The 71,619-nt window shown below is 37.6% G+C and overlaps 2 long non-coding RNA genes across 2 annotated transcripts; both read left to right on the top strand.

The window, feature by feature from the left end:
* The first annotated feature begins 23,682 nt into the window (after nucleotides 1-23,682).
* Nucleotides 23,683-36,812, top strand: LOC108641062. Its single transcript, XR_001921734.2, has 3 exons — nucleotides 23,683-23,912; nucleotides 35,671-35,774; nucleotides 36,252-36,812. It is a non-coding gene; the product is annotated as an uncharacterized LOC108641062 (long non-coding RNA).
* Nucleotides 26,971-32,146, top strand: LOC115307426. The gene is made up of 3 exons (XR_003915752.1): nucleotides 26,971-27,086; nucleotides 27,203-27,391; nucleotides 30,952-32,146. It is a non-coding gene; the product is annotated as an uncharacterized LOC115307426 (long non-coding RNA).
* Nucleotides 36,813-71,619: the final 34,807 nt, after the last annotated feature.

Below are 71,619 nucleotides of genomic sequence, written 5' to 3'. Positions count from 1 at the left end.
GCAACAAGGCTGGTGAAGGGACTCAAGCACAAGTCCTATGAGGAGAGGCTGAGGGAGCTGGGGCTGTTCAGCCTGGAGAAGAGGAGGCTCAGGGGAGTCCTCACTCTCTATAACTTACCTAAAAAGAAGGTTGCGGCCTGGTGGAGGTGGTTCTCTTGTCCCAAACAACTATTAGTAAGACAAGAGGGCATAGTCTTAAGCTGTGCCAGGGGAGGTTTAGGTTGGCTATTAGGAAGAAATTCTTTACAGGGAGGATAATCAGACACTGGAATGGGTTGCCCAGAGAGATGGTGGATCCTCCGTCCCCGGAAGTTCTTAAGATGAGATTGGATGTGGCACTTGGTGCCATGGTCTAGTAACCATGGTGGTAGTGGATCAAGGGTTGGACTTGATAATCTCAGAGCTCCTTTCCAACCTGGCTGATTCTATGATTCTATGTAATACTAAAAACTAATGTGATGTGTGTCATTCAGCTTCAGACTCCAGGAGCAGATTTTAAACATAAGCAGGGTCAACTCTTTTAAGTTTAGTGACCTGAAAAACTGGGATAAAGAACTGAAAATCAGTCTTCCTCTTCATAGCCAGGGGAGGGAAAATGAAGAATGCATAAGGGGCATAATATAGGAAGTGGTCTATAGATTAAACTTGGGAACAGTAGTGGCACTACCTTTTGAGTAAGATGCAAAGGAGAAAGCAGACCTACTAAGTATCTTGTGAGGAGAAAATTAAAATAAAGTAATTTAATTTTGTGGACACAAGTAACATATCATTGGGAGAACTTCTTCATATAAAATTACATCCTCAAAGTAATCTTTTATATTGTATCTGATATATGACTTCCCATGGAAAGGAAGACTTGGAAATTAATATTTTTTACTAGACTTTCTCCAAAGCAGTTATGTTCTTTAGCAAGTAGAGACGCAAAATAACAGCAGACGTTCCAAAGCAGATGTCTTCTATCCAAAATCAAGGTTTCTGTACTTCTATGTATAATGACAAAAATATTGCCTGAATATACCTATAATAAAATATTTTTTTAAAAAAGGAGCACTACAGTTCACGTCTTTATATGTTTACTGACTGAATTCTCTAAATTACTCTCTGAAAATGATTGTGAAGCAACATTGATAATCAACTTATCTGACCCTTTTTGGAAACTATAAATGAGAACTTATCTACTGGTATTAATGAAGAAGCAGGAGTCTCATTCAGTGATAGTCTTCAGGTTTCATTCCTCTGTTATACACCAAATTCAACTTCACAGTTTCCATTATTCCCTTTATAACCTTGCTTGTTATTAGCTTCTTGATCCTACCTGCATTTTTGATCCATACATTTGGTAACCACACTCGCAGAAAATTGTTTTTACAGGATTTCAGAACAGATTCAATCCAATTTAATGGAGTCTCCAGCACAGGAAAGACATTGACCTGTTAGAGTGAGTCTAAAGGAGGGCCACCAAGATGATTAGATGGATGAAGCACCTCTCCTATGAGGAAAGGCTGAGAGAATTGGGATTGGAAAAGAGAAGGCTTCAAGGTGACCTAATTGCAGCCTTCCAGTGCCTGAAGGGAGCCTTCAAGAAAGATGGGGAGAGACTACTTACAAGGGCATTTAGTGATAGGAAAAGGGATAATGGGTTCAAACTGAAAGAGGCTAGATTAGATATCAGGAAGAAATTATTTACTGTAAGAGTGATGAGACAGTGGAACAAGTTACCCAGAGAAGTTGAGGATGTCTCATCTCTGGAAATGAACAAGGCCAGGCTGGACGAATTATATTGAGTATATTGATCTAGTAGAGTATATTGATCTAGTAAAAGGTGTCTCTGCCCATGGCAGTGGGGTTGGAAGCAGATGAGCTCTAAAGTCCCTTGCAACTGAAACCATTTTATGATTCTATGATTCAGTGATTCTATGAACATAATGCCTCAAATACTCTGGATCTTTTACTACAACACAGAATGCTTCAAATTACAATTTATGCATATCACAAATGTTCCTTTTTATATTTAACAGCTTAAATTTAAGATACGTAACATTTCAATAATGTCTTCTTACACGTTTAAGCCACACAATACACATTCCATGCAAAATCATAAAGTAAATTAAAATATCTCTTCTTCTTCTATCCTCTGCCAGCAATTTCTAGAAAAGTCTTCCAGCATTGTTTTTTCTGGTTTTGTTTGGTTGGGGGTTTTTATATGAAATAAAACATTAGTACAAAGCACAGTAGCATGTAAATCCAAAGCTTTAGAGCTCTTGAAGAAGACACCACAGCAAACTCCATGTACATAAGTGCTGATGTTTCAATTAGCAATAAAAGACAAACTGTTGCTGTAGACTGCAACCATCTGGTGGATTATTACAAAGAAGAAATGAAAATCCTATGGATATATGGAACTTCCTAAAGGATAATTTCCTAGCACAAAAATACTTGGAGTTTCAAGTCTACCTCTTTCATTATGTCTTGCAAATAAATAAAGTAGGTACATGGGATACATGTAATAAGAAATGCAGTATCAGATGCAAGTCTTGAGGTCTGAGTATACAGGTAGAACTCAGGTAGTTCTCAGTCCTCTTACTGGTAGGTAAAGGGACAAGTGTATTCCAGAGGTGAATGCCACTGAATAGACTTCAGTTCTCTTTATAATAAAATGACATGTTTTGAATGTCAGGTATAAATTACTTGGGACTGTGGTTACTGCTTGCTACAGAAGCAGGTTGAAAGTCCTTGTGTTAGATAATCTTTTCCTAAGCTCTTTAAACTGATGATCTGAGTTTCATCTCAAAGTACTCAGAGAAGCCTATGATGATTTATGAGCTGTTTCAGAGTAAACCTAAGGGAAAATTCAAATTGTTAACATCTAAAACCCTATGAAAGTATTGCCCAGGTAGGTTGTAAACTCTCAGTGAATGTTGGAAAAAACTTTTTTTTAGGAATGATATAGGTACATTTCTTCCTGCCTTCAGCCAAGGATGAAGTAGATGAGTCTTTCAAGCACTTTGCAGATTCTGTGGCTTTAGAAACTATTTTTCTTATGGACCGATATAGAAAACAGAAAGCAAGCTAAAATCCAAATCAAATTAAAAAGGCACAAAAAAGGCAAGAAAATTTATCTAAGTAATGTCTCAAGAAATAAAAGAAATAGCACACAGAAAGGATAAAAGCAAACAAATACTACCTTCTTCTGTTTCATCTGCCTTCCTTATTTTGCCATATCTTGTCACATCAGCAGATATCTCATCATGTTGTTGCAATACTTCTATAAGTGCAAAACTCTGCTCTATTTCCCTTCTGCTTTTATAAAAAGTACTTTTACACAGTAATTGTGTCTTCTTATATGACACTGGGACTTTTTGTCTCTAAAATATATCTTCAAACAGAATCAAACCATTATACTGTAATACTTGTCTCAGAAAAAAAAGAAGATGTTAATTTGAACTTTGACATCTATGATGGCTCACCTAATTCCATTTGTTTAATATGATACAGAAGTGAACAAGTATGAACATAATTCAGCATGAAGTGAAAGGTTTTTTATTATCTTCTCTTAAGGTTAGTCAATAAGCTGTCTGAAGCACTATATATGAAACCATGGGAGAAAGAAATAGGTTCCATAACTGGTAAATATATTTATTTTCTGTAAAATCTAAGCTTCATTTATTATGTTTGCATAGAGCATTTCAGACACGGTGAAGCCATCATCAGTGTGGTGCTTGTCAAATAATAAAGACTTATTGCTAGTTACTCCAAGATACCTTGTCTTGTCAGAAATCTTGAAATTTATAATATCAATATTAATTGAAGTATTTTAGTTTTATTCCATTTCTTCACCATTTGTAAAGCTGCTCACATTTCAGATGTTCTTTAACTGGATTCAAGCAAGACCTTTTTGGTTCCAATCTATTCAACTATCACTTCTTTATGCAAGAGCTTTTATATTTTGAATTATGTCCATGCCTCTGTCACTTCCCAAACCTTGAATGACCACATGAAGGTTCAGTCTTTTAATCTGTGATTTGCGACTCGGGAAGCAAATGTTATAAGATTATATAAATAAATTGCATGTAACAAAGAAACTGAAGGAATCAAATCTATTTCTTCAGTTCAGCATCTCCTTAAATAGGACAAGACTATAAAATAAATTAATTAAATAAAAAAAAATAAATTGACAAAAATCTTGGAACGATAACAATGGAGCCTAGTTGCTAATATCCAACAGTCAGTTTTTTGTTTTGTCTGTGAAGCCAACCTGCATGGAAATCTTTAATAATAACCACCTTCCAAAGACAGATCTTCACTAATCCATCTGCAGTAACAATACAATAGCTGTGTTCTGTAGCTCTTTTAACAATAGCTTCATTCAGTGATCTGTGTGTTCTTTCTAATTAATTATTTAAATATTCTGTCAGGTGCTGCAGTTAAGTCTTAATCATTTTATAAATATATCAACAGAAAGAGAGTTTAAATGACACAATTGTATCAAAATGCAATAGTGGTATCATCACAGAGAGAAAGCCATAGTTGTATGTCCAGACAGGTATTTTGACCTCCAGTGCCTCTAGCACTGAACTCTGGAGGAACTTCTAAAGTATTTTATTCAAATATATTGGACTCATTCAGTGCCAACTGAGGAAACATAACACAACCGTGCTTAACTTTTTAAAAACATTAGAAGTTCTTGTGACATCAGTGAATTACATATGTATTGACACTGTTTTAAGCCTGCATTTGAGTGCTGAGACCCAAGACCTTTCCCGTTCTAAAAGAGAGACTTCAAAACCATGACAAACTATGTTTCATAGCAGCAGCCTGTAACATTGAAGCCTAAAATGCCAATTCCCTCTTTCTAGAAAAAATACCCCCTCTTCACTGTACGAGTTTTAAAGAGCTTTTAAACCTATACAATTCACTTCAGGAGGAAAAGGTTAACTACTGAAAATATTAAACAACATATGATACACAGAAGCACTCTTGGGTCAAGTTCTGTGCTCTTTTGTTGCAGAGTCGATGTTTTGTCTTTAAACCTCAGCTTTCTGAAGTGGACCATTTGAGGCTGGAGTCCTCTCATAAATTATAAAGTTTCCTAGTTTGGAATAATTTGTATTGTCAAATGTATTGGTAGAATTATCTGTTGATTTTACTCATAGTCATGTGTAACTTAAGACTATCCAATCACTACAGTACCAAATACCTCTCATGGAAAGAGGGATACAGTCTCTGTCCCAGAAGTTTGTTGTGTAAGAAGGTACAGCAAACAAAGGACTACAGACAAAATAGGGCTGAAGATGAAGAGACATTCTCAGGGTCATGAAATAAGATAGTGGCAGTAAAAAAAAGACTTAGATCTTTCTGTTTCCAACCTTCTGAGCTTCTTACCTATTTTCTATATAGTTATAAATAGTTCCTCCATTTCTTTTTGAGTTTCAGCAGGAGATTGTAATTTATATTCAGATCTGGTATATGTAAGTAGAATATTACTGATTTGTAAATAAGCTGAGATGTGAATTTGCCTGGTGAGTTTCACTGCAGTACAAAGCAAGATATAAAAAATGCAGTGCTTCACAAAACTTGATCTGAACAATATTCTCACACATTTCTTTTTTTTCTTCTGAGATGCTCATACAGCTGTCAGAACCTGTAACGTTACTGAGCAATGCAAACAAAAGAGAGCTATAATTATGTTTGCCCCAAATAACAGTAAAAGATCAATATCGCATCCTGCATGAGTGCTACAGTATCTAACACCACAACTATTGCTGAAAGAAATGTGTTATCTTCAGCCTTATCTTTGTAATTGTTTCCACGATGTAGGAGGTAAAAAACAAGTCGGTAAGAATAAAAATGTTTAATTAAGTGAAAGAAAAATCTTGTGAACAGCAAAATTCTCAATTCATCAAAGAAGTAAAGCATTTGAGCATTTTGCTTCATCAGACTCATGAAAGTCATCATCAGGGCTTTAGATTAATGCTAAAACAGATTCAGCTTTTAAATTAGAAAGCACTTACAAGAAGACTACTATTGCAAGGAAGGAAATTTTGTCAAAATATATCATCTCTATTGTTGCATTCAGCTCTTGCAGGGGTGTTTTACTTATTTCCATACCATAGTCATTGCCATTTAGAAACAACCTTCACATCCTCAACATTGCTTTTGTGAATATAATCCAAAGTTACTTTGTTGTGAGTTAGAAGATTTGCCTCACTTTCAGTCTATGGACTGTAAAAGAACACAGTGGAGACCTTTGCCTGCTATGCTTATGCTTTCATAAACAGGTTTAATACTCTGCAAGCTCTTGCAAATCTCACAACCCTTCAATAACCTATAGACTACCTACTGAAAACCACCATCTAGCTGAATAGATGTGAATAAATTCCTTGAGACACTGCAAGCTGAGCCCTTTACATTCTTTTCTTATTTCTGCCAATATCATCGTTTTTTTATTAAGCATTAGTAGGACTGAGTACTACGGCTACCTCTGTGACAGATCTATAGCTCTCTTTCTCCCAGGGCTGCTGAGAAGGAATTGGCTACCTGATCTTCCTATTGACAGGGACTGGTTTTGTGTCAGGGAAGTCCCTGCAGAAGAATTGGGATTAGCTCCCTTTGCACTACATAAATGGTACAAAAGAGTGAAGGACAATCTATGATGTTATGGTAATATGGTGACTCTAAAGCAACCAAACCCAAAATATCACATAATTACATGGTGACATTATTATGATATCTTCATTACTTTCTTTGATTACTCTATGGCCCAGCCTCATCCTTTGCCACTTTCATTTGCAGTAAAACACATTTCCCATTATTTCACATGTTTTTGGATTAATAGAAAATGTGTGGGTCATGGAATATGGGACAGAAGTCACAGAGGTTAGGAAAAGTGTTTGTGCCTTCTGTGCACCTCAGGAAGAGAGGAATGGGCTCCACAAGTTTCAGAGCCCTCAGACTACATGCCAAACCCAGGAAGATTCCATTCCAGTTGCTGTTGTTTTAGGACTTAATAAAAGTTTGCAGTGTTGTTTTAATATGTTTACCTAAAACTGACCAAGTTGAGAACATTTTGTCCAAGGATAGGTCCCAAGGCTCTCTTGCATGTCCTCAGTCAGCCAGGTAGCAAGCAGTAATAAGGAAAAAACCCACTCCACCTGTGTTCCCCAAAATACTAGTGACTACTTGTTTAGAACTTCAAAGTATGGGAAATCTTTATGTTATTGCAAAATTTCAATGTATTTCTAAGAGAAAAGATTCGTGTTTGTTACCCATCAGAAAAAAACAAAAATTTTAGAAAATTAAAGGCGTTACCTTGAAACATTGAACGTGATTCCCTGATGCTGCAGTAGTATGCTGACCCCTCAAAAGGAGACTGAGGATATGAGCATGTGGGATGAACATGTTTATCAAGCAATGACAAGTAAGCTAAGCCCTGTGTGAAGAAAGTTATATTCTGAGTTTATGCAAAAGCCTTTCTCTCTTCCCTGAGCCTTCTGATCTTTTTTGCAGTCAGTATACAGATTGCTTTCTAATAGTAATTTAAAACTGTATACGTTTGGTTTATTAGAAGTTTTATTATAAGCTTGTTTATATTCTCAGTTTGGTAATGTTATATGGTATTTGATTTTCTTCTTTCTCAAGCGGACACAAGAAACGGAAAAATATCTCTTACGTGTATAACTCCCATGATTCCTATACTTTCCCCTTTTTAAAACACTTAACCTCCTTTTATGCTTTTATTTTGTTTACTTCTTGCTTCTTTCCTCTTCTTTTGTCTCCCTAAATCTTTCTCTTATATGTCAGTCCCTTGATTCTCCTACTCTTCCTATTTGAAGTCAAAACCAGCAGGATTCCTCCTTCTTCATCCTACTCATTTCTGATCTTGACCTTATGTTTAATTCAAAATATATTGAGTCTTTCATGAAGAGATATGAGACCCAGACTGGGTTAGTCAACACAGAGTTAGATCACAGATGCTGCAAATAGCAATACAAGCAAGATTCCAGGTCATGCACTTTCTTCACAGGGTGCTACAGAATTGAGGCTCTGTAATACTGATATGAGACCAGTTAACAGTGCTAATAACCCCTGAGTTCTACAGCAGCTAGTGCTTTCTCACTATTCTGAAATATGAACTATTGTATAATCCTGGTCCCTCCCCACAAGCACTTACACACATAAAAGAAATTCAGAAGTTGGTGATGCTCCTATTTTGTCCTCTTGACCTTGGCATACAGCCCTAAGAGTAACATGGACAAAACAATTTGGGAGGTGTGAGAAGGGCATCACAAACTGAGTGTTAGGGATTGTGACCACTGCATGAAGGAATTCAAATGATTTGTCAGGCGGCCCCAGATGTGGCTCCAGGACTGCCTTTTTTGGAGCTGAGGTTTTTTACTTGGAGCGCAGGACTCCTGTCCTGGGCTCAAGCCTGTAAATTTTCTCTCTGAGAGATCAATCTTTTAAGTCACACCAAACAGGAACAGCAATTCCCAAATTTTCTGTGAACGGATCATCTATGAGAGACTGGTGTTAAAACCCACATCAGTGATCGAAGACAGTGTCCTTAACTGAGGCTATAAACCAGACTGGACAGAGTTGTACTTTCTACCCTGACTGCTGAAGCTAGAGCACTCACGAGAGATAAAGTGCTTCAGGTTATAAAAGTAAACATGAATAATTGTATATGCCCACAGGTCAGGGTGCTATTCTGCAATCAGGCAGATGGGGAGTTACATCCCCTGTTCTTTCTACATTCTTCATTTTTATGTAGAGAACCCTTACTACAACATACAGAAACCAAAGCACCAACCTCCCAGCAGAGGTGAAAGCCATAATCTTTCCATGCCATCTCTCTCTGATCTTGAATAGTTTGTGGCATAGGTCCATCACCTCTAGGCAGACAAAGTGTTCCATTATCTGCTTCCTTTAAACATTTTCTTTAGGATGTCTTCCCAGAAAATTAGCTATGAGTTTCAAATCCTTCAGGCAGAAGGACACAGGTCTGGCTTGCCCTAAGCAAATAGAATAACCATTTTTCTAAACAGCAACCACAAGTGCTTTTTCCAGCATCATTGTGCCATCCATTTATATATATTTTAGGAACATCTAGGTATACTCCAAGAACATGCACCAGATAAAATTTAATCAGAAACTGAGGCAGAAAAATGTCTTATTCTTTGTTCCCATGTGGAATGAAGTGGCAGAAGGAGGCAAGTTGCTGTACATGACATATTTCTGCAAATGCACAACAGCAGAACACCTTGAAAACACAAATTTGAGCAGTGAGATAAATGCAACCAAGCAGCAGGTAGGTTACATTTCATAATTTTAATCTTAAATTGTGCCTGAGTCTTTCTCTAAACAAACAAGTCTTTCATTGTAGCTGTCTGTAACTCAATATATTAATTACATTTCTTGTAAGAAGTGGAGCTGGATAAATGTATTCTCCTGCAATAGCTGAATGCCAAGAGATTAGAATTGGCACTTTCCACGGGAATACACGCATTCCTTCAGAGCCACTGACAGAAAGCAGCAGGCAACAGGACTATCCTGGTTGTTGCCCTGGCAGGCAGGTGACTTGCTTGGCTGACCAGCTCCCAGTTTGCCCCACTGGGCAGCTAGGGAGACAACCACTGTGTTTGCCAGTTTTTTGGCTGCCTGAGTGGCAGATGGACTTGCAAGCTGCCTGGCTGGCTGCCTGCCTAGCCCTCTTTTTGCCTGCTGGCTGATTTACCTGCTGCCCAGCTCCCCAGATGCCTGGCAGGCTGCCTGCCCAGTTTGCCTTATTGTGGGTGAGGTTATGGGCCCAAAATAGTTTGTTCTGCAAAGCAGGAGACTGCAGTGTTGGTGTTTTGTTCTCATCCAATCTGGAATGTCCCATGAAGCAGAAATTCCCATCCCAGCAAGCTTTAATAATCAGTTTACAACATTTATCCATGTATTCTGTACATGGCAATTTAGAGTTCTTAAGACTGAAGAAACATCTCACTGGAAATGTTTGCATAGCATGCCTGACTTGTTTTAACTTCCCAGATTGCTTTTTACAGATTTTGTCTAACAAAGTCAGAAAAGATTTTTAGACAGGCTTGTAATGTCATATTAATCACTGGCTCTATTTCCACTGAATTAAGCTACAGCCCAAGCCATAAAGTACTAATAAACTCTAATATCAACCCATGAAAAATCCTAATGATGGTACTGGATATGTAGCCAATATCTGTGCCAAGTGGATGGAACCCTTTCTTACTTACAAAAAAGTAGATATAAATTTCTATTTGTCGTAAAGATGGCAGGAAACTGCCTTTTCTCAGAATACCATACCTTTAATATTCCACTTTCAGTTTAATCACACTGTCCTAAAGATTTCACTCTGCTTAAATAATGAAAAAAGGTGTTATAAAAATTGCATGAAACCAGCTTGCCCCAGGACAGGTTCTGTTGGATGTAATTACATATGCTTCAACAACTGGAGCAATGTGTTGTGAGAAAGGTTTTTAAGGTGACAGAAGTTAATTGTGAAGGTTTTAAGGTAAGAGAGTGGAGAAAAATAACCAGCACACTGAGAAGAAGCTGTTCGATTTCTTAAAGCTCAAGAGAGTAAAGATGTTATTAAATAATAAATGGACAAAAAAAGAGTGGTAAATAGGTGAATAGGTGATACATTTTATCATATAGGGGAAATAAAAGTAGACTCTCAACTGGTGGAAAGTATTGTACTGCAAGAAAGCCTGTCAGATACAAAGTTCTTTATTGTATACCTACACCTAAAATAGGACAGCTGCCTATAAAGGAGGCTGTGATATTTCCCTTGTGACACTGATCTACAAGGCAGTACAATAAGAAATATCATTTTTTTCTGCAATACTGATAATGACAGAATTGAAGTCTGAGGCTATGGAAAACATTTAGACTTCTTTTTCCCAGCTGGGATACACAAAGGTTTTTGAAAGGACCCTCTGGGTGGTATTCCTGTAATGAACAGTGAACTTGCTTTCCTGAGCTGTGTCAGATAGTCACAAAGAAGACAAAGGGACTGTGCATGCCTATAAGTTGTTTATTTAAATTAAGAAATGAATAAAACAAAGACCCAATAATTCTCTCATCAGCTTATTCTGTGCATATGCTATGGCAACTCTTTATAACATAAAATATTTGGTACATAATAAGTCTGTTCTAGTCCCTGATTAATAAAACTTTCACTTCATGTTGACTTTCAGATATTTGAGTATCAGGTCTCCCATTATGCAGGAGTCACTAGAAGCACAGTAGTTTTTTTTATGAAGCATGGTTTCTTGAGTTACAGTCCTTGTTCAAGGATATTGCTACCAGTACGTTAATTGCTGCTAATAATTATATTGCATTGAAATACTTAATAAAATAGAGGCACACTCAAGGAGTGAAGGATTATTGTTGAATTTTAATGTTAGATTCAAATACATCAACTTTACAGCTTATTCGTTCCTGCTCTACAGCCACTTGATTTTGACTAGCTGGAAACATGCATAAGAAAGTTCCTGCTTAAAAAGACAGCAACGTTCAACACGAGAGAATGCAAAGAACAATACGACATTCTCCCACAAATCTACCTGACAGTCATTAGGAAAGGTTTAATTTATTTCTTATTAAAGGCTCTTAATTCTTAGCCCTTCTCCCCAGGGAGATCTGACTTCTCTGTGACTTAATTTCTTTTTCAAATCTAGTCTATTCTTTCTTCTAGTTTGAATTTTACCCTGTTTTCTCATTACTGCTGTTGTTGTAAATAAATCTCATAATTTGATTTCCTCATTAGAGTCCACAGTGTGTGTCACTCTAGTCCCTAAGAACTTCCAGAGCATAGTTAAGGTGTTAATGCCCACTCCTGAGACAAAGCGCTGCTACACAGGGACAGCAGTCTGCCTCAGTCATGGCTAGAACTCCATAGTTGAGGTGAGACAACACCCCCAGAGCCCCATGACTGCCAGGCATTTGAAAGGCAGTCTCCATTACAGTACTGAATTTTGGCTCTTAAATTCTTCTTATGTCCTCTTTTAGGAATATAAAGTGACTTAAAGATGATCCTCCGAATAACTAACTGAACGACGCATGCAAAGGTGGGCTCCTTGCACTCATTGCCTAGCTTGAGCATGACATTCTTTCCATATGACTGAATGATTAATGACTTTTTTCATTTGTTTTAATTGTAGTTCCTCTCCCATCATTGTCTTGGCAAAATGAGAGATTTATGCTCAAAACTGTTTCTATATACTGTATATTTTCAAAGTCAATAAAATACCAGAAAGTTGGAAAAGTCACTATATCCAGTATCTGAGGTTGAAGGAGGAAGAAAAGGTGGTTTATATTTTTACAGTCAAATGGATAGAACAAATTTTAAAGAGTAAAAGATCCAACCTAATAAAGACTACCATCTTTTTATTAGGAGGAGCAGCTCTGTGGAGTTCTGCTACCCACGGTTAGGTTTTAGTTTCATAAAACTCTTATGCAAATATTTTATCCCTGGACTCAACCTAGATGCAAAAAGCATCCTGAAAACATCCTCTCCCAGATATAAGAAAGATAAAAACAAATATCTGCTTGGTGCCTCTGCAAACTATGTTATATGTTCACAAAGCACATGTGTGTTTTGCATTTTTCAAGTTTTGTCTTGATTTTGGGGAATGTTCACACTTAAAATGGAGAACACTTTGGTGAAAAAATACAATTCCAGGAAGAAGGGCTGATTATAACATAAATATAACAATCATACCTAGAGACCTTGCTTAATAAGTTGTACCTCAGTAAAGTGGATTCACGACCACAATTTCTGACTCACTGTTCAGAATTTATAAGTGTGGTTTTTTATGCAACATGTACAGTTGACCTGCAGCTTCTAAATGGAGGAGTCATGACTGTCATGTCAGTTCACTGGCTTAATTCTCTGATACTTTTTTTATTTTTCCCTCCTTCCCTAATGGAATACAATTTTTCATGAACTTTTGGCTACCATAATATTTTTCTGGTTCATTCAAAATACTGTTGCAGACTTTTAGTTGCATTGGAAAAAGCAGGACGGGAATAGAAAAGGAAAGTCATTAAACAGTGAAAATTAAACAGAGTTAGAAGTTCAAACAAAATACATTTTATAAATCCTTGATGCTTATTTTGACAGCACAGTAGCACAGTAAGTCACCAGCTTACCATGTTGGTGTGATGCTATGAAGAAACACAAGGACACAGTGAAGTTACCTCTCTTCACTGAATGAAAGGCAAAAATGAACACACACACCCTGGCAAAATGTCCCTAATAAACACAGTGTTGGCATTAAAATATGACAGAAAGACAGGCACAATGGAAAAGAAATCTTGAATCATTCTTACTGCATGAGACAGGTTGAAGGTAATGTATGAATAATCCAGAGAAGGTTATGCTAGATAAAACAGCTTAATTCATCTTTGTCAGTTTGTCTGTAACATGCATATTGATTCATTTCTACCTTTTAGAGGTTGGTATTTGAATCCATTGGAAACCTGCTAGATCAGTTGGATCCGTTAGAGGCACAGGGATTATCAGTAGTTTATTGAATATGCAAACGTTTTCTTCACTTATGAAGACCATCCAGTTCATGACTTACTCTTCTTACAGAACTCATTCATGAATGTTTTATTAGAAGTTTTCCATATTTTAACCTGAAAATTTGAAAAATATTTATCTCCCAGATCTCCAATATTATAACCTTTTTTTTTGTCTTGAAATGAATCTGTAATAACTGCGAACTTTTAACCTCATGGCCTTTTATTATAGAGATAGAAAGCTCATGAGCAAACTATCTTTAAAATATAGCATGCTATAACATGCACCTTTGTAATGCGTTCTATCAATTTTATCTCGATTTAGTGGCCCTGATGCTCAACTGCTTTAAGTACTGAAGTAAGAATCACAGAGAAAATAGTGTGCCCAGACTGTACCTAGCCTTAGAAACCAGACCCCACTTATGGAAGCCCATATTAGTTTAATCTGTACTGTAAGAAAATACTATGTCCAATTATACCAAATGGTTACTGTTTCTCCGCAAGCCTGTGTGGAAACACATTATCGTCCAGTTGACCAAGAATTATCACAGTACATCTTCAGTTACATATCTAGCTGATAAATCCAGCTATAAGTAGATAAAATCTCTCCTAATTCAGACAAAAGACTTTACTTGCAGTTAATGGAAAGTAAAAAAAAAGTAATATAAGGAAAAAAAAGGAAACAAGAAAAAAGGGTAGCTATGCAGAGAAGTCATACATATGCTCTTGTTGGTGGTAGCCTTTGTGCTTCTGGTGGACACTGAAATCTTATTGGAACATGATCTCCCTTCTTATTTAAAAAAAGAATTGTAAAGTTGCTATATTTTCACTGAGCATGGGTAAATTTCTTCAGCCAATAATTTAGTTACTTCACTTCAGCACCTACAAAGCACCAGATGCTTTACAATGTCATTAGGCTGTTCTTGATCTCACTCTCTCAGTCTCAATTAATACTGAAGGAATTTATTCCAACTGTAACAGCTTTGACCGGGAAGACTGACCGAGTACCACCCTGATGTTTTGCTGTCCTGAACTATACTAATATTTTTGCATATTTTTGCTGAAATACAAGATTTGAAGTTTAGTATCCTGTTGTTAAAGAAACAAAAATCAAATTTTGTCTTTGCTAGAGAAGGAAACCATAATCTGTCCTAATAATATTAAAAAAAATAAAGTCTTTTATTTCAGGTATCTCCAACATATTTATCATATGCAAAAAGCTGACCTTTTTGTTTCTTCCTTGAGGCAGAAAATCAGAAAAAAAGGAAGTATTAGAAAAACAACATCCTTTGAGAAGTTTAGCCCCACGTTATTTTTCTTCGCTTGGAGCAAATTATCTTTGCTCTACCTCCGTTATACCTACTTATATCTCACCTGATCAGCAGGCTGTTATAAAACAAAACTAAACCAGACAAGAGTTTCTTACTTCTCTCTATCTCATAGCAATGCAGAAAAACCCTAAAGGCTGTACCTTGACATTCATTTTATTTAACCCTTCCTCTACTCCCATTGTTTCATTCTAGCATAGCGATAAATGCCTGCCAGACCTTAAGATGGGTTTTATCTATTTTGTAGACAAAATGAAATACAACATGTTCAGAAAGTAATAAATAGATTACTAAATAGTTTGACTTGGTCTTTCAGAAACCTTTTTCCTAGCTTCTTTTGTTACAAAAGGCCTTTCCAGTTTAGAGAGTACCAGAAAATTTGCATTCTATTGACTGCATTCCTTTAGTGTGAGAGATGTTGGGAAGTCAAGAGTATAGACCTGGAAAGCATCCACTGAATAAACTAGTCCAAACATGAGTGTGTTCACTTTGAGCAGAAACCCCATCCTAGCCCTGAAAAGTTCCTCAAGACGAAACTTCAGTTGAAACCAACATTATTGGTTTGCACAGCATCAGCATTCTGTAACAACACCCTTTTTCACAGCTGTCACTAGTGAGAATAAATGCAGAATGAGTTTTTAAGGCAGTTGGGGGAAGAACGAGGTGGACTTATGGAAGTTAAAGCTGTTCCAGCTCTAAAAAATAAAGAAATTCTCAAAACTTGACAAACCCCTTAAAAGCACTTCAGAAAGATTCCAGTAGTAGCATATTTACCCAGGGGTAAGCTGATTGCTGTCTTCTGTGTGTCCTTTTCCATTCACGTGAAGATTTTCACTCATATTTTAAAGGAAGCAGCCTGTACATTTGCATTAGCTCCCCTGATGCAGACAATTCTTGGCCTCACTTCTTTGTTTCTGATCCATGGCTTCCAATGCCATGGTTATAGAAGCTATATCAGCCCCTAAAAAAAGAAATGAAGTGCTAAGTGTTACATGGGCTATGTGGCAAACCATCTACATATTGCTGGATTTCCTTGATCTGACTTTATTTAGAACAGTTAGACTTTGTGCAGCATGAGGAAGGTTTGAGGATGCTCTGGTACTTCCATAGGCAACTTTGGTGTCAGGGTACAACTCCCTGACACAAGAGAAAAGGGGTTGTGCTGCTGCATTCAGGCTCCACCACTGTTCATTGTGGCAGTAAGGATTGTTTTACATGGTGGAATCTCCTACATTTGCATTGAGTTACTTATCTTCAGTGCAATGTTGATAATCTTCGCAAACTGCCAAAGGTAGGTGTAAATCTATGAGTGTTTTGGCATAAGAATGATTGAAAATCATTTAATTATGCTGTTTGAAACAGTCTTCACAGCAAGTGAAGACTTGCAATTAGCACAGTAGAAATTTCATGGCCAGTCTTCGCGAACGAAGATTTGGGAAAGGTCATTACCCTTCGAGCCTGCGCAGTGGATTTTTTAGGTGAGACACAGTGTGCGCTGAACTGAGCCCACCCTTTAATCCTGAGGTTCATCTGCCGGGGCTGAGTGAGCTTGGACAGTGGCAGCGAGGTCCTCAGGACGTAGGTTTGTTTAGAGTGACCTTCTCTTAGATGGATGGCCTTACAGGGCTGACGAGCTCCATCTGCCTGGGGAAGTCCCCTGATTGGGAATCGAACCCAGACCGTGGTGGTGAGAGCACCGCATCCTGACGACTAGACCACCAGGGGGCCCCACAGTAGAAATACTTTCCTCTGAAATTAGTATCCTTAAATGCAGGATATAAAAATCAGTGGCAGGCAACAATTAATATGGAATCTATTATATCACTAAGTATCTCAATTCCTATCCTTCTGCACCAGAAGGAGAAATGAGAAATTTCTTATGTGGAAAGATAAAGTTCATGAAACAGAGAGTGCTTGGTCTTGGTTATACTGATCTTCAGTAGCATCAGATAGTTGTCTTCAATGTTTCCGGTTTTCAGTCTGAAGCCTGAGGATATGTCAGAAGTTGCTATGTGGTTACAATCAATTCACTGCTTCAAAGTTTTTCCCAGGAGCAAACATTTAATTTGTAATCCAAAGTATGAGTCTCATTTTGATGGTAAAATAGAATCCCACATGATGAGGCTAGTGTACTAATAAACTTGTCTACCCATATCCACATTAGTCTGCAAAATAAATGTTTTTTGAGAATGTCAGTTCTTTTGTAGATAATATTGGCCTTTCACTTTTACCTTTTTCTTTCCTTATGTACCTGAAATTATCAATGACATAGTAAAAGTATGGTATGTCTTGTTGGTATGCTATTTCTTGTTAGTAGAAAGGCAACAAGAAAGTCTAATTAAGAATCAGTAAACTGGATAGTTTTCCTTTCAAATGGGAGCAGCCTACAACAGTGAACATTTTCCTAGTAGGGACTACAGATGAGTGAAAATCAAGCAATGAGTTAGTTACAAAGACAAGTAAGCTATGTTTCTACACAAAGCTTTGTCATTCTAAGAGATCATTGCCACCAAACCAGATGTCTCCCGTCCTCCACATGTATTTTTGCTCCATTTTATAGTTCTTCCCCTCCTTTTCATGGGCTCTGGCACTCAGTAAAGCTTTCTTGAAGCTGATTCAATTCACAGTGTAGAAAAAAATGCTTCATTTTTGTTTATCTGCTTGTTTGGGTTTTTTATATCATACTTTTGCAAGGTAAGTGAATTGGACTAAGTGAAGGTAAGTGGAGTCCACAACTGGTGCAAAGTATGCAGCGGCAGCAACATGTGGTCAGGAGTGGGAAGGAAAAAAGTAGAGAGAGAGAGTGAAGTTCCATCACCATATATTGGCTGGGATGAGCAGAGGGATCTACTCACCCTGCCACAGGGAATCTTCTTCTTAAAGTCATGCTGAGGCCATGTAAAGCAAGTAAAATGGAAATTTTTGCTTCTTATCAAAACCTCTATTCCACTATCCAAAAAAGGAGAAGAAAAGACTAGATTAAGTGGGAGGGTAAAATAAGATTATGAAAGATCCACCTTTGCAGGGGATTTTTTTGTGAGTTTGGGGCTTTTGGTTTTGGGGTTTTTTTGCATGTGAAGATACAGGTGAAGAAAATTTATGTTTTCAATGCTTTCCTGTTATGGTGATTTTGGGAGATTTTGAGAAACTGTACAGATTCTTCAAGCATTTTCAGACACACCTGCTAAAGCTAACCTTTATGGTAACTTTCCCTAGCACTTGAAATACTGGGTTAAATAATAGCAATACAATAATAATAATAACAGCAATTAAATAATATGTTTATTTGAGAAGTAATATGACACTCCGATAATGATCTCAGAAAGTGAAAATCCAGTGGTTCAGATTCCTCCTTAGAACAGTTCTACACAGGTGAGCGGAATTAGGACAAGATATATTTTACTCTCTGATTCAAAGTGTGCCAGATCTCTGCAATGTCAGATGATGTCACCAAATATAATTCAGCACAGTTGGGTTTTATCTCAATTTTTACCCCTACAAGATTCAATTTCTCCGCAGTTAATGAACAGATAACTGCCATATTTGGAACACTTTGAAGAACTTTAAATATTTTGGCTTATATTCTCCAACCAGAATACAAATTTCACTGGTAGGACAACAGAATTTTTGTTTATCTCAAAAGATCTTGCCCAAAATAAGAAAAATAAATTAATGTATGCTTTAGTTGTAGGGGGTTTATACTTAAATGTTGTCCAAAAATATATTTGTTTTGTGGAAAAGTAACTTCTGTGTCTTAAGACATATTGAAAAAAAAATTGTTTTTTCCAACAAAAGTTTGCCTCATTTAGTGCTTTATTTGCAATATCAGTCTTAAATTAGGCTGGTTTATGTGCTTCAATTTTCTTCAGTTTGTGAAGTAGCCAAGTAATAGTTTGTTGGCACTGAATTTCCATATAAGTATGATAAACACTGAAGTGTGCTCAAGCAGCATTTGTAGAGCATCTGCTGTTTTATTTATTCTTTTCCTATGCCAGTAGTTTACCACATCCACACCATGAATGTATGCTTTTAGTACCATTTAATGGAGACATATCCACCCTTAGGATAAAAGAGCTCTTCCTTCCTATACAATTTACTCTTGAAACTCTAGGGAGTGGGGAGAGGGAGTTTCTTAGTTCTGTTTGTCCTGCCAGGAAAACAGTATGAGCTGCTGTTAAAGTACCTGTAAGTACCAGTACTCAAACCTAGTCAAAACACTGCATGATCCCCCACTTAATCCTCAGAAAATATTACTATCTCATATACGTACATGTGTCATGAGAACACACCTCTTCACAAAGCCTGTGAGCCATGGGTTGAGTCCAGCTTATTAGGAACCTGCTCAACTATCTCATGCCTCAGGCACTCAGGTGGGTACACACACACAATAGGTCTACGGTAGCTGAGTTGGGTCCTGGACTAGATAGTGCTAGGACTGGCAGAAAGCGTTAAGGAAATGAAAAAGAAAAGAGCCACAGAGCACTCTTTTGACCTCCCTGCCTTCCCTCATACCATGAGTATTCATGCAACTCTGGAAGATGAAGAAATGGGGAATACTGTCCTGCCTACACCTACCTTTTTCTCTAATCTGGCTCACCAAAAATAATGTTGAAAAGCTTATTTTCAAGAGTGTTGAATCAAAGGCATCAAGATGTATTAGTTAAAGATGATTTAGTTAAAGGTCTGACTCTGAAGTATAGTATTTAGAGAACATTAAACAGTCCTGCAGGCAGCCTCAAAAATATAGTGGCACTATTTCACTTACTTCACTTCAAAAGACGCTCACACGAGGATTCAATGCACTTTAACTAATACACTTTAAATTCAGATCTCAAATTAATTTAACTATCAGGTAGACAAGCCCTTAATTGACCATAAAATCCTTTAAACCAATTTCTTTTTTCTGAAATGGTTGTGATATTGCACAAAATGTGGCAATGCGCCTCAGAAGCATGGATGGCACAGTCTAAGGAATTTTCCATTGCACAGAACTGAGAGGGTTGGCCACAGAATAGGCAAGATTGACTGGGTCAGTGCAACACATCTTGCTATCCAGGCTGCCACAAATACCTGCTGTGACCTCACCACTGCATGTTCATACACTTATATAAAAGGTATATGTCTGTGTCCTGCTATCCTCAGCTAGTTCCATGCTGTTCCTAAAAACCTTTCTGTTTGGAACCTGCTCAGTGCTGTTTCTCACTTCTGCTGCCCATGGATCTCCACAGATCCTGTGGTCTTTAGCCCTGCAACATTCATAGCTACTTCAGTCTTCCTCTCATGATCTCTGACCCACCAGTGGTGCCCCAGTGTGTGCTGCTGATCAGAGGCATTTCTATGTCCTTAGGCTTTCAAACACTTACTTGACAGATGAGTATTTAATGTACTATATAAAGTGTTGAAATAAATGGCAAATGACAGATAAAATGTTGAAAATAACATGCTACTTCAACAGTTTATGCCTTATCAGATTTTTATTTCAACACTTTATACTCAAAGTGTGAATATGATAGGGTTTATCAAGGCCATTTATCTTTGAGTAATGTTAGCATGGAGGGTTGTGATATAAAACATCCATGTTACTTGCAGTAACAGTATGCTGAATATTCAGTGAACAATTTGAAAAATTTGTTAAACCCTATTTATTTTCATGATCTTTTTTTAACCAAGGATGCATTGTGAACATTTGTAGAGACAGACAGCAACCAAAGGTCTTTCCTTCTACTAAAATAAACAGTAATACTAACTGACTGACTTCAGAAGTCTTAGTGACTGATAAATATGAAAGTATTTTATGCAGAAAAGCTGAAAGATAGAAAGGCTGAAAGAGGAACCAGAGTCAGTGATTTAAAGTATGGCAGCCAAATTAGATATTTTCCATAAACTGTTCAGTGTAAAACTTTTTTGTGAATTGTTATGATTAGTAGAATTTGTATAGCAATAGTACGAGACAAATATCTTTGCACAATCACCCCAGGCATCAGGAGTGCCAAATATTAAAAAATATTGGATTTTTAATATTTTGTTTAACCAGTTTGTCACTTGTTTCTCTTCATTTATAAATATCAGAAGAACATGGTCCATAGACAATGCAAAAACTGCATTCGCTATTTCTATACACTATTAGTGTATATATAAAATAATATACCATTATTACTATTATGTGCTATTAGTCCTGGGTACAGAGCCATCTGAATAGTCTATTGTTATTGTAATTCCCCCAAGTGCATAAGTATAATTTCTACCTGGTAGTGCATTAGAAGATGCAATAATCTCTGATAGGAATCAATAATGTTACTGAGCAAGCCTTTACTTGCTCACAGGGAAGTTTCTTCAGAAGTTTTAAATAAAAATGAATTTTTCCGCCCAACACAATTACGCCTGTCCCTCTCTTTCAGTGCATAGTAAGGGAAAACTTTGATCACACCTTCAGAATGGTGCAGGAAGACAGAGGATGTGGTAGAGGCGGCCTAAGGAAATAAAGAACTTAAAAGCATTGTGAGTTTCCTCTGGGACAGTCTTTATTTGCCTAAGAAAACAAATATGTGAAAACTGATTTTTCTAAAGGTTGGTCCTTGATTCAAGGTTTATATTTATTTGACCATAATGCCAGTAATCTGCTTTGCATAGTTGAACCAGTCTTTGAGCTTTTTAAGTATTTAAACTCTGTGTTTGCACCAAGGTGCTTTCTTTCAGATGTAAAGTCTTTTTTTTTTCTACCATGTTCCTTAGTATGAACAACAGTGGCATATTCCATGGACCGTATTTTCAGGGAGCATTATCAAAGGTATTGTAAATAATTTTGTGCAGCTCAAACATCTTCCTACAAGTTATTAATTTAAACTCATAATGCAAATGAGCTTATCTGCATGGGGTCATTCAAGTTCCCACTGTGCTGTGTAGACACCACATTTTACTGAGTTCTGTATAACATCTGTCAGCAAAAACAAAGCTTTACAAGTTGCTGTGAGCAGTGGGAGCTCAGACATATATCCATGGGGGAAAAAAGGAAAGGTGATGGGAATATTGTTATTTTCAGAATATGTCAAGTTTGTAGGCTTTAGATCAAAAACAGATTACAGGATGTGGAGCGAGTAGAATGTTGAGGAAACACTACATGTTGCAAATAGGGCCAGGATAGTTGAAACTCTGCTTAGAATGGGGTAAAAAGTCCCTGAAAGCTTGATTTTTAACTGGCCTCCAAGAAGACTTTCAATATACAACTGTTTATCAGGTCTATACTACTGAAACAAAACACTTTGATCCTTAATGTGCTTTCAAGGGGTTTGGACAGATATCATTTGAAACAAACAAAAAAACCTCCATCAGGTATCATATTTGCAAATTTTTTTGGCCAAAAAGAATTTGATTTTTCAAATGTAGTACCTGGGCACAGACTGTCATTCAGTTTTATAAGCAGATAGTTCAGTACACTGAAGCAAAAATATATGATATATTTTTAAGAACTAAGGTATTCTGTAACTTCTAAGTGTGGAACCATATGAGTAATCACTTCATACAATAGCTTGTGATACCCTTCTTGCCCTTAAAAGTTAGAAAGGGCAAACTTTTTCATGCAAAGGCTTTAGTTTGTGATTCTATGTTTCTTCTGCAATCACATTGAGAAGAGCAAGGAACTGCAGCCTCTAGATTACTTTTAATTGCTTATCAGCTATTATAGAAAAAGATATGCAAAAACTCTGACTTTGATCTTGCTAGCGGAAAAAAATTACTATTTCTGTAATATATATATATATTGTACTGGACCTGGACAGAGTTAATTTTCTTCATGGCAGCTCATATGAGGCTGAGTTTTAGATTTTTGACCAGAACAATTTAGATGACACATTACTGTTCCGGCTTCTGCTGATCAGTGCTTGCACGGTGTCAAGCATTCCTCTGCTTCTCACTCTGTTTCCCCAGGTGAATAGACTAGAATGCTGTGCAATAGGTTGGGAGGGGAGACAACTGGGCAGATCACCCAAACTAATCAAAGAGATATTGCATACCATATAACACCATGCTCAGCAATGGAAGGGGAAACAGGAAGGTTCAGAAGGGTAAACCATGTTTTGCTCAGGAACTGGCTGGGCATCAGTGTGCTCATGGGGGGTGGTGAATGGTTGACTTTGCATCATTTGGTTTGTTTTCTTCTCTCTTCTTCCACTAATTATTTTTTTATTTTTTTATTTTAATAATAACAATGATAAAAATAATAATAGATTATGTTGTTGTTATCTTGATCCTGCAAGTTTTCTTGCTTTTATTTTCCATTTCTTCTTTCCCCCACTGGGAATGGGGTCGGGGAGAAGTGTAAAAGCAGCTCTGTGGTGTTTAGCTGCTTGCTGGGTTGAACCAACAACATATATAGAGACATAAATCCATAAAGTTTTCCTTAAGTTTCATGTATTTTGTCACAGAGTCCTGAGAAACAACATAACCTCAAATTTCAGCATCATCTGTCTTCCAATCCCTCTGAATCATCCAAAGAAATATTTTTGATTCTGTGCAGTAGATTAGTGAAATGATCCATGTTAAGAAATGGCTTTCCCCTACCTCCTCCCCAGAAAATCTGGCACTGGCACAACAAGGGGGGTCAATAACTGCAAAACCATAACAGGGGTCTGGAGAAAAATGAAATGGATATGCTGTAATCAAATTTCCTTGCAAAGAACAAAAATTTTAATTGCCTTCTAAAAGCCCTTTATGATTTTATTCTTGTGCAGCAGTCCATAAGCACCCGAAACGGATCAACTCTTGTGGTAGTTTTAGTCTAGGCCTTCCTTGGTGACCGGTTTGTAACCAAGGAAGTGGCCATATACCCAAGTATTCCCTACGATTTTTACGTAAGCCGGGGGTATAAAGAAGAAGGGAGGAGAGGCCTTTGCTCTCTTCCCTTCTGGTGGCTCTGAAGGTGCAGGTTCCCTGCTGTTGGTTCTGCTGTGTGGAGTAGTGAGGCCTAGTGAGGCCTTGTAGACCTTGGGAGGCAGAGGGTGCCGGCGGTCATTCAGCGTGACTTCTGCTGTCCCAAGGAGAGTAGTAAGATATTCTTTTGCTAATTCTTTATTCTGCTAGTCTCTGAGCTTTTTGATTGTGCATATTTGTTTTGTTTTCTCCTTTTTTGTCCCTTTTTGTCCCCTTTTCCCATTTTCCCTTCCCCTCTTCCCCTTCTTGGGAGTTGTACATAATATTCTTACTGTATATAACTGTAATATATGTAAAAATACATATATATTTTGGTATAATTCAGTTGGTTTCAATTTCTCTCAGTTTCTACAGACTTTTTTCCCCTTTCCTAAAGGGGGAGGGACATAAAAAGCTTTTGCTGAGCCTTGGAAGTTTGGCAAGAAGCCAGATCAAAACGTGCTCAACCTTTCATCATGTCAAGTTCTCAACAAATATGTCTCCAAAACTATTTTAGCCTGATCAGACATTTCAGTCCAAAACTTGGAGTGGAAGACAGAGAAGCATCTTAGGTCATAGAGGTAAGTGACTAATAGAGCTGGGATAGAAGTTCAATTAGCCTTGTGACATCTTGTCCATTCAACTACCATGAACTACTAAGAGACTTTCCCTTTCTTTAGCTTCCAGAGCACATTTTTACTGACATTCAGCATCCCAAAAGACTGAAGGTCAAGTAACCTCTTCAGGTCAAGAAGTGGAGTATGAAAGGCAGAGAGCATATTGTTCTTGTTAGAAATCTCAAAGTTATGTTCCTGTGGTTTAGGGTATGGTTGTTCTTTTTTTCTTTCTTTCTTTCTTTATTTATTTATTTCCTGTTGCACTTCTTTTTAATACCAGAAATCTCTGGAAAAAAGCAAGTAAAATCATGCTTTCTTCATTATTTTATGAGACTACTTTGCATGAAGGGTTATTTAACCTTTTGAGTTAGTAACGAAGAGCAAGCTTTAAAACATTTATAAATGTATTTGCAGATGTGCCAGTAGCTGTTATATAAAGAGTTTGCAATTAAGAATTCTATGAACAGAATATTTGAGAAAAACTTGCTGCTAAGAGTGTAAAATATGTAGTTTATTCATTGCCTATCTAAAGCAAAAGGTACCAGACTGCTGTTGGAAACAGTTTTGGAAAACTAAAAAATGCTTCTCTTTAGAAAGTTTCTAGGCTTTCTAAATTTGTGCTGTGACAGAAGAATAGGAAAAGTTTGCAATGAATACTTGTCATCAACAAAAAGAATTTAGGAACATTGAATTAAAGCTCAGACTTCTCTTGCTCTTGAGCTCCATATTTGGCAGACCATTTTTCCTCTCAGAAAAAATCCATAGTGACAGGAGATGAAAGTCACATGTAAAATATGTGCCAAAAATTTTGCATCCAAAATACTCTCTCTATTGTCTTGTACCTTGACTTTTGTTATTTCTGTTTAGAAATTTCTGTTTGGAAATGATTCATGGGGCAGAGCTAGAAAAATGGAATTTGCACAATCAAACAGAAAAAATGTTGGGGAATCAGAGCAGACATGTTGTGAAGCCATGCATCACACTTAAATGATTCTGAATAAATGATCTGTAAAATCACACCTGTTTATTTGTAGATAATCTACAACAAAAGGAATTAAAAAAAAATTAAAATTCCTGTGACAGCTTGACCAATTTAAGTTTTTACATAAAGAAAACAGCATGTTTAAAACAAGCTTACACTTCGAATAATAGGGTCTTAAAGGGTTTTTCTGCAATATTGTAGTTAAGAGAGTATGTCAGCCAGAATTACATGTGTGCAGATTTGAAATAAAATGAATGGGTTGTAAAAGACTTGACTGCCCTTGATCTTTGCACTTGTTCCTCACTGATGTCTTAGAGATCTACACAAGTGTATCAAGACATCTATCGTCTCTATGTAGCTGGCTGGCAAAGTTCCCCATGCATAGTGGATTGGAGTTTAATTTGGTTATGATGTAGGGCAAGTATTACACATTTTTCAGAATTTATGTAGCAAGTTTCAAAGTACTATTTTGTAATTTTAAATAATATGTGATTTTGAAAGGGGTAAAGGTGTTCATTTCCAGTCCTGCAAATGTGTTTCTTTCTGATAAGCAAGTGAGAAGACTGAAATATCGTTAGATGCTGGCAGTACAAAATGGCACACCCCCATGCACAGTCTTTGACAGAAAGAATGTGCTTCCTTTTTTAATTTGCATTTCTAAATTTGCAGTGGCAGGTTGTGCTGTTTTTGACTGGGGTAAGGGGTGCACAAGGAGATGGGAGGGGACACAGCCAGGACAACTGACTTCAACTGAGCAGAGGGATATTACATACTTAGTGTCATACTTAGCATATAGTGCTGGGGCAAGAAGTAGAAAGGGGGGGATGCTGGGAGTGGTGACATTTGTAATCTACCATGGTTTAACCACAGCCAGCCACCATGCCCCACGCAGCTGCTTGTTCACTCTCCTACCATGGAGATCAGGGAGATAATCGGAAGGGTAAGAGCCAGAAAACTCATGGTTGAGATAAATACAGTTAATAGGAAAAGGAAAACCCACACGCACAAGGAAAAAAGAACAAAGAATTAATTCACAGCTTCCCATGGGCAGGCAGATGTTCAGCCATCTCCAAAAGAGCAAGGCCCCATCACATGTGACAGTTACTTAAGAAGACAAACTGCATCACTCAAAACATACCACTCTTCCTCCTTCTTCTCCTCCCACTGTATATACTAAGTATGATGTGATATGGTCTGGAATATCCCTTGGTCAATTTAGGTCATCTCTCCTGGCTGTGTCTCCTCCCGATCTCCCATGCATCCCCAACTTCCTTGCCAGCAGAGCAGTATGAGAAGCAGAAAAGGCCCAGTCTCTGTGTAAGCACTGCTCAACAATAATAAAAAGATCTCCATACTATCATCCCTCTGTTCAGCACAAATCCAAAACAAAGCCCCATACTAGCCACTGAAGAAAATTAACTCTACCCCAGCCAAAATCAGCACATCTTCCCAAGTCAACATTGTGCATGAAGGAGTCTGGGTTTTGTGGGGATGGCTAAACACCTGCCTGACATTGGGAAGCAGTGAATTAATTCCTTGTTATGCTTTTCTTGCATGCACAGCTTTTGCTTTACCTATCAAACTGTCTTCATCTCAACCCACGAGTTTTCTGCTTTACTCTTCCATTTCTCTCCCCGATCCCCCTGCTGGGGGAGTGAGTGAGCGGCTGCGTGGGGCTGAGCTGCCGACTGGGGTTAAAGCACAAGACAAGTATGTGTTCTGAATTTAATATTTCTCCCCTAGTTGTTATGCAGCAAGGTTTACATTATTGAACTCTAGGCAGCTGAAGCAATACTTAAACTGATAATATATATCCCTTCACACAGGGCAACCGGATTCTGTGGATCCTTTCTGAACAGTGATGGGGCAAATTAAGGAAAAAGAAAAGCATTAAGCAATGCTTGAAAAAGGACTTTGTCAGCTTCTGACTATTTAAAACTTTTCTCATAGGTTTGATTTGAAATGTCTTGGGTAGTTCTTATGCTCACACTAATCAGAAAAGACTCAGTTACATGGTAAGTAGGACCAAAAATAGCAAAGAAATTATCAGATAAATGCTCAGGTACCAGTTTTCTCAAAAGAGCAAAATAGTAGAAGGACCAAAGACTATTCTGTATGAGAAGGGAGAGAAATTAAGCCATTCATTTCAGAGGGTAAATACTGAAACTTAGAAAGTTGAGAAGAAAAGCATTTAACAGATGCTGATATACCAGAGGGACTAACACTGTTTCAGGATGTCTATTAAATTACCTGCTGTGACATACACTAATATAAAGAATGGGAAGAGGAGCATTGCTGCATGTGAGATACCTTGCCCCAAAGTTCACCATGCCCTTGAGGCCCAGCTACATGGGTCCCCTCTGCAACATCCATAGAATACACGTGTTCTGGAAAGAAATTAGTACAAGGTCTTTGGTTTTTTTTTCCCTACTTCTATATTTGAGTCTTTTCCAGAAAAGAGAACACAACAAAAAATACAAGGCTAAAAAGGCCTAAATTTTATCTAGACAGACAATGCCACATTAACAGAAGTTGGTTGGTGAAAATGAGAAGGCATTTTCTTTTTATTTCATATCTACAGCAGATTGATCAGCTTCCAAGCCCACTCCCAAGGAGTGAAGTGGCATTTCTTTGTATTGTGAAACCGGCAAACATCACAACTAGGGTAAAGAATCCTTCAAGTGGTGCATAATCTGGTACACAACAAGTGTCATTCAAACTCCCTTATATGAGCGAGATCCACCAGGAGAGGTTCTGTGTGTCTAGTACGGTATGTCTGAAGAAGAAAAACTATCCCAAAGGATACTATTCCACTCATCCGTGGCAAGAGAAGTTAAATAATTTTTTCAGAGAATGAGGCTATCCACTGGTTATCCATTTCTTATATTTTCATCATAGAATATATTTTCAAATAAGAGAGGCTATGCAGGTCATTCCTGCACAGGCACATTCCCTTCTTAATCCCTGAATCAATATCAGCTAACAAACAATTGAGCAGTAGGCACTTGGGTGCATTTCCATGATTTATTGTAGCTTTTTTTGGTGTATAGTTATGACTTCTACAGGGTTACTGCCATCGTCTTTTAAATATATCCAATTATTTTCCTTGGCTTCATATAGAATTCTCCTTTTACCTTCTTCATATAAAATATTTTCACTTAATGTTCACATTAAGATTCACTTAATACTAATCTTTTAAACTTTTCACTTAAAAAGCGTTCAAGGTCAGGCTGGATGGTGCTCTAAGTAACTGGTTTAGAGGAAGGTGTTTCTGTTCATGATAGGGGCATTGGAATGAAGTGATCTTTAAGGTCTCTTCCAACCCAGACCACTCTATGATTCTGTGAAAATGCAGCATCTTTCAAATTGTTGTTTCTGTCATGTAAAGTAACTGCTCCTGGCCTATAGTGTAATGATGCCTGCTGGTGCACAGATTTGGTATGTTTGCCCTTTGAGAAGTAAAGTTTTTATCAGTTTATAGTTTTATCAGTTGCTGTGAAGTACATCTTTTATTTTTATTCTGAAGGAAACCTCAGGAGTAGTCAAGTTTCCTCTGTGCACACAGGAGTCTTGCGTATTGTTTGACTTCACAGATGCCACATTTCACTTGCCCTTCCTATTTCTTCTTTTCATATTGCAGCCACTTCATCTCCTTGGCATTTTTTATGAGTCAGAGTTGACCAAACCAATCTTCCAAGGTTAATTATTAATTTGATTCATCAATAATTCAAGCATTTTTTTTCAGCTGTGTGATGTCATCTGTGTTAGTTAAGGACCTTAACTTTAGATCATCTCAAGTCATGCCCTCTACCTCATTTATCATTCTTACTGTCTAGTTTAAAAATATGATGAAAAGCTGTAGTGATTCTATGCTTCCTTATATTATAACAAGCATTGGAGTTGTTTAATTTTTCATTATTTTTTTTACAATGCTGCAAGAGTCTTCAAACACAGCTTTCATAATTGCAGTTATAAGTTCTGAATGCCATGTGACTTTGCAGCTTTCCACGATGTTTCCAATCAAGCTGAAACAAAAGTCCATGAAAAGGACAAACATCATTATTGGCCTTCTCATTTTCTTCAATAGCCAGCAGAGCATGCATTCCCGGGCAGTGCAGCTTAGGTGTGGTTTGAGGTTGCCCTAAATGTCTTCCCCTTTTACTCATTAAAATGGCTTCTCTCTGCAAATTATTGCCATGATTTTCCTGAGTCATATTTCAGCAGAATCTTTTTACCAAGTCTGTTCAATTATTGATGGTAGTCAGTTCTTCTATTTTTCTTCTTCCCCTTATACATAATTCCATCAAAATTGACTGGAAAGTCAAAATACTCCCAACATTTTCTTTAGCATCATATTTTTCTTTAGCCACCGTGATTAGTCTCAGCTTAACCATTTTGTACATTCGTTCTATTTTTATATTCACAGGATCACATAATGGCTCAGGTTGGAAGGGACCACAGTGGGTCATCTGGTCCAACCTCCCTGCTCAAGCAGGGTCATCCTAGAGTACATGGCACAGGATTGTGTTCAGATGGTTGTTGAATACCTCCAGTGAGGGAGACTCCACAATCTTTTTGGGCAAGCTGTTCCAGTGCCTGGTCACCTTTCTGCCTATTGCCTCTTGCCCTACTGCTCAGCACTACAGAGAAGAGCCTGGTCCATCCTCTTGACACCCTACCTTCAAATACTAATAGACATTGATGAGATTCCCTATCAGTTGTCTCTTCTCAAGGTTGAACAGGCTCAAATCTCTTAGCCTTTCCTTATAAGAGAGATGCTCCGGTCCCTTAATCATCTCTATCTCTGTGATCTTAAAATATCAACAAACTCTCTTGGACCCCTCTGAAAGTACAGGCAATTTACAGAAGTATTTGATTGTGTCAATATCCCAGCAGGGGTACAAAGGATGCCTCATATTCCTATCTTCTGGTTACATCTTTGGCTGCTTGTGCTTGCTTGATGTGTTCCCTCTTAACCCTCCTTTTGCTAATAGGATGGTCACTATAGTTCTCCCTTTCCCACAGCTCATCTCTGTTGAGCCTGGCCTTGTTCCCATCCTCTTCAAGTCTAATTTAAAGGTCTAGATTACTGATCTCTTTAAGTGCTGTTTTGTTTCCAAAACTTTTATCAGTCTCATTTTAGAAATGTCTTCATTCCTTACAATGTCATCATACTTTCAGCTTTCCCTAGAACTATGATTTCTTTTTGTATCTCAATTTTTATAAAACTTATCTGACTATTTCTGTCTTTATATCTTCCAATAATTTTCTTTCCTGAACTTAGTTTTGGTTTCTTGAATATACCCTGTCCAGTCTGTAATGAGATTTCTTCATCAACATGAATTAATGGACTGCAAAAATGTCTAAATGGCACCTTGAATATCTTCCTCATAGAACTTTCCTTTTATTAAAATTGAATTTGATTTCAACTACAACCAATTTTGTAATCTCAGAGTTGTTTTTTTCACTTAACCTTCTTTCCCACAGGGCTTTCATGAACAGTGGCATTTTCTACTCTCCTACGTTTAACAGCCAATGCCTTTATTAATAATAAAGTGCTCTCTTTTCCTTTTAGTGTTGGTAAGTGGCAAATTCCATAAAAGCTCCTGATGTCTTTAGGAGAAATCCACCTGCAGCCTGTAATCAAACTGTGCATCTCAAGGGAACCCTGAACTTTGCCTTGGACAGTATGAGAGAAAGAAATTGCTGAGGGGGGATGTTACCCAGATTTAAACTGGGTTTAGTATTTTTGTCAAGAAACTGAATAACAACATCTGTTTTAAAAAAAGTAATGTCTGCTTTCAAGAATCATCAACTACCTGCACTGACATATCCTTCTCCTAATAATCCATAAGGGACTATTGAAATAATAACAAGTTACAAATTTGTGAGAATTGCTTTTGTAAAAAGATGATTTCACCATTAAAATAATTATGTTTTTAAATGATTAGCCCTCACAGTCACTATTTCAAAGTAAACTGTGTCTATTGTTTTTGAATTTCTGATCAATTTTGTCTCATGTAGTGGGTGGGCTGCTGTCAGATGTTTGGCAGACTACAATGCAAATTAAGTTTTTTAGTCTATGGGAATATCCATTAACCGTACACATTTCCAAACTTTAAAATGCATGCTTGAAAATTACAGTTGATTAGATTCTTTGTTGTGAATTGCAGAACAAAAGCTGAAAATCCAGCTCTGCTTTTCATGTATTATATCAAACAATGATGCAATTCCACTATTGTATAGAATAAAAGGTGTGTTCATGTTTGAAGAACACAGTGTCCATAAAGTTTAATCTGCAGTCTTATGTTCAGAGAGGTTTGTAAATCGATTCTTCACTAGATGCTGTAACTCTTGTCGACTGAAGATAAATGGCTGAATTCCAAGAGAATACAACACAAAGAAAACCATTAGCCCTGACAATTCATAAACAAAGTAAAGAATATTAGTCACTCTTTGTTCTTGTAAAATAGTACCCAGGTTTCAAACACGAAAAAGGAAGCTCAAATAAACCATTGCAATTATTTAGTCAAAATGTGTTTGTTTATGAACAAAAAAAGAAAAAAGGTTGGTTTCTTTATAAGAAGTAAAAAGAAGGAGAAGAGGCAGGAGAAACCTCCATCGTAATCCCAACAGCTATGTTAATAGGTACAGCTTTGTTTTCAGCCTTTTTTGTTTTATTATCTCAATCTTGCTGACCTATTTCTTCACTGAAAAAAGAGTGTCTGAAGCACATCGAATGCTTCTAGGTCAGAGGTTCCCAGCGTCTGTGCACCATGGCGACAGTCTCAGGAGATTTTCCACCAGTAAGAGTTTTCACAAATCTCTCATGAAAACCTTCGGGTTACTGGAGGGTAGGAGGGTTGGGGCTTGGTGTGGGGTTTATTTTGCACTATATGCATTTGTCTTCAGCCTTTGTGAATTTGAGATTCCCTGGATCACTTGGCTGCCTAGTCCCAGAAATTAAAATATATTTTACTTTTCTTTCTGTGACATTAAAAATGCATTGCAATGAATAATATAGTAGGGCTGTGTATAAAACTAAGGTTTCTGCATTCCTTTTAAATGTTTGTTCTTTAGCAGAGATTCTCTGAGGGAAACTTATTGAAAGGATGAACAGTAATTTAATTTTTTATCATAAGCATTAGTGGAAAATAAAGGACAAAAGTACTTTGCAGGGCTGAAGAAAAGGAAAAGATATTTATCATGGGAAAATACTGCATCTGGGCTGAATCTCTGGCACTGTGCATTCTTTTTCTGTTCAAAGAGTGGCAATAAGGAGATTAATATTTAGAGTCTAGAATCATTTCCTATTTATGTCATAAGCAGCAAGTACTAAAGTAACTTACCATGAAAGTGTGCTTAAAAAAGGGGTACAGTCAATAGATAAAAGTAAAGCTTTTGTAAGAAATCATTTTTAAATTCTGCAAATAAATTCAGTAACTACTGGGTGTCCCCAATAATATTCTGGAGGAATGTTAAAAGTAATAACAGGTCAAATTATCAAATCATACATATCAGTTTTTCTGATACATGGAAGACCTGCACTTTTGGAAGACATCCTATGAAAATTGTTCCAGGAATTTACCAGATGTTCACAGATTTGAAATATCATGCCGCATCACTGCAATTTCAGGGAGAAGAAATAAGTGCTGCTGAAAGATGAAAGATTATTGAAGTTATTGAAGTTAAGATATGTATAGAACTCTTCAGTTCAGGTACCATTTGTGATGTTCTTATTCACTCATGCACAACTTTTTCTGATATCAGTGTGAATTCATACATAACAAGGAGTAGGTCTTTTTACACTGCCAAAGGGCAGGAAAGAAAAATAAAAACAGCAATGTTCTTTCCGCTTCCCAAAAGAAACTATCAGTTGATAAACTGAAGTCTAAAAACACGGCATCGAACCTACCAAGTATTTAATTTTCTTTTCAAATACCTCATGAATTGACATCCTTTATAAAAGCCAACAGACAGTTTGGTTTCAGTAGGTCAAATGGATTTGTTGAGGCACATACTCCTGTTTCATCCCTGCATCACAGGTGCTATCCAACTTCGTTATTTTTTTTACCTAAAAGGTAGATAAATTTTTCCTTCAGGACAGTCTCAGACCAAGCCCAAAGATGCTTTCATATTTCACTGAGCTATGCAAAATACCCACCAATAATATTGTAGCACAGTAAATTGTCAATAAAATACTGGAGTTTCTGGAGTATCTGTTTAAAAAAGACCATTTGTAAAGTCCACCTGTAATAGTAAATCACTAGTGACTGTTATGTATTGTATCAGTTTCTCCCAGTTCTTGTAGTTACACATCTCTTTCTCTCTCTCTCTCTCTCTGTTCCTCTCACATAACACACAGAGACAATTTTCCTGTTACAAATTGTAAGAATTGTTTTTCCTGACATCTATCCCAAAAACATGACTATTCTCTACCAATTTGCCAAAACTTGATAATGCTAAAATAATGTCTTGCACATACTATCCCAAAAATGAGAAGAGAACTGAGTTGCAGAAGAAATCCTTCATGTAGAAGCCTTGAGACAAGAATACTAGCTATGAATAAAAATATCCTATGTGATGGGAATTTCTGTGTGAACTGCTTCCATAACCCAAGTTAATCTATATTGAAAGTGCCATTTTCAAGCTGAATGAGCTGTTACAAAGCGTTACTGTTTCTATTTTTGTCCTTGTTATTATTCTAAGCACACTTATTGTTTGGGGAGCAATGAAAATTGTATAATGTTCAAAGGCAGAAAGTATCAGTATTTAGTGCAAGCCTTTTGTCACTCTTCTCACAGCAAATCACTTGTAATAGCAATGGTGTAAAAAATGACAATAGCCCCACCAAACTTGCAGCATTCTGCACTTCAGTTTACCAGGACTGCACTAGCTGCAGGATAAAACCAGCATGACTAAGTCAGACAAGGAAAATGCTTTACCCTCAAGGCTGTCTAGTCCACTCCACAATATGGGGATGTCTCAGTCACTTTCAAAGGAATGGGAGATTTGTAGGGCAGACCCTACCAATTATGTGTAACCAGGAGTGAATGCAGACTTCAGAACACCAAAACTTTCCACATATCACTAGGCAGTTATATTACTGATATTTTTTGCAACTTTTTTTTTCAATATTTTGAAAATCCTCAGATTGTAATTTAGATTATTAAAACCATGTAATCTAATCTAACCACCAAGTCAAAGCTCAATACAGAAAGAAGATCTTATCCTGAAACAACTGGTATGGTTGCATACGTTTTCTGTGCACATGTGTGTGTTCTGTTTATGTATGCATAGATGTGGTCATGACTTATGTGGGTACAAGCCGAAAATAGTTAAAAGCACAGTGTATATTCTAATGATGTTTAGTGTCATGACACTAAGTGAAACAGCAGAAGTAGGAAATCTCATGGTAAACTTATTCTTGTGCTATGGAACTGAACAAGTCCTCTAGCAAGAAGAAGCCCAAGAAAAGAAACAGTTATACAGTTTGTATTCTTCCTTAAGATGAAAAGTGAAATCAATTTGGGAAGTAAAAATACAGGTCACAGGAAGAACAGGAAAGGAACAAAGAGACAGAAGGAGTAGTTGCATAGAGAAATGTCAGGTAAGCCTATTTGGTGAAAGCACTTGAAAGCACTTTGAAAAATAACAATGGTCTCCAAGGATTTCTGATGGAGCAGTCTCACATTCTGTAATTTGCACTGAAGGCTCTCGCATACAAGCAGCATCTTGAAATGTCACCTTTTCTCATCTCTAATGTCTCCAGTGGATGTCCAGCTAAGCAGCTGGGGATCTCACAGCAACTAAGCTGTTAAACTTTTATCACCTGAAAGAGTAAACCTTGTCACCTTGAACAGGATTTTCTTCACAGGAATCTAGTACTATGAATTGGAGTCAGGACTTTTCTGCTATTACCATCCAAAATGTAAAACCCAAGTGCTAATATTCTGTAATGAAGACATGCAGAAGAGGAAGTAAATACCTCCAGAAGGGTAAGGAGCATAGGCAGGTAGTGTTGTTGGTCCAGAACTTGTGAACTGTCTCGCGTCTAACACTGTGACCTTGGGTAAGCAGCCTGACTTGCCTGCATTTCAGTTTTGTCTTCTCTAAATTAGTGCACTTTGGTGCCAAAGAGACTTTAAGACATGTAATCAATGCATACACACAGTTTTGAGGGTGTTACTTTTTTCAGGTATTAATTTTGATATTTGGTATTCTAAGCTATTGTTTGATTTTTCTCCTTTGGTACGTGCTGGTGACTTCTCTGTACATTTAAAATCCTGAATAGTTCACAGAGCCAAAATAGAGCAGGACTCTTGGAGATAACCAAACTGTGAGGCCAATATGGAAAAAGGCTACAGAGTTGTGAAAAGCAATGTGTGGAAGAGATAGGTAATAAATGATTATTCTTTATGCCTCATAAAACAACTAGAGAAGCATCCCTTTCAACCCTGCCCCAAGAGTCCTTTCACCAGGAATTAAGTGTAAGAAGAATAAGGTGTCATCCCACGAAATGGTGGAATACAATCAATTACTGTAACATGCTTTGAAAGTTAAAGATAGTAAAGAATTTGAAGAGGAATTGTATTCAAGAGGGGCAGAAACTATAAAGCAGACAATTGTTTGCTTAGACATGACATAAACTGCTGACTGCCTCAAAATGGGATTACCCTGTCAGGAGAAAGATTGCCCTACACTTAGGTTCTTTCTTACACTTTTTTTGCTATCCCCCTGCCAGGTGGACATGTGATCCTTTGCAAGGTGACCCTTGGCTCTGATCTAGTTGAGCCGTTCTTATATTCCCACACTGAAGGTTTAGCTCCCACTGGAAATGAGAACAATAACACTTTGCCTCTTTCACCTTTGTAGTGGAAGGAAGAAAAAATGATGGCAAGAAAGGACATGACTGTTTGTGATTGCAGTCCTCAAGCCAGCTCAGTAATGCTTCTGGGAAAGCAAAAATGGGATGCAAGATGAATGAGAGACTGGTGCAGAAGAGGAGAAAGACTGCAGAGCTGCCCCTACAGACTCTGCATACAGGAGGTGGAAGTAAGCAGTTACTACACAACTGGACTCATCATGTGGGTAACCTGTCATCCAAGAATCCAAATTACAGTTTAGCCCTTTAATAAGGTCCTAATACCCTGTGGACAAAATGCAACACTCCTTGAGTTCATTTAGTCACATGGAAAAACAAGACTGTAATCCCTGGTGGATATAATAATCTCAGAGCAGTTCACTAAATGTGAACTCGGCATGTTCTGTGATTTTGTGATTTCTATTCAAGTTAGCTCTAGAGAACATGAGAAAAAGAAATACCAGTGCAGTGGGAATCCTGACTAAGGCTATCACTAGAAATGCCAACAGTCTTCTAGTTCTGATCACAAGTGTTATTTTTCTACATAATAAGGAGAGCATGAGAGAGGAAAATCATAATGCAGGTTCTTGTTCTGTTCTTTTTTTTTTTTTTTTTGAGCACAGGCCTGTTGTCTGCAATGTCTCACAAGTACTAGAGGCACTAAATATTTTTAGCAGAACTCAGAATTCTCCTGCAGAAGAAAGATTTTTCCCATACAATGTCCACATTGAATGGAAATATTTAAAAGTCTAGGAACACCTGGATAATAAATATCCGAATCTTTTTCTTACTTAATCTGTAACACCCTTTTTCTGACTTCCCCAAATGATATTTTGATGGGTTTTGTTCAGGTTTTTTGGGGGTTTTGGGGTTTATTTAACAGATCATGCTATGCTTTAATGCTGCTAGCAAAACTTTCTGTATTGCATTACACCTCTTATTTTCTCCGTCTGTTTTCTCTGATTTACATAAAAAGGGGGAGAATAACACGGTTAAACTGTTCAGTAGGTCACTGTTAAGCAGTAAAGTAGCTGAATTCAAATACTGGAATAAGTTCCAGATGGCTGCTTCTTCGAAGTCCGGCAAAGAATGGCTGCAGCGGCGGCGGATTGATCATCCCTTTGCTGGAAGGACGCGGCACTACTTTGTTGCTGATCAACAGCGCCACTTTCTGCTGAAAGAAAATCATTACATCTCGGGAGAGGCAATCTGGTAAACCGATTTCAGTAACTTGATGCAAATCACAAACCTTCCTCCTTGGTAGCTGGCTGGCTGTATAAGAAGCTGCTTCATCAAAATACGCAAAGTGCATTCCACAAATGTTGCAGGCAGATAATGAGGCCTGATGCTTAGATGGAAATGGAAAAATGCATGTTTGCTTTAGAGTTTTGTTCAAACAATTTCATTCTTACTTCCCCACCAGTATCACCACCATCTTGACCGTTCGTGCATCACAACCTTATGTCCATAGTCTCATGGATGATGTAAATGCTGTGATTTATACATAAAATAAAATCTTGGGAAGACTACATTATTTCATGTCATTGCCTCTTTCAACAAATGCACATAAGAGTTCATGAAGATTCTTCACAGAAACAGACTTTTTTAAAAAATATTTCTGTGTATAATCCAGTGGGTATTGATAACTACTGAAGCTCACAAACTATCTAGCAGGACAGCCAGAGAAGTCACTCTCTTTACTGCCTGGTTCTGTTTAGGCAAAAAAAAAAAAAAAAAAAGCTAAATTTATATTTTAGGTATTCTTCATAACTATTTCTGACATCAATTCTTCACTCTTTTGCTGGTAGCAAATTAAATGGTACAGAAATCTCATGCATCCAGAAAAACTGCCGAAACTGCTTTTTAAATGTTGTTATTACTATCATACATTTAAGTCTCTCCAAAGTAAGGAAATAAGGAGCAAATAATGCCACTCATGTATATATATATTATATATATATACATACATATATCCCAAATCTTTGTTCGTAAAGCCTAGCCATGATGATGATGATACATATATATATATATGTAACTGAATGTTTAACAAGGCTTCAAAAATACATTGCAGAGAGAGAAAGATGAAAATAAACATTGTTTATTTCAAAATCTTTCTTAAATTCTGTGAAATTAATACAGCACAATAGTGACATATGCATGAGATTGAAGGATCATGGCTAAACTTCAGTGTCAAAGGCTACACTGCATTTTCTGAAGCAAGAAAGTTCAAACAACATCATAATCTGGTAATCACCAAGCGGGACTTTCCACTGGCAATGTTGTTCATACCTGCATACTGAAATTCAGTCATAAAACTTAATGCATAAAATGTATAAAATGCATAAAATGCACAAAGCATGCATTTCTCTTGTAGAGGCATTAGGGTGCATTGAATGACATTTTTTTTTTAAATCTGTCACACACTCTGTTCATCTCTCACAGTAAATTCTCTAGAATAAAGTGGATAATGCTACTGTTTCTTGGTTCTCCCCTTACATTAACTGAAGTATTTGTTACACTCATTGCCATTTTCTGTTTCCTAGCTTTCAAGAGCAGTATTAATAGAAGTGGAGGTGTATTATCTTATCAGGACTTTATATTTTCAAATATCCAGGATGCTCTCATGTTGTCTGCTTCCTACATAAAAGCTGACTTGGAAAGGAGAGACTTTTTCCCCACAATCGATATCTGAACAAGTGTTATCCAGTGCAAACATCTATAGTCTAGACATTAAAGCAAACCTTTCAGCAGTGCATCCTGATTTCTGCTGTGTAGCATGACCATGGCAGTTTATTAAAGAATCTCTTTCAGTCTCCAAGCTGATGCTTTGCAGCATGAATCCCAGACTTTGGAGGCTCTCTTCCCTGCAAGAAAAGGCATGTGGTGAAGGATCAAGCAAATAAGAGATCTAGATTGGGATAGAAGAATGTACCTCAGAACTGCTAATGATTATCTAACAGGATCTGCAATCAGGGGCTGCAAAGGACTTACTTACTTGTGAAGTGCTTACTTCACAAACCCACTGAAGTAAGGGATGAGTAATAACCATCCCCAGCAAAAAAAGTTAAAAAGAAAGGTAGCCTTGCAAATTTTTCTTAAAGACTTTTGCTCTTAGGGAAAAACAAAGTGTACGAAAGCCCAGTAACAAAAGCAAATACCATCTTCCCTGTGTGAAGCCAACTAAAGCCCTACCCACTAGCAAAGCCTCTCCTTACAGGATTTCAGAGGTTTCCACAGGATTCCACAATTGAATTTTGCTCTTATAGCTGTAATGTCTTCCCACACATCAGTACCTGTCTCCTTCACCAAAGCATACAGAGGAGATGAAGGACTTAATATGTAATCCTGCCACAACTTTCAGAGCCATAGGAAGGAGGTGAGTGGGGAACCTGCTGTCTTGAAATTACTGGTTAAGAGAGCAAAAGCTCTCCTGATATGTTTTCAGGGATTTTCCAGTTGTTTCAGGCTGTGTTCTGTTTTGCTCCACACACAAAATAATACTATGATTTCTGGTCATTCCAGGATTTTTTACGTAACAAGGCAGAGCAGAATCTGGCGCCTACTCATTATTTGCAGTGTCATTAAAGTGCACGGCAAAGACATGCAAGTGAACTATTTAGTATTTTCTTTGCAAGGACAGAAGAGCTAAAGATGGTGATTACAAATCGCTCTGGGGCACGCCTATAAACTCCAAGTAATCCATTGAAGGGAGATAATGCTAACATATAATGGGAGCAAGGAGATCAGTAATCCCTTTTCTCTGTAATACTAGGAAACATCAATATGCATGGCTCTGCTAATACAATGTGCGTTGTTTAGAAAGTCAGAACGAGGCACAAAAAGAACAAGATTAGAAACCCACGAAAGCGTGTCCTGTACACTGATTGGATGGAAAACGCTTTTGTGCTGCAGCCAAGCAGCAAAAATCCAGAGACTTGTTTCATTACTACCAAACTTGAATGTCAAAATCAGAATTTCCATCACTTTGGAGCTAATTCTTACCAGAAATCGTGGTTTTACTAGCACATACAGTAGTCTTTGCTTCTTGGAGTTTCACAGACTATTTTTCCTACTAATAATTAAAGTCTAGGATGTTACAAAAGCCTGTTAAAAATCTCTTATCTCCTAAGAAAACTTTTCTTCCTACCAACCCTCTAATCTCCCAAACAAAATACTGCTGCGCAAAATACTTGGAGATGGCTTGCAGCAAGGTAAACATCTCCACGCTTGGGCTGGCATAGGCTTGTAGGAGCTTTGGCTGTGAAGCAGGTAACAGCTCTTTTGAGCCCAAATCCACAATTTTGGCATCTGTAACCTAGCACAGTTGTGCAAAAGGCTTCTGTTCATGCAGAATTTCAACACTTTCTAAGGATGAATCCAGACATTTATTTTTTTTTGCTCCTGTCTTGCTGGCCTAACTGGATATTATATCTGTTAATGCCCTCTAAGCCTCTTTTCAGTCTGTTAAGTGTCATATGCATTTTCTGTGTCCCCACATTGTTTTTCTGTTCCCATATATTTGCTGGTACTTTTAATGCCCTTCTTATGTTCAAATTTCCAGCTTCCTTGCTCTGATACTTGATGAATAATGCTATATTCTTCTTTCACAGAGGGGGAAACGGTGTCAGTATAGATCCATGAACCATGTGGGAAAATAAGTTTTTATTTGTTTAAGTTCAGCACTTAACAGGAGTCAAGTAGTGTGAAGTTAGGGGAAATTCACATCCTGAAATGCAGATTGAGTCTGTAAAACCATTAAAATTTATTTTCCGATGGAGAATTGAGAGGTTGAGCCATTAACTTAGTGAATTTGCAGCAGTTTCCCAGAAGCTTAGTCAAATCTAGTGTTTGTATCATGTTAAATCTATTCTACTTATTACCCTAATAGCATAAATGACCACTCATGCAATGGAGACTGATAAGATTTTCCTAACAGTGCCTCTGAAAACTCAGGGTCACTTTGAAACTAGCTAACCTAGAGAAACAACAATATGAGTTTTCTGAAGCTTGTATTCTCTTAGGGACTTTTCCAGTTATTTGGGTTTATGCATAAACAGACAGACAATCCATAACAACCTTTCAGTGGTAAACACAGGGATGTCTCCAGGAGTTTGGCTTTTTGTGGTGTGTGTTCTTTTGGTTTTGTTTTGTTTAACAAGACAATAATAATGAACATAACAGGCATCCTAAAGGACAGTGATGATGAGCATGGAAACTCTAAGTTTCTTATAAATATTTTAAATATTTAAAAAATGAACGAGTCTTTAGAATGTTGATTTATTTTTGTTACCTTCTTAGGGGTGTCTAAGCACTATATTCGCTTCCTATGAAAATTCAAAAACAATCTACTAGTTGTTTCATATTCCACTGGTCAAATGAGATGAGCACAATCCAACGAATGTTGTGTATCAGCAGGGACCCCTCTCTCAGTGACCTCCAAAGCATCAACAACAAAATACAGGAAAAGTTCTGCACACAATTAGCTATACTGGGAAGGTAAAAGACTGTTCCAAATTGAAGAAGTTATACAGTTCTTCACATTCAAGTGCTTCAAACTAGGGATCTGAGAGATACAAAAGGAATCTACATGCTCAGTCAATGCATTTCTGAACTGAAATACTTTAGAACTTGTAACACAGATTTTTTTTGTTCTAGGACAAGGGAATGTGAGAAAAGTTTGGAAAATGCTTCATCTCATTTAAGCCTTAGAAATCTTACCTTAAATCAATGTCTTGTGAAGACAATAGGAGTCTCTTTTTTTCCTCATCTAAAGGACTTGAAACTGTAATCAGACCCTTTGCAAATTTCTCTAAGAACAGGGTTGTAGGCCAATTGTTTGTCTGAAGATCCCATCTGTAAAAGAGTGGACAAAAAGAATTATATACTTTTAAAAATGACCTTTTTATATACTTTTAAAAATGACCTTTTAAGACCCAATATGTAACTTTGCATGACAGCATCTTTGATAAGGTGAGTACAAGCTGCAGAATGCTCATCTAAAATTGTCTAAAAGTGTATGCATCTGAAACCACTCAGGTTGCTAGGGTATTTCAATTACATTTATTTTGAAGTAATTATTTCTTTTCTATAGTAATGCAGAGTGCATAATTGTACTTTTGCTTCCAGCTGTGGCTTAATGGCAGCAATACGTGCTGGTAGCAAAAAGGGAAAGAGAATTTATTGATGGAGTAGAAGGTATTTGCTATGTTGTACCTCCCTCAGCATTTTTCTCAGCAAGGTAGAATTAATGGGGGATTGCGTGACCTCTAAATGTGCCTGAACTCCACTACATTCTGAAAGGATCATTGTCCAGAAGGTTGTTTAAAAAAATTTCCTTAAAAGGCTATTGGCAAGTGCCTAAAACCTCTATTGATTCTGGTCCAGCAGGAAATAACTTCTCAATCTGAACAACTAAAGAATTTCAAACTTCTTAGCTGCACATGTGCCCCAAACTGCTTGGAAGTAAGAAAAGTAGAGAAAATGTTTCCTGCTAAATATAGGGAAAAGAAATTCTTGATGATTACAGATATCAGCAAAATGCTTGACAGAATGAAAATGTGCCTTTAAATTGATGGTGGTTGAGAGCATTTAGCCTATCAAGAACATCTTACAAGTTCATTTATTGCATATGTTTTGATGAGAAAAAAAAAAAAAGAGAAAATTACTTAGGCTATTAAAAGATTAACCAGCAGGAGGAGATGAGACAGTCAGTTAAAGAAGATTCCCAAACACAAAGGAGAGAGGAAATGAGTTATTTAGAAAAGAGGTATTTATACCTGCTGGGGATCTGTCCATAAGAATTATTTAGACTAGGAAAGCAGTGAACCCCAGTGTACAGAGAGGAATTAATTTTTTTTAAAAGACATCTCTTATATTTTGGGCATGTCTGACTGATGTATAATCATAAATAAATTTAGGAATGTAACTGCAGTGTTAGAATTGAAGTCCAAGATTTTTGCTTCATTGACATTTTCAACAGTCCCATTCAGGTGATATGTAACCATGGGTGTTGTCTTTCCGGTATAGAACCTTTCGAGTTTTGGTGCCTCCATCAGCCTCTTAGCTACTGCCTATCTTGCATGACCCTGTAGTCACCTGCACCCATAGCAGGAACAAAACTTTCTGGCATGAGCAGAAGTATCTCTCTCTGTGTCCACCATACCCAGTTGCACAGTGATGGAGGCACTTTTTTGAGTAAATGGCCTCTCACCACAGGATATGAATCACTTGCAACCCCAAAACATCAGAGGCAACTGCATCTGGTCCCATTCAGCTGTCCAGGATCCTGTAAGTATCCATCAGCAGAGCTGGTTTCTTGACTCTACCCTTATTCTTTATCTCAAAGACTGTACAGTTGGGATCATATCAAAAGGCACTTCACTCACCCTAGCATATTCCCCCGGGCTAATGTTTTAGGCACTGGGAGACACCAGTTCAGATTGGACAGACTGGATGTGGGAAAATATGTTTCCATCTCCTAAGAGGCTTATACACTGACTATTGTGTATAAGCAAGTGCAAGTGTCCTTCCTTGGTGAAGGGAGACATCAGCATCTCTTATCTGTTAAGTCATTTCACTTCTCTGTTTTGAATTGTTCCGTTTCTTTCCCCCTCCAGAACAAACTTCACTGGTAGGAACTGTTCCTAAAGAGTGTGCAAGAGCCAACTAGTTTGTAATACTTTGTCTCAAAGCCCAGGATTGATCTTGAGCCTGTTTTTCAGCTGTCTAGTCATAACCTTACCAATTAGTCTGACTGGGGTGCTCTGGGTTCTGCTCAGCAGCAAACCACATACAAACAAGGTATTGAAGCCCATAAGTCGTTTACTAACCAAATGATCATCAAAAGCATGCTGTTCTCACTAATCAGCAGTGTTATAAAACATAATAACTTCCGAATACTGAAAAGCTATCCAGTGTTCAAGTCTGGGGGGAAGAGTGATGTTTGTGCTGATGGATCATGAAAAATCAGATCTTACAATCACATTATTTCAGTTGCAATGATTTCTCTCATCTATATTATGTGCTTTTGGACTAAGATACAGCCTTTGGACCAGGCATGGTTTCCTGTAATGACTTCAGACATAAACTTTAGTGGATTATCTCATTAGAGTTAACAAGAGACAGAGCCTACAGACTCCTTGCTTCCTTGTAGGACTAATGTCTATTATTCATAAACATTTCTGTTTTCCTTTCAGTAAAGACAGAACATTTTTTTTCTCTAATGACATCAGTAACAAGCCTCTGAAAAACTGACTCAGAGTCAGGATTCCTAATGCATAAAATAGTTGATGGTTTATGACCATTTTAAATTTAGCTTACAACTTTGGCAGAAGTAAGATGTGCAACAAAATAAAACATACAAGAAGTAATTATTAATTAAATGGAAAAAAATCCAAGGGCTTTATGATAGCAAGAAACATGGTTACTAAAAGTAAAAAGTATGACTGTAATATTTATAGTTTAAAAACAGAATTCTGAACCTAAAACTACTTCAAATTTAAATGGATTAATTTTTGAATCTTCAGATGTGTCCCTATTGTTTTGGTTCCATTTGAACACCATCAGATCTTTTAGCTGTAGTTCAAGTACAGCCAGATAATTTGCAAAAACTTGTTTTTTGGCCAAAAATATAAAAAATTCTGCACAAGCGTGTCCTCTGCTAAGAGACTTGCCTAAAACACATACCAAAGATATACTAAAATATACACTAATAGTTGATGTATTCATTATTTATATAAGGTAAAGTAAATTCAACTGCTGGGAATATACCTAGGAAGTTGGAGAGTTAGTTCAAGCTCTTGCTTCAGGGAACAATTAATTATTTATACAAAGTGAAAACAGGCTTGAGAGAGTCTGGAATAATCTGTTGCCATAATACCCAATAAACTGAGAGGGTTATCTCTTGGGAAATGGAACATAATTTCAGAATCTACACATGTTAACTGTTTGGGATATCTTCTTGAATCATATTACCACACACAAAATCTCATGAAAAACACCTTTTAAGACTTTAGTGTTGTCTATTCAAAACCTAATCCTCTATTTGGCTGGAATTTCAGACCAAACATCTAAAATAAACCAAACAAGCATGCAAGCGCTTCTGCTTGGCTCCTAATGGTGACTCATTAACAAGTGGCTAGAAATGTTGGCATGGCTTGTATCCCTAGGAGCTACAGATGCATTTTTAAAGGCATTTAAAATGCATTTTTAGGCACCTAAAGATGCAGATAGGAAGCTGGCAAACTTTTAACCATTAGGCACTGCTTTGCTTCTTTAGGTGCCTAAATACCCTGAAAAGCTTGGCCCAGAGAGCCATTCTGAAGGCTCAGTGAGTCACAGACCAAGGTTTTTCTGCTAGTTTTATTTATCATCTTGGACAAAACAGCTACCTATATCATCTCCCAGCTAATCTGATTCATTTATTTGAAATGCTTTATGAATTTTTGCATGCATTGCATGTATGACTAGCAGTAACAGCTTTATACACATCATGGGTTTGTATTAGAAGCCATTGAGCCATCTGCAATTCCTGAAGACCAGAAATATCAGGTGCTTTTCACATACAGTGACTCACAATGGAGATTCATTTCTATTTCTATTCTATAATCCTGGGTTATGCTGCTTGGAATAAAACAGCTTATAAGAAACTTCTGAGATATCCCTTCTTGGATAAGAAATCCCAGCAAAACATAAGTTTCCTCCTTATCTCATAATGTTTTCAAATGCATGGCCCTTCTCACACTAAGAAAGACAAGTACCACAAATAAAATATCAACACAGTTATTAAACCTAGAACAGGGAAGACTTGGAATAGAAAGATCAAAAGGGTACTTTTTTTTTTAATGTATTTGACACCCAAAAGAAGAAACTAACCTTGTAAGAAAGTGATCTTTAGGTAGAAAGTAGTGTATTAAAAAGTCTGATATGACTTACAACTTATACTCAGGATAATATGCTCTTGGGTTTTGTTTTACCTTCTCCTTTCCGGCTTTGTTCTTATTCTGTGGAAACCAGCACAGTATCAGTCATACCTGATAAAAACCCAGAGGCTCAAGAGTTTTCTATATGAAATTTAACATGGATATTTTGAACTTTATTTCTTTCCACTGCCCTTTTCCCTTCCACCAATAGCAATTCTCTTTTGTGTCTTTTCAGTGTGTTGGGGTACTGAAGAAACGATAGCCATATCTATCTCTAATGAAACAACAAATCACATTTTACTGGACTGCTCTATTTCACAGAGGATCTCTTAATAAAAATGAACCACAGTTTATAATGTTATGACAGATCAAACATTAACATCTCTCTCTGCAGATTAAACATCACTTTCAGTGCATGTCACTTCACTTTCCCCTAAGGTTTACTAGCTTTCGGTATTGACCATGATTGATGCCTTGTTTATATGCAACATTAAGCCTGTACTTTTGCCTGTTTCTGGTAAATGAAACCCATTTCTGTTCCAAATGGTAAAACTTATGTCAGCGTTTTACCTTATCCACATCATCACTCCTTTCACAGACCTAATGCTACATATAAAAGCCTTGCTTTCTTTCATCTCTGGACTGCCTAAACTGCAATCAATTCATAGGCAAAATTCAATGGAATTAACAGTAATTTGAAGCTATGGCAGATGATGGCCTAGATTAATGGTCCAGTTAAACCTTTAAACGTCTTCGAGCACCGAGGCACATATGCTTTTTCTTTTCCATTCTCTGAGCTACTCTATTTGCCATATACAACTGAAAAATTCCTTAAATGCTTCATTAATTTTCAACCTTCACATGTTGTCACAATCCTTTACATTTAATTTCTTGTCTAGAAGGACTGTTGTCTCAAAGGTGGAATCAACTAGCATTTGTAAGGCGGGGAATATATAAAAGTGTCTTTCTTTGTAAAAAATAATGCTCTTCAGTGGGATCATGCTCCAAGGGTGATTTTATTCTGAAGGCTGAAAACTGATATTTTTGTACACCAGGTGACTGCCATGAGCAACCAGTTCTGGCAGACTTGTCAATTAATCTAGGTGTTGAAACGGTAGGTGATGCTGGATTTCACATCAGGTGCGAGATCGCCATTAGTGGCTTGGTTCCATATAAAAAACCTGGCTGGGTACAGCTGTGTTGGAAGGCTACTCCTGTGTTTGCAGACAGTGCAATGAAACCCAGAGAGAAAGTTATGCTGTGGTTGCAGAAGCATGTCTGTGGAGGCAACGAGGACAAACAACCATATCATAAGACTTGAAAAGTTATGCTAGAGAATAAAGTCCTCATTTATTTATGCAGACCACAGCATTCTCCACAAAAGGTGCTCAGAGAGACCCATTCTGGAATACTCAACTACCTTTTCATCCTTCTTCTATAAGGAGAAATTCAGTTCCAAAGTGTCAGAGAATGGATGTGAATCTGTATAATTTATATCCTAAAAAAATTAACCAGTGGACTAATCAATCAAATGTGGGGGAATTTGTCTGTTTTTATTTGATTTTGTTTGGTTTCATGACCCATGAGTCAGCTAGACTTAGATAACAAACTTCAAGATGGGATTTACTGACATAAATCCAAAGACCTTAAGTCTCCAGACCATGCTTAAAGCAGTATCAGATGAGCTGTGTTGGAAGTCATCGCCCCAGCTGCCTAAGTCAGTTTTTTCTTAGAAAGTATTAGATTGATGGCAGACAAAATAGACATAATTTCTATCCTAATTTTTGCTGCATCAACCCAACATCAAATATGTCTGCACAGAAATGTCAGATTTTCTGTATATAGTTTGTGGCTGATGTTTGTCTCACAACTGACTTATAGGGAGCAGTTAGGTGATAAACCTTACCTCTACTTTGAATTTTCTGCTGAGTTTTGTAGTTCTCTGTGTAGGGTACTTTTTTTTTTTGTTTGAGCATCACATACAGAGAAAATCTCTCTATGAATTTTAGGATGCCCTTTAGGGTTTGGCTTTCCAGTAAGCCGTGTTGTACCTAAAAAGTATGCATAACATATCTGGCCTTCCTTTGTTCCATAGTAAATGACTACACGAGATGTCTTGATTTATCTTCTTTAAACATTCATTATTGGGCATAATTGCCATATCTCTTATTTTCATTCCCCTGAGCAACACATTTTAATCTCATACCATATGGAAGTTATTGCAAGCCATCAACAGCAAAGGAAAACCTGAGGTAGATTTGCATTGAGATAAAATGCATCTGCTCTAAAATTACTGGAGTTATTTCACTGCAGAATGACACAATTCTGGATTATGTCAAGAGCATCAGTGTTTTAGACCGAGGAAGAAGACATTTGCAGTCCCCTCTGTGTAAAGATATTGATCAGATAATGACCACATTTAGTGATGGCTTGCCTAGGATGTTTCTTAGTTTTGTGCACTGAATTTTGACAGAGAAAAATATGTCTCTATCAAACTACAAACTCCGTTATTTTCCAGGGTGTCATTTTGTTTTATATTTTTGAATTCATATCTTATTACTCCAAAGTGTTCAAAATACCTGCCCTCCTGAGGTCTAACAGGCTTAATACATCATTAAATTACAATCAGTGTCCTGATTTGGTCTGGGATAGAGTTCTGGGACTGGTAATTCTAAACTCTGGCAAGAATTCTGGAAAAATTACTATCGTGGTTAAACCCCAGCCAGCAACTAAGTACCAAGGAGCTATTCCCCTACTACCTCCTAACCCTGCTGGTGGGATGAGGAGGAGAATTGGAAAAGGTAAACCTTGCAGGCTGAGATAAGCAGAGTTTAATAACCTTACCCAAGGCTGGCCCAGACTGCAGCTGTTCTCCAAAAACCACTTTAGGTCATTGAACCATGTTTCTTAACAAGTCAGTTTCCTGAAGGCATGATTGCCCCATCCAATTTCTTTTAGCAGTTTCTTGATAGCCTTGGAAATTATCATAACTGCTGATTCTGTGGAATCTAGGGGACCCTACAGGAGACATTTGTATGTATTGCAAATATTGTAATTCACTGTGAAGTAGTTGAAATCCACAGGTCTATAAAATATTGACTTTGTTTACTTCTGGAGAGCTGTGTAGGAATTCTTGAGCTAGGTAGTAAGGCAATTAGTATGTCAGATAACCCTTTAATTAGATTAGAGGGTGCAGCTACTATATGTCAAAGACCTATTAATAATTGAAAAATCTGTCTTGAGGTTTCCTAAGTATGTAAAATCTATTTATTTGCCACATAGTTGATTTAAAATTACTTCTAAAGGACTCTACTGTTCAATAGAATACTTATGTATATTACTATGGCTCTATAAATTCTAAATCTAGCCTGAAAAACCTTAAACCATTTGTCAGTTTGTTGTCTGAGCCAAGGACATATTTCAGATGTAGGAGATTTTCAGATCTAGGAGACCTGTTTCCCATTGTCATGTATGGCAACATGACATAGGAAAGAGGTAAACTTCAGCTCACTGCTAGGAAGTGGTTTTGAGACAAGTTACTTTATTGACATTGTTCAGTGTAGTACTTGCCAGATTTTTTCATCTGAGTTTCTGCCTTCTTAAGTCTGAGGGCTATTGAAGCTATACCCTTTTTTCCAGCACAAAACCCAAACCACTAACCTACAAACTATTCTGTTTAGAACATTTTTCCTCCAAAAAGGGGTTTCATAGCACTGAAAGATCTCTTATCCTTTACTAGCAAAATCCAAGCATTTGAGCAATTCAGCTCAATGTCTAGAATGAATGTCACCAAATTCTACTTCAGCTCCATTTTCATCAATGAGGTCTTTTAATGGCATGTAGGTATAGGTAACGTGCCAAATGCTGGATCATGACTCTGGAATACAGAGAATATTAGTATTTATAAAGGCTGACAAACAGCCTTACACTTTGCCTTATTTATAAATAAAACCCCTATTGCCAGTACATGATAGCTACTTTCTTATTCTGTGATTGCATTAGTACAAAGTGTATATTTGCATACCTATCAAACCCATGATGATTTTTATGACAAAAAAGCTCTCGAGAAAAGGTTGGGTTTTTTACCAAAACCCTCAGAATTAACCTGATATCTGTTAATATCATTCAGTGAAAAGTTTACTGTGACAAACACTGTATTCAGGATCTTTACTATATTTAAATGAGCATTTTGAGAGTATAAGCTGTATTTTTAAGAGCTCAGTAACTGAAAAGACGTTCCCTGCATCTACCTGAAAATTGCATCCAGTAATGAACTTGTCCATAAAAAGAGCAGAGCACTGTTTTGCCATACGGACATGTCGTTGCTCTTTTTTTTTAAATACAAGAGAGGGCTTAGAGCAGGATGACATGTGCCCAGCAGGATAACAAAACCACAGAGGGAACCGCTCACCTTCATATGTTCTAACAGTTTGTATGAAGTAATGAACCTGACTACAGAGCTTTTAACTGCCTCAGGCCATGTACTAGGAACTCAAAATACATGGAAACGAGATGTCAGAAAGGAAACAGCACTTGATTCTGAAATAAGAATGAATTTTTTAACTGACTTGTACACACCACATCTGTGAATTTCTTACACAGTGCAAAAAACATTAAAATACGTGGCCTTCTGTGGGCTGAGCAGTAATATAATCCGAAAACACATCATAAAACAAAGCTTTATTGAGGCAGTAGGAAAGATAAGAGTATATAAGCTTGCCCAATTGCTGATAACAAACAGAACATGATCATGATTGATGCCATGGCTCTGGTGGACTGCCAGGCACACTTGGTGTCTGGGGAATATGGCAGCAAGACCCAATCCTACAAATGCCTTTTGAATGCAGGCAAGAGTCGTGTCATTCGTTGGCTCTACTAAGGGTAGTGTAATTTGGGAGAATCATACCTTACATGAATAATTTGGGTGGCATTCTGTCTGCACTACTGATTCTGGTCAATCGTAGATATACATTAACATGTCCACTACTGATTGTTCAAACTGGCAGTGACAAAACAACAAAGAGAAGTCTGAGGGTAATCAGAAGAGACTTCAGGGTCCTGGGATGATGGGTAGAGGGATCAGGAGCACAGGCAGTAATTTCCTCGATCCTTCCGGTAACAAAGAATAATATTGATATGAGCAGGCTGGCTCCCAAATTGGTGTAATCAGAAAAATTTGGGGGTTTTTGACCATAGGATGATCTACTCAACACCTGGTCTGCTGACACCTGATGGAATGCACCTGTTTCAGAGTAGAAAAAGAGTTCCAGCACAGGACCTAGCAGGTCTCATTGATAGAGCTTTAAATTATCTTGGAAGGGGGAAAAGGGCAAAACCAGGCTTGCTGATGATGAGATGGTGTGCCAAAACTTAAGGAAAAAAGCATTAATGGGATCCCTCAATATACTTCACAAAGTATTGGCTACATGTACCACATGTAGCTAGAAAGCTATTTATGTGGTTTTTATGTGAAGGGTGTAGTACATGTCTCTTGGAGAGAAAAAAGCAGACAACAGTCAGCAGTTGTCATTCAGTGCTCAAGCATCAGCCCACATGCAAGGCTTGAAAATACATTTTAAAACTTCTAGGCTATGAGCATAATTTTAAAAATTACACAAGTAGTCCTTTTCAGCTAACCAGATGGAAAACTTGGATATTTGCATTCACGATATTTATATTACACTCACTGTGCATAGTGAAAATGATAACAAAAATAATTGTTATAATAACTGTTTTCCATTCCCTATTATAAGTGTGGCCAGGAGAAAATTAATTAATTAATTTTTCATTGGTTTCTTTTATTCTTTTTACATCTGTCAGCTTCCTGAAATGATAAGTGGAGTTGCTTCTAGAAAGGAGAATCACTGAAGTGAGAGAATTATTCTGTATCCTTCTTTATAGGAGGCAGATCTGTTGTCATGTAGAAGAGCAAATTTTAAGACAACCATCTAAAAATCTGTCTTCATTCTGCCACCCTCTCTATAATTACTGCTAATTGCATTGTTTCAGAAATTGATGGAGCATTATAAGAAAGGAAAGCAGAAAAGGAAAACATCTTCAATAAAGCTCTGGAAACAAAGAGACTGTCTTTGCCTACAGGGCACGTGAGGCAGTGCAATGCTGAGAGCCTGCAGCATAGTCTGTTACTTAGAGGATGCTGTCATTTACTGAATTGTCATATTATCATTACTCTCTATGGTGAGAAGATGTGTTCTATTACTTGATTGTGGAGTTATAATTTATTTTGTCCAAGACCTTACCTGAACAGGTGTGCAAGTTTTGAACTGGGCTAGGGCTAAGACCTTAGGACTAGCTTCCTTATGTTAAAAGATTCAGCACATTCAGGGTGTTCAAGAACAAGTCTAAGATTTAAAGGATGAACAGGAACTCCAAATAAACTTGTTTGTCAGAACACAAATCCCTGCAATGAAGGTAAAGCTACTCCTAGGGTTAGTTTATCCACTCCTACCTGCTTTTTCAACTACTGTGGCTTTATCAAGCTGCCCCTGATCCTTACTTAAGGAAAGTTAGATCATGGGGTTTCCTGTATTTCCTTGTAAATAACTCAAACCAGCTATCATAGAATTGATGTTGGTGTTCCTTTAGAGAGTTAATTTCCATGCCTCAGACCTCATCTTTCAGACCTAGGTGGACTGTGACACACGAAAGAGAAACAGCTGCAACCACTGACCCTATGTGATCTGGGAATAAGTGTTAGCAGATCATCGTAAGAGCATTGAGCACAGAAGTAACAGGATCTTCTGACTAGTTGCTCCTTTTTACAGCATATCTAAGTAGGTGCCTGATAACTTCTATGTTACCTACTATGAAAGAAGGTAGTGTAAATTGGCTAGATTACAAGAGTACACAAGTGTGCTTTTTGCACCTGTTGATGAAGAAAATATGGAGTGCAGTTAATTGATGTGATATATTGTACATTTCTTAAGTTCAAAAATACACTTTAAGAAAGTGTTCAGCTGTTGAAGCACTTCTTCATTGTTGAAGCACTAGACTAAATTTAGATTAGAAGGACCATGTATGATACAAACACTAACTAAATAGTAGTTTTTTGGGGGGGATATTTTTGTTAGAACACGGAAAACAGATTTAGATATACATCCAGCCTTCAAATCACAGTAAGAGGATTTGAACAAACAACAGTGTTGCACTTTGCCTGTGTGCTAGATATTACACTGTTCATAGCCTTTTTAACAAGTTTATTTAATCAGGATAAATAGTAAAATCTATTTTAAGCAGAGATATCAATGTCAAGATGGAGAAGTTTTCATGTTTTCAAAACAATTTGCAAAACCCTGTTTTGTAGTACTCCCATCCAACTGGAAGTACATATGCAAGTTTATAGGCTAATTCATTCACAGTTGCATAACTATAACCTCCCCAAATAATGCTTTCCTCTACTTTTAATAATACAAAATCAGCATATATAAACAATGCAAAACTGAAATCCGTCCATGAAGATAAGCATCCCAGCCTGGTACAGGCACATGCCCCCACTGACAACACATATGACAAATGTTAAGATGACTACCTTTCCTTTAGGCCTGAAAGACACACACAGCCTGGAAGAGTAGGCTTCTGTGGGAGAGTTAAGTAATATGACATCTGTGTATTTTCAAAGCACTGCCTGTTTTCATTTGTCAGCCACCAGCACTGTCACAAAGGCAGTTAAATAGTACAGCAACAATCTTCTCTTTTGAGTGTCCTGTTATTTAGCTAAAACAAAACAAAACAAAAACCCCTTCCAATTACAGAGATTAAATTCTTATTCTGTAACATTCCCTACCCCAAACCCTGCATAACTGAAATTATCTACCAACATCCTTAAACCTCACTCGCAACAAAAGTAATTACAGGAGACAATGGGGAACAGGTTTGTCGGTTTGGGGTTTTTTTGGTTTTGGGGTTTTTTTTGCAGTTTTGGAGAGGAAAGGATGCAAGCAGAAAGAAGCGTTGCCTGTTTATTCTCTCAGTCACTAGCAGCCATGTTACTATGGATAATATGGCCCTGAACAAACCGATAATCTCTGTTAAAAAATCAGATCTATTGGCTCTGCACCAATGTATGTGGCTGTATGGCTTCTGATAGACTCAGGGCACAGGTTTACTTGTGAATGACTGAGCAGATATATGTTAAATACTATTACCTGGTAACATCTGTCATAATAATTAAATCTTGCTTGAAGACTAACCGTGTCTTCTACAACAGCTGCTCTGATTGTGTTCATATAGGAAGGTATTCATGCAGAGAAAAAGATTACCTGATTTCTTTTACAGGTTTTCAGGGAAAAGCAGGTTTCTTTAAGGGGAGTCAAGGACTATAAAAGCTTTCTTTCATAAATCCATAGTGGACCCTTGTAATTAGTTGCCTAGCAGCCTCCACAGTGGACAGTGAGCATCTGGATCATAAAAGCTTAGTTGCTGGTTAGAACTGGATCCTGGAAGGGGAAGCTTTAATGAAACAGAGCAGGGAAACCCCAAGAAAATATTCCACCTCTTGTTCCATGTGTAAAACACAGCTGTAGGATAAAAACAAGGTTGTAAGCACTTACAGCTAAAAGGCGTATTTATTCGACAGCAAGCCTAAGAAGGTTTTTCTTTAGGTCTGTTGAACTCTTAATCAGCAAGATGCTTGAAAAGGAAATACAGTGATTTTGTGCCCGCATCTGGTTAGGAGAGGAGGGTTAGCACCCAGAGATTGAGGAAAGTCAAGGTTCTCAGCAAAGTGAAAGCTATTGAACTAGGTTTCCTAAGAGAAATGTGTAAAGATATATTCTGCATTGGTTTCCCAACTGAGCTCTTGGCTGCTCTATTTCTCTCAAGCAATAAACCCTTTTGAAGATGTATTTTAAAAAAAATCTATGAACTAGGCCTGAATGAAAATGTTTTAGCAAAGAGCATTCTATTTCAAAAAAACACACACCTGTATCCAGCTATTCTAGCTAACAAACTTCTAGCCTTTTATCAACTAGCACCTATTGTTCTGCAGGAGAGACACCTTGACTCAGTCTGGCAAGACTCTTAAGTACTGCCATCTAGGGTGTCTTTATGGCATTTATTATTTATTTATTATTTATTACCCAGTTTGTTAAAAATCTCTGCTCAGAAGCTTTTACTTGCTTATGGTTAGCTACAATGGACTTTACCCCTTAATGAAGAGCAGCTTTTAAATCTCTAGGTTCCTGACTTCAGGAGTTGTTCTTTTTTTCACTCTTATTGCTGACCTCTTTGAAGTATCTGACTGGAAACTATGATTACTGAAAATTTGAGCCAACAAATATATATTTTTTATACTATATATTATATATGTTTATTAGAGAGAGAGAGATATAGTGCTAAGTGTATGTTCAAGTGCTGTCTAGTGGGTCCTAGAGGACAGCAGGGAAAAACGTTGTTCTTAGTCATTAACTAAGAAGCTACACAGCTAGTAACAGATGAAAACTTGGTCATGCTGGAAGAGGAAAGAGAGAAAAGGGGCAATGACTAAAAAGCGAGAAGGAAACAAAGGAACAGACCAGGAAATTTAGAGGAAAAGGTCTTTAGAGAAAAAATGAACTGCTCTAGACATCTCTTGCTACTAACATAAAAAATTAGCAAATGAGAGCAGTCTCCACACCATTCCTCAGGGCTCGGTTTTGAGGCCAGTGCTGTTTAATATCTTTATCAATGATCTGAACAAGGGGATCAAAGCCACCGTCAGTCAATTTGCAGATGACACCAAATTGGGTGAGAGTGTCGACCTGCTGGAGGGTAGGAAGGTTTTACAGAGGCATCTAGGCAGGCTGGATCAGTGGGCTGAGGCAAATTGTAGGAGGATCAACAAAGCCAAGCGCTGGATCCAGCACTTGGGTCAAAACAACCCTATGCAGTGCTACAAGCTGGGAGAAGAGTGGCTGGAAGCCTGCGCAGTGGAAAAGGGTATGTGTGCAGATTTTGGCTGGGGTAGAGTTAATTTTCTTCACAGTGGCTGGTATGAGGCTGTGTTCTGGATTTGTGTTGAATATAGGGTTGAAAATACAGAGATGTTTTTGTTATTGCTGAGCAGTGCTTTTCATACTGCCCTGCTGGCAAGGAAGTTGGAGGTGCATGGGAAGCTGAGAGGAGATACAGCCAGGAGAGGTGACTCAAACTGACCAAAGGAATACTCCAGACCATGGGATCATCATGCTTACTATATAAAGTTGGGGGACATGTTTTGAGCCATCTCCAGGGGCCCTGCTCTCCTGGAGATGGCTGAACACCTGCCTGCTCATGGCAAGTGATTTAATTCCTTGTTTTGTTTTGCTTGTGTGCACTGTCTTGTTTTCCACATTAAACTGTAAATGAGTTTTCTAGCTTTACCCTTTCGATTCTCTACCTGGCCCTGCTGGAACGAGAGTGAGTGAGAGGCTGCATGGGGTTTGGGGTTAAACCACAACAGGGTGTTGGTCAACAGTCAACTGAACATGAGCCAGTAGTGTGCCTGGGTGGCCAAGAAGGCCAATGGTATCCTAGCTTGTATTATTAATAGTGTGGCCAGAAGGACTAAGGCAGTGATTGGCCCCCTGTACTGAGCAGAGGTGAGGACATACCTCTAATCCTTCGTTCAGTTTTTGGGCCCCTCACTACAAGAAAGACATTGAGGTGCTGGAGTGCGTCCAGAGAAGGGCAATAAAGCTGGTGACAGGCCTGGAGCACAAGCCTTATGAGGAGCAGTTCCCTTATGAGGGAACTGGCGTTTTTATCCTGGAGAAAAGGAGGCTCAGGAGTGACCTTATTGCTCTCTACACCTACCTGAAAGGAGGTTGTGGCGAGGTGGGGGTTGGCCTCTTCTCCTGAATAACAAGTGACAAAGCAGGAGAAAATGGTCTCAAGTTGTGCCGGGGAGGTCTAGAATAAATGTTAGAAAATATTTCCTCACCAAAAGCATTTTCAAACACTGGAACAGGTTGCCCAGGGAAGTGGCTGAGTCACCAGCCCTGGAGGTATTTAAAAGACATGTGGCACTCAGGGACATGGTTCGGTGGTGAAATTGGCAATGTTGGGTTTATAGTTGGACTTGATGACCTTAAAGGTCTTTTCCAACCTGAATGATTCTATGATTTTTGCTGTTCATATGATTATTGTTGTTCATATGATTTTTGCTGTTCATATATGAGCAACAGTGTGAGTGAAAAAAAGCTGTGAGGGTTTGATTACTGACTGGACACTGCAGCAAGTTAGAGAGCAATGGTGGTAATCCAGCTGGGGTCCACCTTCCAGAAAGTCCTCAAAGCTTACTACATACTTGCTTTTGCTCATGTCCTAGAACTTGATAGAGAGTAGTTAACAGATGCATTAGCTGGTGCCTCTTTCTTTTTCTTTCTTTCCTTCTTTCTTTCTTTCTTTCTTTCTCTCTTTCTTTCTTTTCTTCTTTCTTTCTTTTTCTTTCTTTCTTTCTTTTTCTTTCTTTCTTTCTTTCTTTCCTTCTTTCTTTCTTTCATTCTTTTTTTCAAATTAAAGGCAAATATAATATTTTAGAAAATGGTAGGCATGTTAATAGGCAGAACAGAAGGCATTCGATACAAAAAAAAGGCCTTATAATTGTTCTCCTTCACTGGTCTTTGAAAATAAGTGATGTGCACTTACTTTTTGCAAATTAAAAGGCTCTGTGCACCGGCTTTAGTTCACATTTTGCTTTATTCCCTGAAGTAATGTTTTCTGAATGATAATTTTCTTTGCCTGGGAATACATTATTTGCCCTGAGATGCATACTCAATAAGGGACAGACAAGAATAAAAAAAAGAACAGAAATCTTCAGGCACTTTGAAGGACAAAGGCAGATGTTCACCTATTGGGAGATGCCTGTTATGGTAGTTCTTGCTTATCAGCTGCCTGATTTAGTAGATGTAGTCTTTCTCATGTCTGTGCTTACATTTAATTACTTATGAACTCTTCAATGTTTATTTATGAAAAAAACTAATCTCTTTTTTTTCTTAGATCTTTTGTTTAAATTATTTCATTTCAATTAAACCTGAGCCATTTGAGTGCTCCAGCATGTTGACCTTTAACTGCCTGCATTAGTGATAATTAATTCATCAGCATTGCAGTCACAAGAAACCATGGCTGTAGGAGCAGTAAAACTTTTCCCCCTGAAACAAGAGAAGTAAGGTGTTGTTTGTTTTGTGGTTTTTTAATCAGAAAAACCAGGTCTATAATTATTCCATGAGAGGTGCTAACTACTATCTTTCCACGCTGCTTTCTTCATTTCCCTTGGTTATATATATAGTACCATTGTATACAATGAAATGGTAGTGAAAAATGCAGCATATGGTGGTGGGCAAGGGAGAGAACACACAAGTGAGGGAATGTACCGAGACAAAAATAAGTAAAAGTCAAATCTGTGCTGCTGGGTCATTTTCTCTCATCTCTCCTTGAGGTTAATTAACAGCAAAATATGCCTTATGTACACTAATGTGCCCACTGAGTCCTGCAGTAAACGAGTCTGTCTTCATCCATTAAATTACAGAAATAGCTTGTGTTTCTTAGCTTTGAATTTTAACTAGAGCTTGTGAAATGAAAAAAGCAAACTTCACAGAGCCTCAGAAGCATTTTGGGTCTTCCAAATATGTGACTTGGTGTACATGTGAGTCAACAATATGATGCACATTATTTTGACTGCAACTGGAAAAGAGATGACTTGTACCCCCTCTTTTAAATTCTTTGGAAGACCAAATGCTGGATACCATAAAAAGTTGTTCCCCTGGTCCAGCCTGAAAGGACAATGGTGCTTTAAAACCCCAAATCTGTAGTTTTGATTGTGTTATCTGCTCCATTTTATTTACTCTGTAAATAAATTCTTGGTCTTATTACAAGAAAAATAAAATGTGCTGGTTTTTTAGTTTGATTTAAGGGAACAAGGAGAAGAACATGACTTTTAATCTTCAAGAGATGTTATTTCTGCTGTTGACACACGTGTCAGTAAAAGCAACAGTTGTGTTGCTGGTAGATGAGCTGCTGTGCTTTGACTAGCAGATTACAAATAGTCTTGGCAGAGTCAGTAAACTGTGACAGCAAGAGCTTCTAGCTACAGAAGAGTACAGTTAGGTAGGATGTATTGCTAAATGCCTGAGGGATGAAAGAACATCCATTCAAGTTCCCCATGGAGATTTTGGATCTAGCACATATCTTGTAGTAGGGGAAGTGCTGGAAAGGAGCAATCTCAAATGCAGTGCATAGAGTCTGATCTTTTTTTCTCTCCCTCTCCCTCTCTCCTTCCATCAAAAGGCAGATCTTGGAGTGCTTTCTGAAAGTCTACCTATACTTTCTCTCTATAAAAGGGATTCTGACTTCAGGGACTATTTGCTACTTGTGTTGAGCAGAGTGATGGCCGTATTTGTTCTCTGACTGTTAATTTATTAAATGCTCTGATATGTATTTGGAACAAATGACTTCAAAGTAAACTTTAATCTATAATAACCTGTTACTCTCATTATTGTCTTACTTCTTTCTCTATTATGTGTATATAGGCATACATGTATGCTATCATTTGGGCATTTGTTTTCTGTATTTCTAGTTACCATTTGGTTTTCAATACTGAGTGCTCAGATAATCATTCCTTACTCATCAACACAAAACTCCCAATAAAATTGTTCACAGCCTCCTTATCTTGAATATTGTTTGCAGTTTTGGTTACCACAATATAAGAGAGATAATAAGCTCTTAGTGTCCAAAGAAGGGCAACAAAGACAGTGAAGGGCCTTGAGGGGAAGCTGTACAAGGAGTGGCTGAGATCACTTCGTCTGTTTAGCCTGGAGAAAAGGAGACTGAGGGGAGACCTCCTTGCAGTGGAGGAGAAGTGGGGCAGGCACTGATCTCTTCTCTGTGGTGATCATTGACAGAACCCAAGGGAATGGCCAGAAGTTGTGTCAGTGGAGGTTTAGGTTGGATATTAGAAGAAGGTTGTTCACTCAGAGGGTGGTTGGGTTCTGGAACAGGCTCCTCAGGGAAGTGATCATAGGACCAAGCCTCATAAAGTTAAAGAAGCATTTGAACAATGCTCTCAGGCACATGGTGTGACTGCGCAGGGCCAAGAGTGGTACTCGATGATCATTGTGGGTCCCTTCCAACTCGGTATATTCTGTGATTAAGCAGCAATGACCTGATATATTCAGCTGTTTGAAACTACACTATTTTCTGAGGTATTTTGTTTCTTAACAAGAAATAGAACTACTGAATTTCAGTCTCTCAAATATTGAGAATCCATGTTTTGTTGCGGTCCGAAATTCAAATACCCAACAGAAAAGGAACTGCTAGAATTAAACAGGAAACCTTGGGCCACAGGGGCTGGAAAAAAAAACACCATCTAAAAGACCAGACAAGATCCATTGTCCTGATCTCCTCCAGTAGGATGTAGAGAGATTTTGCATGATGCTATCAGATATCCCATTGTTTTCTTCCTCTCTCTGTAAATCCTAATTTCAGGAAAAGCTGACCACCCCTCCCCAGTAAAATCTTGCTTACTGGAAATATCAAACCTTTTTCCCCAAAATGTAAATACTGTATCCGAGAAATGTAAAATCATTTTTTCCCTTATGTCACCCCTTTTACTGAAAATGTAAACTAAAGGCTAGTTTCACTTTGTGCATCTGACTATTGGACTGACACAGTTTAAACACAAGTTTCCCTGGGCACAGATGATTAGGTCTATATGTAGAGGTGATAACTTCATTTCAGTCTGTCTATCAGTCTCCACCCAGTCTGATTATGCCATTCTACTTCTTCTTTATTTGTGGCATCTGTTTGTCAAAGGCAAACTGTTTGGTATGTAACAGTATTCCTGGCTTTGCCCAGGGAGTCCACTCAGAAAGTCCAGAGCTCTAGAAAGCCTCATGGATGTTGCTTCATTTTTTGGGGGTTTGTCTTCACTTTCACAACTGCTCAGTGTCAGTAGCTGCATGGTGTGTGGTTTTAAAACTGTTCCTGTATTAGTTACCTGTACAACAAGGAATTTCTCCTTTGGGCTGCTGCATGGCACTTGGTGCTGAGTGGTCAGTGGACAGTGGGACACAGATCCTGGCTTTCTGATCTGGACAATTCAACTGGAGAAGTGCTGCTGCTCTTCATATACATGCACTGCTGCCCTGTTGGCTAATAGACTCAGACTCTGGTATTTTGGATATCTCTACATTGTAACCCTTTGCAGAGTATCACATGTACTGATACAGCAAGGTAGCTCTGAAGAACTGAGCTGATAATTGTCATTCTCTAATGAGGACAGATCTCTGGTGACAGTATGTAAGAGTCCATAAAAGAGGAAAATGAAAACAAAAATGAAATTAAATTCCTACTTTATTTGGACCTAGCTTTATTAGCACCGGTGAACTTGAGCTGGAACAAGGCTGATTCTTCTGTTGCCTTCTTGTTTGTCTGAAATGAATATTTTTGCTGGTCTCAGAAAAAAATTCGGGTAAAATTCTTCTTTCCGTATTGTTTTAAACACTACCAGCTCTGAACACCTGAGTTACTTGTGTCCTTGTACTTTTCAGCAGCCACCAAATGGAGAACTACATGCATGCATTGACTTTAGTATGGTTCTTTTGCTAAAAATATTTTTTTCTCTGATTTTCCTTTGAGTTTGGGCAATGCAATCAAATAGAAGGATTGCTGTCCAGTGGAGCAATATTGCTCTATCTTCTGTCTTGTTCAGAAGACTGTATTGAGTCACACTGATTGATTCTTCTAATTATAAATGCGTGGTATGCTTTTTATTTTTGCTACCAAAATTGTTTAACGAGTAATAAATTGACAGACTGAAAAAAAAAAAAATCCTCTTTAAAGGTATTGGTGGTTTCAGGGTTTTTTTTTGTAGTTCCTCCTTTCACCTTACCACTCTAACAAAATCCCATTATTGTAAAGGTATGAGTAGGCATAACCAAACTTACAGAGAATTGACCTCTAAAGTGAAATAGGAAAGGCAGAAAAAGCTTCTTTATAGAAGAGACTTCCAAGTTCTGCTTTATCTTCACAACAGGCTATATTTATTTAACAGTTTGGGGGAGTGTCAGTAGAAATGTTTGTCTTTGCTGCAGAATTGTCTACATCTCTGTAAATAATTTAATTGAGCTGTGAATATTCAGCGATTGAAAACTAATTACTTTGGCTTAATTTGAGTACTGCCTGACTGCTCTGGAGTTGTGGATAATTTAACAATGTAGATAGTACATGAACGTGGAATGTTAAACAGTGACTGGGACAGAGTTAAAAATTAAAAAAATAACTCCCACAGTTTACAAGTATGCTGTGGGCTGTACTGTTTGTAACATCCAAGAGCTTTATGCAGACAGGTTTATGTGCAGTGCTTTCTGAAACATCTATTGGAATATTTTTATACATCATTAAGTAATTGCTTTCCTCTCCCCATAGAATTTTGCAATAATTTTGCTCATAAAGATTAATGACGTAGCACAATGAATCTCATTCACTCATGTGAGCTTCAGCTTTCAGTTTTAATAGCTGGTTAGGTATCATGCAGCTATTTTTCCTATGAGTTTCTTTAAACATTTCCATCAACAGTTTCATTGTTTCTGGAGGCAATGTGAAGTCTGTGCTTTTCCTGAAGAAGCATTTCAATCATGTGAAATTGCAGGTATGCATTGCTTCTTTGGTGTGTGTTACTGATAAGATGAAGACACCATTGAATATTTTTCCTACATAACTTTAAGCCCTGTTTTCTGGGGTCATGGTAAAGCAACACTGTTATTCCTCTTACATATGATTCTATTCTTCTGGTTTTCAATGGATTTGTAATAGACTCCTAATATGAATGTCTACTGTTAAATTATATATTGAATTAATATTTAGCTGCCCATAAAAAGTAAACTTCTAAGGAAGGGTGCATTTTAAATTGCATTCTTATTTTTTCAGAAGTGATTAGGCAAAGTTCAGAGAGTGTGTGGAGGGAATTAACTTAAAAAAAAAAGAGTACTATATACTTTTCAATGGAGAGCAAGGGAAAAATAGAAGTGAATGAATAAAGATGATATACAATGCTTGTATTGTTCATCTATTATTCTATGAACCAGGTAACAATAATGGAGCAGTCAATAGTTTACTAGAATTTTACTAAAGTTAATAAATAAGATTTTACATTTATTTATCAGTTTATTATCTAGGTTTCTGTCCTCTGCTCACATATGTCAAGGAAGACATGCAACTGTTAGGAGAACAGGTTTAAGAGCTATCTGTTTTTCATGACAATGAACTACAAGGATTTCAAAGTTCTACCCTACTGAGTAAGGTACTGTGATGGTAGAAATATTTGTTTGTTTTGGTTTTCTTTTCCTAATTATGTATTTACAGGAGTAAAATGAAGACTTTTCACAAGAAGTTCTCAACTTCAGTAAATTAACTAAGGACATGAAGAACCTTGCATTTTAGGCAGGCCTTCAAAGTCAACATACATTAGGTATGTTAGATTACTGCATAAACCCTGCAAAATAAAATCTGTGACCTTAGTCTGAGCAGCTCCTGAACCAGGAGAGAGGCTGACTCCTTATTGGGTATCAAATGACCTCTGAGATGTGTTTTCTGCGATTCTGAACAGAGTTTAGTGCTGCTCTTGGTCTGCCTGTGACATTACAGGGTTAGTTCTTGGAAATGACTGTAGCAACCATTACAACCTGATGGAAAAATAGTCAACCAAGGTACAAATGCAGCAGGAGATGTTTCACCTATTAAAAAAAAGACTGGTTGAGGTGTTTTGTGGTTTTGTATTTTTATCTTAAGGATCTTATCTGCATGTATGGACAGCAGGAAACCTGTCATACTGTTACACAACAGTCACCACATTGGACAATAAGAAACACAATAGGGAAAATAGGACAATAGAAGAGATAGGTATCCAAAAACTGTCCATGATGTTTCTGCAGCCTATGACTTCCAGCAAAGATTCTTAGGCTGGGGCTGTTCTGTACATCATAAAATAATTACAGAGCATTCAACTCACCAACAGGGCAGAGGAGAGAATAATTCACATTCTGAACAGTACCCTGAGGACTAGTGTGTAAGCTCCACAAGGAATGGTGATATTTCACTAATTTATTCAGTAAACAGTATGCAAGCTAGAGCTGGATCAAGGATCTAACAACTAATTTTGTGATATTCTTTTACTGCTCTATCTTTATTGTCCTGGTTTTGGCCAAGGCCAGTGGTAATTTTTAGCAGTAGCCATGAGAGGGTGGAGCCTGGAGCTATGTGGGCATGGCCAAGATGTTAATATTATTCAATACCATCTTACATCATTGCCAGGGGCTGGGTAAAGGGACCCTCCCTCTCTCCCAGGAAGAAAAATATTCCTTTCCAGTAGTGGAAAAGTGTGGCAAATGGAGGGTCTGTCCACCATTGGTTTTCATTGTCCCAGGCTTGACAAACATTTTGCGTGTAAATCACCATCTCTTTGTACACTTCTGTTATTAATATTATTGCTCTTACTGTTTGTTTACTCATCTCGTTGTTTCCAGTAAATTATTCTTATCTCAACCAGTGATCTTTGCCTTTTGTGCTTCCAACCAGAGCAGGAGGGGAAACGGGTTAGGCTGCAAAAGCACAGAGGAAATCACACAATAATTTCTCAGGTTTTCCAAAACAATATTTGATGTTTTCCCCAGACGTGAAGCTCTCAGTTTGCAGTCAGTTTGGATATCACTTCATACACGATGGAAAAGTTTGTACAAGAACAAAGTCATATTAGGGGCTGCAGTACCTGTTTCAAAATTGACTAAGAAAATGTTTTCCCAAAGTAATTGGTATTTGATGCAAAATAATATAAGGAAACATTTTTTGTTAACTTATACTCCCTCAACACTTCCTATATTTCATTTGTCTTGAATGCCCACACACACACACATCATGAAGAAACAGTAACTACTTTGACTTCAAATTATATTTTCCTCATTACTCTTACACATTTTCATGATGACTCAACTCTTCCCAGGACCTACATTGACTCAGTCAGATTCAGATGAATTGTTCACATTTCTTTGCGGACTGTTGGTTTGGAAAGCTTTTCTTTTGTTCTCTAGCCTGAGCATTGCTTTCATAAGCATACAAATAGTCTTGTTTGCCATCATCATAGTTGCAATGTAAATCTAAATAAATTTAAATTCCTTTTTTTTTCCTGCACTGTTACCTTCACATAGGGGGAGATTTTCTAGCTATCAGTAAATCTGTAAAGAGTTTTGAATAAAATTCTTTTAGTTTGAATAGCCGACTGATCACTTGTCAGATTTGATGCACATTTGCCTCAGGTAGAGATAGGCAATGGATAAAGCTGGGAATTATCCTCACTGTCTTACACATTTGATGTGCTCTTCCCACTCTTGCAGAAACAGTAGAGTAACATGTGAGTGACTAGCCACTATTTCCTTACAATGCACTAATGAGTTGAAGGTCTCTGTTCACAATTTCAAACAGAACACCTTTATATAGTACTGATTACTCTTCCTCTAGGATTAGAGAACTAAAGTAATGTGATTTAACAAAGAAAAGGTGCTTAAATATGGCATCTTTTGACTTGTGTCTGATGGACATGAGTGCAAGAAATGTCCTCAAAAGGTACTTGAGACACCAAAAAGAAGAGAAAATATATTCAGCTTGCTCTAGATCTTGCTGACAGTGGGCAAACTGTAGACCTCGAAGGGGACTCTGCCTACAGGTTTGGTAATGGATTTCCTGCTGTCAGAAGAAGGGAATTCAAACCTCTTTATATCTCAGGGGGATACTTTCCCACCTAAGGGCAAGAAAGTATTGCTATTTGAACATGAAAACTATACTCGAGTGTTATATGCTATCATACAGGACTGAACTGGGGCAGAAATCTTTTTCTTAGAACTTCAACTAACTTTGCATGTGGTGAGATTTTGCTTTACACTCTCTTCATGACCTGTATTTCATCCAAGGCTCCCCAAAGCTTTAGTTAATGCTTGAATGTATTCCAGCAGATGGATCAGCTGGAAGAATGAAGGGTTTTCTCTAGTTTTACACTGGCAGACTTACCAGATCCTGGGCAGTCTAGGCTATCTTGAAAGTCCATTTAAGTTGATGGACCTTGGTTGGTCAAAGTCTATCTCCAACAGTAATCCAAGTTTCAGATTATAGCACTGATTCAATTCATTATGATCTCTGTGTATTAATCATGAACAAACATATGCCAAAGGATAATTTATTAGAAAACCTAATTTTCCTTATCACTGCTTTAGGATTAGAACTAATTTTAAACTCTGATATATAACTATTACCAACAAATACCATAGGATATCTGGCAGTTATAGTCACATTTATGCAACAGTAAATGAAATAATACTGCTTGATTAGTCCAAACTAATGAAAAAACTTATTAACATACAGCTTGATTTAAGGTAAAGTCACCTAAGGGATCTGAAAGTATAAACTGTTTCCTTAATATTAAGTCTTTTAATAGCATACAACCCATAAACATAACTTTATAACATCAGGCAAATTCAGAAACAAGGGATGTTATTTATAGTGTTCTTCGGTGCAGCTATTTCTGTTCTCAGTTATATTTTTCTTTTCTCATTTGCCAGTCTGCCATTAATCTCTAAAGCACGGCTCTATATAATCACTTTCTCCCTTTCAAGATATAGATACAATCAATTGTTTAGATTCTGCTCATCTCCAGGGGAAAGGAATTTGATACTTTATCCTTCTGAATGCCATAAATAAATAGTATCAGATAGTGAAAAAGAGAACGTCAGTACTTTTAGGCATAGAAAATAATTGAGAAAGCACATTCTATAACTTTCATTTCTACTGTGTTCCCTAGTCTTTCCTTTTAACCTGATTACACTTGGGATTGTTATGGAAAGCTAAGCATTAGACTATGTTTTGCTCTCCTCATGTGCCTCTCTAAAAGCCTGCAAACAGTAACAGTGCTCTGAAGCATTGCAGGAATCCTGAAACAGGATTTTCTCTTTCTATCCTCATACATATTTCCAAAGAATTGTGCAAGGTCTCTCCACAGCTGTTTTAAGAGCTGTCTGCAAAGACCTTTGTCTCAGCTTTCCATAACTGTCCAACACAACCCATGAAGGAATGTTATACACTATTAGCAATATAATATTTTACACTCACATAGTATTTGACAGTATTTGGGATTAACATTTTAGGGTTTTTTCAAGGTTTATTATAATATTTCTTTCCAAACAGGACAGGAAGAAGTCATAAACAGTTTTATTCAGAAAAGATCTCTTTTAAATGGAAAATCAATTATTTGTCAAGTGTATTTGGGTGGTTTTCTATGTTTTGTAAGTAAAAAAACTTGTATCACAGAATCATTAAGATTGGAAAAGACCTCCAAGATCACTGAGTCCAACCTTCATTGAACATCACCATGTCAACTAGACAATGGCACTAAGTTCCAGGACCAGTCATTTCCCGAACTCCTTCAGGCACAGTGATTACATGACCTCCCTGGGCATTCTGTTCCAATGCCTGTCCACCCTTTCAGTGAAGAAATTCTTCCTGGTGTCCAACAGGAACCTCCCCTAGCACAGCTTGGGGCTATATCCTCTTGTCCTGTACTTACAGTATGAAGTACCCTTTAACAAGGTCTATTGGAAATCTTTTTACGGAACCAGTATCACTATGACAAACTTATTTAGATAAGGTTTAATAGCAACATAGATTTTCTTTGAAAGTAAGTTTTGGAGGTATGATTGAAGACCTCAGTTAGACTCCTATTATGAAACTTGGTCACAAGAAAATGTGGAGAAAGTTTGAAATACTTTTTTCCCTGAAGTTGTCATTATAAGGATGTCCATAAGCAAAAAATGTAGTATAATGGCTTTTGAGAAGATTTTTCACCTTTTCTCAAGAGATGTCTTGCAAATGTCATATTTTTACTTTATTTATAGGGGTTCCTTTGGTAAATCTAAGGTGTCTTAGAAGAGGTGATGATATAAAGTTCAGATATTTCTGTACTTTTGCAACTTCTAGTCTGTAGGGTTGTCAAAATATCTTATTTTTAACAAAAACAAGCCTGTAGTATCAATATTATCAGTTCCACTTTGTTTGCATTAGATTGCTGGTGAATACATGTTTGTTTAAACAAACTTTATAATCACTGAATAATTAAGTTGGAAGGGATTTCTGGAGGTCTGTTCCAATCTCTGTTCAAAGCTGGTCAAATCAGGTCAAGTTGCTTAGGGTGATGTCCAGTTGCCCCTTCAGCATATTTAGGATTCCCAGCCTCTCTTGGCACCCCCATGTTTGACCACATCATGAGCTGGTTTGTTGGTTGAGGGTTTTTTTGTATGTTTTAAATGATGATAATAATAATAATAAATAAAAAAAAATAGAATTTCCTGCTTTCCAATTTGTGTCCATTGCATCTTGTTTTATCACTGTGCACCTCTGATAAAAATCTGAAAACCTCTTGTCTGTGTCTTCTGATTAGGGAATTTTAATATCCTTCCTTAGAGTTGCATGAAGAAAGGCATTCATGAAAATTGTCAGCAACAATAATATGCGCTGCTCATTGTTGATAAATTTTTAAATTAATTGACTATTCCTGAAAACAATAATGTGTAGGCAAAAATATATAGGATGCCTAAGTTCCAATTACTTCAAGAGCTGATTTATTCACTCCGTTTTGTGAAAAATAATTTTTTAAAAGGCAAGAAATCAGCTAGAATTCATAAAGCTTCCAAAGCTTTATGAAATCTAAATTCATTAGATAATTTATTCCTAGGAAATAATTTAGCCACTTTGACTTATAATGGAGATTGAAGTGGGGAAAACAGTATCCTCCTAACAAAAATAAGACAGATTGGTTCCTAATTACAATGTTATATGTTTCAGAGCCATGTAGTCTTTTGGGTTTTGTCTGTATTCTTCTCTGAGAAGAGACATCCATATAAAACAGCTGCAGCTCCAAAAGGACTTTCAGTGGTAAATTGATTTGATTGATTCAAATTTGATTACATACTGGAAACACATTTAGTTCAAGTTAAGCACATTAGCACACATCAGCTAGAATAAAATTCCAATTGCTTCTTTGTTATTCATTAATGAAACTTAATGACTCCAACAAAACATTAATGAAGAAAAAATATTGGCCTGCATAATTCAATTGGAAAAATTAATTAATTGTTGTATTAAAGGCAGCCTACTCCATGGAGTAATTACTGAAGCTTTGGTGGGGAATTACTTCATGATATTTATTTTGCAAGCTGTTGTTTACTCCTTTCATTTCACATCAATTTTGTTACACAGATAGTACATTTTTCTTGCAGTAGAAAGTCAAACACACCTTGAAATGATGATCATAACTAATTATTTACAATTGATAGTGTGACCACAGTTTTACACTCAAGCTGTTAATATGATGCTTATTACATTCGGCATCTATTGGAAAGATAAGAAAATTTGTCAAGAGATAATATGTGAAGTCAGGAAAGACCTTTGTAAGAGCTAATTCATCAGTTCCAGCATACAACAGACATAGTCACTTCTGCTCAGCTGAACCTTTCTAACATGTAGAAGATAACTTCTGGGGCCATATTTTTTTCTTGCTGAGGTCCACTAAGAAATATATGAGAATTTCCCACAAGACCTTAATATTAAGACAATGAAGATATTACCTAGAAACCTTTTTTTTTTTGCTTTTATTTTCTTATTTCTTGACAGTTACAGACAGAAATTTTATTTCAATGGACCTAAAGTTTTAGATAGAGGTAGAGCTAGAAGATAAAATCCCTACAATAGTCAGATAGTAAGAGTTGTAGTCTAACCGCCTTTCCCTCACACAAGTTTTAATCCTATGGAATTGTTGGAAGTCTGTCATAGGTTGAGATTGGCCCCCCCTGAGAGGCTGGGGGGGCTCAGAGGTGATCGGGTGCCAGGACAGTGTTCCCTGGAGAGCCAGTCACCACTTGTGTTGTTCACTCCTGCTCAAAATCATATATCACAGCACCGGAAATGGTTGGCAGTTCTGTCTGGGTTGTTTTGCTGTTGGTGTCTGCTGCGTGTAGGTGGACAAGGCCAGGGGGTGGCTGGGCTCCCTCTCTCCCCCTCCGGGGGGAAGAGGGGAGCCCTGCGGCCCCTCTAACTCTGCCTAGGCCAGAGTTAGAGACAGCATTGGAATGAGTGCATGTTTGTGAGGGATGCGACTCACGAACAACTGGTAAGTGGGAGAGAGAGGGGCAGGCCCTGCGGCCAGGTCCTCTTCTTCCCCCCCACCTTTGCAGCCAAGCTGTAGGGGAGTGCTGTGCTTTTCCCGCTCACTGTTTAGTGAGAGTGGATGTGAGGCTCAGCATTAGAGCAGAGCCAAGTGGACGGGCCGGAGGAGGCTCGATTGCTAGGGAGAAGGTCCCAAGCAAAAATTGGAGACGGACCGCCAGAGAGAGAGAGAGGGCCCGGAGGATGTCTCTGCCGTGAACTAAAATGCAGGATGACCGAAAACCCGAGGAGAAATCAACATTCCAGGACGTGGATGCTTGATAAGCTAGACTACACTGCAGCAGCCTACGAACTGAGGTATGAGAGAGAGAAATCACGCAGCAGCAGAAGAGCAAGGACTCAAAGCTATCTTCTTGGACTTCATGAGGAGGAGAAACTGCAACAAACAACTGGAACTTGGTGAGGGGGGAGCGTTCAGGAGCCCAGAACACTCCCACAGCAGACTGTGTTACATATCAGCCTTGAAAAGCTGCTCCCGGACTAAAGTAGTTAAAAGGAGGGGCTTGAAAGGACTGACAGACAGAAATGTAATATATATATATAGTTCCTTTTAGTTTGCAGAGTATATTTATTTGTGTAAATAAATGCATATACTTCCCCCTTCTCCTATAGAAGCCTCTGGTCTGAAAGTTTCTTTCCGGTGTTAGGATAAATTGTGGGAAGGGGTGGGGGAAGCCTGGAAATTGGATTTTTGGATTTCTAATGTGGCTCAAACTGCCACAAAGACTTAATCCAATGCAGGCAGTGCTTATTTTTTTGGCTGCTATCATGCAGAATTAGAAACCAATCAAGTCCTTGGTATGCTACTTACTCAGGCCAAGTTTTGGTCAAAGTATTCTGCAGCTTTAACATGAGCCATGGTTCAAAGTCTCCCTACCAGGTCATCATGGAAATCAGCTCATCATGGAAAGAAAGGTAAGAAGAAGGTTATGTGTCAATTCCTATGAAACAGCCTGTCCTACATCTCAGAACAATGAAGTGCTGTGAGGTTCCTGTGTACATCCATGCACCCATGGATGGTTCCATCATCCATCCCAGCCATTGCGATATGTCAATAAAACATCCTATGTGGAGGACCAAATATACAAGCTAGACCAAGTCAGCAAAAATGCTGCACGGAATTTTTTTCTCTAGGCACAAAACTCCTTTTACTTTGTGTTCATTGCAGATCAGTTTCAGCAGAAGGAAAGCATGAGCCAGGGAACGAGTCAGTAGGACAGTTGTC

This window comes from Manacus vitellinus, unplaced genomic scaffold (genome assembly GCF_001715985.3).
Source record: "Manacus vitellinus isolate BGI_N305 unplaced genomic scaffold, ASM171598v3 scaffold_1_pilon, whole genome shotgun sequence".
In the NCBI taxonomy this organism is placed as follows: Eukaryota; Metazoa; Chordata; class Aves; order Passeriformes; family Pipridae; genus Manacus; species Manacus vitellinus.
The sequence above is the reverse complement of the archived record's forward strand: the minus strand, read 5'-3'. Positions and strand labels throughout refer to the sequence as shown.